Source organism: Hetaerina americana, unplaced genomic scaffold (assembly GCF_022747635.1).
Source record: "Hetaerina americana unplaced genomic scaffold, ioHetAmer1.1.p SCAF_32, whole genome shotgun sequence".
Lineage (NCBI taxonomy): Eukaryota > Metazoa > Arthropoda > Insecta > Odonata > Calopterygidae > Hetaerina > Hetaerina americana.
In genome coordinates, this window is record NW_027286897.1 from 4,878,263 (window position 1) to 4,950,351 (window position 72,089).

At 38.1% G+C, this 72,089-nt stretch overlaps 2 protein-coding genes across 3 annotated transcripts; one reads left to right on the forward strand and one right to left on the reverse strand.

The window, feature by feature from the left end:
• The first annotated feature begins 10,293 nt into the window (after positions 1–10,293).
• On the forward strand, positions 10,294–23,197 carry LOC139691300 (sulfotransferase 1C4-like). 2 transcript variants are annotated; one of them, XM_071589062.1, is made up of 8 exons: positions 10,305–10,364; positions 10,679–10,812; positions 13,731–14,021; positions 16,888–16,987; positions 17,845–18,004; positions 18,338–18,461; positions 18,733–18,827; positions 21,851–23,197. In XM_071589062.1, the coding sequence occupies exons 3-8, from the start codon at positions 13,754–13,756 to the stop codon at positions 22,151–22,153; spliced, it is 1,050 nt and encodes a 349-aa protein (XP_071445163.1). In that variant the 5' UTR covers positions 10,305–10,364; positions 10,679–10,812; positions 13,731–13,753; the 3' UTR covers positions 22,154–23,197. The 2 variants fall into 2 exon arrangements, with proteins under 2 accessions (XP_071445162.1, XP_071445163.1); XM_071589061.1 differs by having other exon boundaries at positions 10,294–10,812.
• A 7-nt stretch (positions 23,198–23,204) lies between these two features.
• Positions 23,205–40,033, reverse strand: LOC139691301 (luciferin sulfotransferase-like). Its single transcript, XM_071589063.1, has 6 exons — positions 39,380–40,033; positions 28,588–28,687; positions 26,579–26,753; positions 25,484–25,604; positions 25,290–25,384; positions 23,205–23,873 (listed from the first exon to the last, which is right to left on the reverse strand). Exons 1-6 carry the CDS (start codon positions 39,600–39,602, stop codon positions 23,565–23,567), a joined length of 1,023 nt encoding a protein of 340 aa, XP_071445164.1. The 5' UTR covers positions 39,603–40,033; the 3' UTR covers positions 23,205–23,564.
• Positions 40,034–72,089: the final 32,056 nt, after the last annotated feature.

Genomic DNA, 72,089 nt, shown 5'->3' on the forward strand with positions numbered 1-72,089 from the left:
ATGGAGCCAAATCAGGCGAATAAGGTGGGTGTAGCAACAATTTGTATCTTAGTTCACGTATTTTTGCCATGGCAACGACACTTGGGTGTGGGCGTGCATTGTCTTGATGAAAGACGGCTTCCTTCCTTGCCAAACCTGGGGTATTTTTCTGTATCTTTTGCTGTAGTTGATGCAGGAGGTTAGCGTGGTATTGTCCAGTAATTGTTTGACCAGTGGGAAGTTCAGCAGAATCCCTTAGTTGGTATATGTATTTGCATGTGTGTGAGTTGTAAAGGTTTTTGCATGGATATATACGATTTTGTATGTGTAGATTGACATAAATATTTGGGTTTTGCCTTCAGTTTTATTATTCTTAATTACGGGTGGTGACCTAACACCCCCCGCCACACGCCCTTGCAGTGGCTTGCGGGGTACTATGTAGATGTAGAAAGGTATGCGAGGTATGGGAAGGACTACATACAGGAGAGAAAATAGGCAGGGAGTTCGTCAAATCAAATTTGTGAATGAGTAAGTTTTAGTTGACCAGTTAGCCAAATAATTTCAAGCATTGATTGCCGCATTACTGGATCGGTGTGATGAGTACGGGATCAGAATCAATGTAAATAAAACAAAGGTAATGCTGTTCTCGAGAAACAGAAAAGCTAAGACAATTATTAAACCTGGGGGCCATAAACTAGCGCAGGTAGAAGTTCATCCATTTAGGAATTGTTGAAAAAAATGGCCAAAGTAACAAGGATATTAAAAGAATAAGAATTCCGTGACGTAAAGAGCTTTTACAAAGAGTTGGGAGTTGGTGACGGGGACCATAAGTTAAGGTGTGAAGGAAAGAAAAGTGAACATTTAATATGAAACGTGGTATTGTTTGACTCGGAAACATGGTCGTTGAGGGGAGAGGATAATCGTAGATTGGGGTATTTTAAAATGTTGGTGAGTTGGAGGAAGGAAAAAGTGAAATTGACGGGAATAAAAACAAGAAGAGTTGCTAAAAATAGTAAGGGAGGAGAGTTTTTTTTTGGGAGAAATTCAAATGAGACAGGAAAAATGAATACAGGTAATATTGAGTGGCAGTGGAATGTTGACGATGTGATGAAGGTGAGAGGGATAGATACAGGGAGAGGATGGACATATTGGACTGAATGAAGGAAGGCAGGAATCATATGGAGTTGAAGAATTGTGTATTGCAATGCATGTTGCTCGAGTATTGGAAGTCGTAGGCAAGATATATGATTGTGAAAGTGCTCGGTGCTTAAATCAATCAAAACTAGAGTTTACCTCAACCTTGGCCTGCTTTTAATAATAATTATTTTATAATGGACCATTGATTCGTGAAAACGTAAGTGAAATTTCCATTTTGTTGCCTAAGGCTGACATTTTCAAGTTAGAAATATAGTACTGAACGGCACAGAAGCACACTGATAAGACCATGTATGCACCTTTTTTAATCGAATCATGGAATAACATGGTCTATGAAAGAAGCTGGTATTCGCCTTTACGTTATTTCGAGCGAAGCCGAACGTTTCTTCCTCGTATCCCAGGATTGTTTCATAGCAGGTTTGTGTAATGACGCCTCATCTTCCGGGCAAACGTGACGGACACGAGATCCAGAGCGTGCCGAGGCCAGTCCTTGGGTTGCAGACTCGTCTACTATCCAGCCGCAGCCACTATGCAAAATGGGCACCCGTCTATTAGCACATCGAGGCTCTGCGTCTTTTATATTTTCACCTTCGGCACCATTATGTCATCGATGCGACATATATTCTGCTATATGCCCCTGGAGAGTCCAGCGTTGACAACGATAAGCGTGCCTACCTTCTGGCTGTCGGCGGTGGCATATTCTTCTATCGTTCTACTCGACCAGTTTGCACGCTCCATGTCCGTGCTCGAGTTTTCCATTACGTTTGAAAGGAACTTTAATGAGAAGCAGTGAAAAAACAATGAAAAATCAATGGAAAAGCAGATGGAAATGTGACTATTTGCATTTCGAATGAATATATATAGACGTACCCGGACTATTCTGACAAGTTAATTGTGCTCGTTAGAGACGCACTCGGTGGAATTAAGGCTTACTGGTCGAAAAAGTCAAGCCCATGCAGGGAAAAGGCGGGTGCAATTGCAGCGGGCGTGAAGAAGGTAATCCTCCTGGGGTCCCTTCTGTCCACTCCGACCCGCAAGCGGAGTAGTCACCCGTCCGCTGCCGCCGCGGTGGGGGCGGACGTGACTACGCTGGTGCACCAACCCCTCCGACCCTTATGACGGCAACGAAACCGATGCTTCCTGAAGACTCGGAAAAATAGAATAATCTCTCAAAGTAGAATCAGCAATGATAATGATAATTGGAAAGTATGAGTCGTATTTCCAATGTTCCATTACACTCTTCCAGTCTAAATGAGATTACCAGTTAGGAAGGCTGTATTAAGCATACAACACTGTTTCCCATTCCTTAAAAATATAAAGAGCCACGTAGTGAGTTTAGCGAGGACTAAGGGGATGATGAAAACTAAGTCGAAATACACCTACCCCTTCCTTCTCATGGAAAATAGAGCAAAGGGTGTAGACTATTGGGCAAAAGTTGCATTTGAACCAAGCATTTGATAGTTCACAGTTTTTGCCACGGAATTACCTCTTCAAAATTTCAAGATAATTTCTCCGCTATCAATGATCTCGACTGGGACTTAACCACCTACTTTCTATCTGAGATTAACCACCTACTTCCCTATCGGGAAGTAGGTGGTTAATCCCAGCCCAAAACCTAGTCGAGGTCATAGAGATAGGGAAGTAACTTTAAACTAGTTAAAGTTAGTGATAAATTTCAAAATAATAAACAGCAACAATCCGTTTTTACGATCACTGCTGTCGGGAGAGTGTCTTTTGGAATTACATTGAAATATTTCGCGATATTTAATATGAATGCATCCAAAATTCTTAGAATAATTCTGTGTTCAGTTCTCAAAGTAAGTCCAAGTAAGAATGCCTTAGGAAAATAAAAGTTTTCTTTTTTTTCTAAGAGAGAGAAAATATTTGCCGTTAGTCTTTTTGAAATTAGTTTTAAATGTACATATTATTAGCCTTTGAAATAACATATCTGTGGAACGTCGCACTGCGTGTGAAGACGTCTTGGGAGGAGAGAAATGACCAAAGACCTCAAATTGAACGGCTTTTGTGTATACTCGTGGTGCCGGTTCTGAACATCCTCAGCTACAGCAAAATCCTCCAGTTACGATTTTGGAATGAACGGTAGCACTCATTTAGTGTAAAAATATCATTGTGAGATCAGCTACTTCATGAATGTGGAGGAAGAGAGTGCACTGATGCTTCGTCTGTGTGTTTGGTGTAGTGAAAATTTTTAAGATAATCCAGAGACCAGGAAGTTAAAACTCCGCTCTGAAAATCAATATAGGTTTTACCGACTAATTGCCAAATTTGACCTCGAAGTTAGTCAGTCGGATAGGAAGTTCTCTGCCCAAAGTTATGACGGGTTGATAGAAAACATTTTTGTATTTTCAGGTTCCTCATACCACTGGCTAAACTCCATGATCCAGGCTCAGGGAATACCGTTCTAAGGGCGGACGCCTTGCAGTTGACCAGGTTCTGGTTCCCAGGAGCCAGTTCACCAATTCGGAATTCGAGCTACCGCACAAAAAGGTCCCGCGACTAAAATGACATCGCTGGATCCTTGTTTCTGGGAAGGGAAGGGGCTGAAGGAGGGTGAGATCGAGGGGCTGGTGAGTCTTCGACTCCCCACACTCGGCCACAAAAAGATTCTTGCAAGGGCACGGTCAGGGCCTGGGTCAGACTTAGCGTCTCGACGGTTGCTACTTGCTGGAGGGTGTTGGGTGGGAAGTGATGACCACGCCATTTCCAATTTAAAAGAGTATTATGCAATCCCTTCCCTCCATTCGTGCCAAATGGCGTCCGTCGATGAGCGGTCTGTGATGTTCAATCTTCGAAGTCAGCGACTATGGATGACAACGCCGGGGCGGTCAACCCAGGCTCCAAAATAAGAGGGGAAAAATGTCGGTCGAGTCAATTTTATCTCCAATCAAGATCTCGGAGACAAAATACGAATGGAACGGAAACACGGGAAACATCCATCACCATTCGTATTTATTTCCGGATATTCGCTGATTGCAGCTATTCTTTCGCCCATCATGCAAGCTCTCTTAGACCTTAGTATTGGGTGAACTCTATCAACACCTACCAGACCGACCTTCAGGTTGATTACTGTGTTTATGGTATATGTTTACCATGTTTATATATATATATATATATATATATATATATATATATATATATATATATATATATACATATAACACTTTTTGAATGTCTCACGGACGTGAATAATAATGTATAACACTTAGCACTAGTGGACACAGACAAAAACACAGAAACACACAAAAAAGAGACTCACTATTTTCCGAATTTTCGGTGGTCGTGACCACCTTTATCAAGGAAGAGAGGGACAGAACTGAAGGGAATACGAAGGCTGGAGCGATGGATGGAAGGGGAAGGTGGGGAGAGAATTCCGAAGGGACGGGTTTGGAGGGGCAGCGTTAGAAGGGTGGAAAATGTAGAAAGTGATGGGGGTGGAAGGGGGATGAAAATATAATTGGAGCAGGGTAATTAATGCCTAATATTGATTCCTGGCCAATTCCAGGACTCCAAGAGCCAGATGAAGGATTGCTCTAATGTTTTCAGTTTCAGTGGAGGATCAGAGGGTGGCAGGGATGCTATGATGGATACAGGGTTCGTCCGGAAAATAAGTGTACTGAGCTCAGGAAAAAAAATGTATTACACTTTTACATATCTTAAGCTAATATTCCTCAAAATAGGACCCTTGTGAGTCGATACACATGTTCCAGCGGCGTTCCCATTCCTGGAACGCTCCCGCGAAGGCATCATCGGGAACCTCTCGAAGACTCGTCGTCGACCTCTTCCCTGCCCTCCACGAACATCTTGTGCCACCGAAAGATCATGTTTCTGGACATGGCTGACTCCCCGTAAGCCTGGTTAATCATACCGACAGTTTCGGTAGACGATTTCCCAAGCTTTACCGCAAATTTGATGGAATAACGCTGCTCCAAAAACTTCGGCATCGCGTTCCGTGACGTGGGTCGAAGCGTGGAGGTTCGCGTTAACAGAGCTCCTCACTACACCACAGCTCAGAGCCGACTGCCTTTTTCAGCGTCGCTTGCCAACATACCCCCCTCCAATCGCAGCCCGTCAGAGCGGTGCTGGGCGCGCCTGGAGCGGCGCGCCCAGCGTAGGAGTCAGTGCACTTATTTTCCGGACGAACCCTGTACACTATAGCATTTATCAAAGGGAGTGTTGTGTTCGGAGGCGTGTTTGGGGATAGGGAGAATATCAATTAGGGAAGAGTTTTTGCATGAGGCTCGGTGGTTGTTGATTCTGATATTGAGGGGTGTGGTGCACTGCCCAATATAATAGGCAGGGCAAAGTTGGCACTTCAGAATGTACACTACATTGCTAGATGTGCAAGTAGAGGAGGGAATTGGTGGGAGAGAGTTAAAAAGCGGGTGGGAGAGGGATGGGATTTTGGTTTTGAGAATAGGGCATGTTTTGCATCTGGGTTTATTGCATGGCGTGGGAGTGGTTTTGGGACGGGTTGGGGATTTAAGGAGTGGATTGGTTGATTTTAGGAGATCGGATAGGTTGGCGGGGCGTTTGAAAGTAACGGAGGGACATTTGGGAAAAAGGTTGGCGGTGGCATTGTGATTTTTTAGGATAGGGTAGAGGGCTTTTAGGATTGATCGTAGAGATTCTAAGCCCGGGAAGTATGTGGTGCAAATTGAAAGAGGGTGGGGTTCCGCGGCGGAGGAAGGTTTGCATGTTTTCGGATTCTTTTGTTCAGGAGGGATTCGGGATAACCTCGTTTGAGGAGGGAAGAGTGTAGACTTGAAAGGAAATTATCAAGGGAATCAGGGTCTTTGCAAATTCTGTGTCCTCTTATGGACAGGGAGTAAGGAATGGAGCGTTTTGTGTGATATGGGTGGCAATTATTATAGTGTAAGTATTGCTGTTTGTATGCGGGTTTTATATGTACAGAGGTGTGAAATGTTTGGTTTCTTAATGTTACATTTACATCCAGCAAGGTGATTTGGGAGGAGGAAATTGTAGAACTGAAGGAGACAGAGGACGAAGCATTGAGGTCGGAAATGAAAGCTTTCAGGGAATCGGTACCATGTGGCCACAGGAGGAAGATATCATCGATGTATCTGAGCCACAATAGAGGTTTCAGTGGTTGTTTTAACAGGAATTTCTTCTCTGCGAGACCAAGAAAGAGGTTTGCATAGGAAGGGCTGAACCTGCTACCCATGGCACAGCCCTTGATTTGCAATAAGAATTTATCGTTAAAGGAAAAGGAGTTGCGGGTGAGGATGAACTCGGAAAGACTAAGGAGAAAATCTGTGCTGGGTATGTGTGGCTCAGGGCGTTGGGAGAGGTAATGTTTGAGAGCGGAGAGACCTTCTGAGTGGGGAATCGATGTGTATAGGGATGTTGCATCTATAGTGGCCATAATAATCTCGGTATCTGGAGGGAGGGAGGTTGATTTTAGCCTTTCCAGGAAATGGTAAGAATCTTTGGTGTGTGACGGTAGGGAATGGACTATCGGTTGAAGATAGTGGTCTACAAATGCAGAGATTCTTTCAGTTGGGGAGTGACGGGAGGATAAAATCGGACGACCGGGATTCCCAGGCTTGTGAATCTATCGAAGGATATAGAAATGAGGGGTGCGTGGGTGGGGAGGGGAGAGGAGGTCCAGGTCTGAAGGAGATAGACCCTCCTTTGGCCCGTTGGTACGAGAAATTCAATAAGTTCCTTCTGAAGTGCGGGGTTTGGGTCTTCGGGGATTTGCCGGTATGCAGACGAATCCGAGAGTTGTCTGTCAACCTCCGTTATGTAATCTGATCTCTGTCCCTCTCTTCCTTGATAAAGGTGGTCACGACCACCGAAAATTCGAAAAATAGTGAGTCTCTTTTTTGTGTGTTTCTGTGTTTTTGTCTGTGTCCACTAGTGCTAAGTGTTATGCATTATATATATATATATATATATATATATATATATATATATATATATATATATATATATATATATATCCCTCCCCGAACTACAACCTTGACGTGGTGGAAGGGCTTGCGTGTTCCCACGACCCCTAGAGCTGTGCTGGCGGGAGTAATAATGATTGCTCCTAGTAGGGTCACCCATGCCAGATAGGCCGAAGGTTAGGAGCCAGACGAAAGGTAGTCCACGCAGCGTCTGTTCCTCATTGAGGCGGCTGCAATGGCGTCTGACCCCAGTGGGGCGGCCAATAAGTTATGGTGTCACGTTAAAAACACTATTGAGGAAGGCAACGGGAAACCACCTCAATTATCATTCCCAAGAAAAATATGATGGTCACTACAGAGATTTTGAGTCCTGGCAACAACGGGACTCGGCCCAATCGGCCGTGTGTCGTGCCCGACAGCGGGGGAGGCAAGGCTTCCGCGGTCGTCATCCCACGAAACCCTTGCAAGGGAAAACCGGCAGCAGCAGGACAGAAGATGCAGAAGAAGAAGACCAAATTAGTTAGAATAGGAACGTGCAATGTTAGGACAATGATGAGGACAGGGAAATTGGAGAATATTAAGCGAGAGATGGAAAGGGGAAAAATAGATATTTTAGGTCTATGCGAGGTGAGATGGAAGGATAGCGGGGATTACTGGAGTGATAATTATAGGATAATACACAACGGCGCGGACGAGAGCCAACGAGGGGTTGCCATAGTATTAAATGAAGAGGTAGGAAGAAGCGTAGTCAACATTGAGGAGGCAACAGTTAGATTATTACTAGTAGAGATAAAAGCAGAACCGACGAACTTGGTTATTATTCAGGTATACATGCCCCCGAGCAACAATATGGAGGAAGAGGTCGATAGGATAAACGATCAATTAGAGGACATAATCGCGTGTCTTCCTTCAGGGAAACATTTGATAGTGATGGGGGATTGGAATGCGACGGTAGGCGAAGGAAGAGATAGTGATGAGGTGGGGGACTACGGTTTAGGCACGCGGAATGACAGCGGGGAGAAAGCAGTTGAGTTCTGCAGGAGACAGGGGTTAGTCATCACCAACACTTGGTTTAGACACCACAAAAGATGCAGGTATACATGAAAAATGCGAGGTGACTCTGAAAGGTATCAGCTAGATTATATTCTGGTTAGACACAGGTTTAGGAACAGTGAGATGAATTCGCGCAGCTTCCCGGGAGCGGATGCGGACTCTGACCACAATTTAGTTGTAATGAAATGTAGCGTCTGTTTCAAAAAGATAAGGCAGGGGCGGCGGGTTAGAAAATGGAATGTAGAGGCATTAAATGGATTGAAAAGGAAGGAGTACAAACAGGCTGTAGATAAAATCATGGAGGATGGTAAAGAGCTAAGTACTATCGAAGAAAAATGGGAAAGTATTAAGAAAGGGTTATCGAAAGCCGCAAAAGACACTATCGGAACCGTTAGCGCGAAAAGGACTAGGGAACCATGGATCACGGATGAGATGATTAAAAAGATGGATGAGAGGAGAAAATGGAAGAATGTAAACACAGAGTTAGGCAAAATGAAGTACAAAGAATTAAACAATAAATTGAGGCGGGCAACAAATAAAGCAAAAGAAGCATGGTGGAAGACGCAGTGGGAGGATATGGAAAGTTTGTAGAGGAAGGATGAAATTGATGCGCTGTACAGCAAGGTGAAATTTTTATCGGGAAGTAAGAAGGGCAGATCTATACTAGCGTTAGAGATAAGGCGGGTAAGATAATAGTTGACACAGAAAAGATCCAAGAGAGATGGTAAGAATATATAGAAGAACTGTATAGTAAAGAACTTAGACCAACAAAGTTGGACATAGAAAAGGAATATGACGTAGAGGAAGATAGCCTATCCTCCTGCTTCAATGACCACGTTTCCGCGCCGTTCATAGCTACGCTCCATATCCAAGTTTTTACGAGTCTTTTCTTAATATCCTTACTCAACGTCCCGGTCATCAACTCCCTCCTCCTTGTGAAAGCCTCTTTGCCTAGCCCAATTCTTCTCCTTACGTCCCAACTACTTTGACCGTGTTGGTCCAAAAGACTACCGAGATACGTAAACTGTTCTACCTGCTCTAATTTATGCCCTCCTATTTTAATGTTTAGCTTATCGTTTTTCTTTCTAGAAAACCGCATTACCTTTGTTTTATTAATATTGATTCTCATCCCATATCTGTCGCACTGAATTTCAATTCACTCAGCAATGCTTGCAATCCGTGGCGTTGCCGGAGGCATCTTTATTACTTAATCCTCGAATCCAATAACCTATTATAATCCATCCCGCACGCCTAAATCTGTCGAAGAGAAGAATATTTTGTCTCGGGATTTCCATTTCTGCACTCGAGTACGCGGACAGGTATGCGCTCTGTCTTCCAGAACAATTGAGAGAGAAGTGAAACGGGACTGCGAATCTCTATCGTCGAGTGCTCTCGCCCCTATCCACCATTCACTTCCATCACTTGCTTCTCGTGATTCATCTTTGGCCTTCCTCCGTAGCGTCACTCTTTCCAATGGCTCCTATCTTGACGGTGATCGGAAAATTAAATTTCCTCGGAAATGAGTACAATTAATCCTCACCCTTCTTCTTCACAGTGCTTTCAATAAACGCTTCAATTCGCCCAATCTTAAATTAGAAATCTTTCATTAGTGGCTCTAGTCCACACATTTTATTCTCACCGTTCGCTAACATCCCCAAATCGATTATAACCTTCATTCATCCGCTGCCATCTCTACATCGTAGAAAAGTATGTGTATATGAGGTTATATGAGCAGTTTTTTTTCAGTTTACTGATGTGATATTGACAAAAATGTGTCATTCAAGCACTGACAGACGCAAGTATCTTCTTGTTCTTCCCGCGCATTTCGAGTATACGTGATCATTTTAAAAAATCAGATGTAAACGCTCCTATTTTCTTTATTTGAAAAGCAAAATTTTAAACTTTACTCAAACACATTCATTACTACATGCTGTATACAGGAGTAAGTGCACGTTTGTTCACGTATGTGAAATTATGTATTTCTATTGATGTATACGTGGATATTATTAGTGACCTAATGGGCCCGACCGCAAGCTCTTACTGCGGCTTGTGGGATGTTGTGTAGATTAATATTATTTACCGTTTTCAAATGGTTTCTTTTCACGTTACGTCAGTGGATTTTACACACTGACGCTCGGTCCGTGGAAATGAATCAGCCAAGGGTTGGGTCTGTGGTGTGCGCAGCGGAGGTTGATCGACGGAACCGCATACCATTGGGAAAGGTTTCCAGCTCCCGCCCCGCAGGTAAACATCGAATGGGCGCCGGAAACTATGTCCTGCCGGGTGGCTTTGAAAAAAAATGAAAAACTTGGAAAGGCCCACAAAAAGAAAGAAAGGGCAGAGGTTTGACCGAGCCCCTGCACCATTCCCAGCATCCATATCGGCGTCAGCGACTTTCTCTCTTGGTCCGGAGAAAGTAGACGTAGAAAATGTCTCCTTCGGGATACAACAGCCTCCTCTCCTCGGTCTGCGTGAAAGAAAACCTCGTGCGCTCTCTTCGGAAAGTGCCTTAAAAACTTTCTCTTTCTTCCCCTAATCTACTCGCCCCATGAAATCAGACGCGGCGAGAAAGCATATGACGGCAAGTTCTCCCACTCTGGTCTCCATTCCTCGCGCATCCTTCCGATCCTGCGGCCGCATCTCGACTTCTCACACTTGGAAGAAGCAAGGGAAGGAAGGACCTCTCGAAAAGGTTGGTGCCCGAAAGGTTTTTCGTCGGCGGCCGCGTCCTCCTCCCGCGCTTGGAATCTTTGCGCACTTCGCGAGGCGATTGTTCCCGTGTCGGCAGAAGCGCGGTCTCGGGAGGAGTACTTTTTTCCGGAAGTAGGTGTCCATCTAGGTACCCGTTGAAACATTTTAAGGAGAGCGAAAGAAAGTTTCACTTGGCTGTGAACCACTCGGACGATTGATCGGAAGCTTGCTCGGAATAGCTCCAGTGCATGCAGATTGAGCGGGGAAATAATCGAAGGGCTGTAGAATGGCGGTTGCTCCCTGGTGGTGGCTGTTAGGTTGGAGGGTCCAGGGGTGTAGACAGGGTTCAATTTAGAGGAAGGATATCTGCGTTGTGCCTATCTCCAAGGGGATAATGGTTCTGCTTTACCCCTCAGTTGCGATGGTGTGGGCGTCAGGCGGGTGAAAGATAACATTGCGGAAGATCAATTGCGGGGAAGCATATTTTTTCGATGTCTCAGAATAAAATGTAAGCATATTGCACGAGAATGCTGGAATTCTAATGCAGACGTTTTTTTAGCAAATGTCTTAGGGACCGGAAGTTTGTTCCATGTCGACCTTGACTTCGTTTTATCAAAAGGAAGGGTCTCTTTTCAAAATGTATGCAACGTCGTATTCGCGCATGCAGAGAGGCTATTCATATTTTAAAACTACGCCCCCTCCATAATTTTTCTGGAAATTTTTCGAGGGCTACGTTTAATAAAGTTTGTCTTGATTTAAAGTCGTTGTAGCCCCTGAAACGTAGTGCCAGATATCTTTCGAAGGGAGGAAGAGAGGGGTAAAGGGCTTTGGGTTGGGAAATGCACCATGGACCCTCCTCGACGCGTGAGCATTGATATAGAGTCGAAAAATAATTAGGGGCATTATATTTATTAGACCATCAAATGTCTTTTTAATTCCGATCAATACCAACATAAACGTTAGAACGGAGAAATTGTCATTCTTGTTCATGTTAATTACACCCGTGAAATAAAATTAACGAGCTTCCAGATAAGATGCAAGATACCGAGAGATGTTTTCATTACATCCGTGGTTTCAGCTTTTGAATTATATTGAACCAGATCAATATGTGCACCGATACTTATATCGTATCGTCTAAAACCACTAATTTGTTTTTGTAAACAGTATAAAAACTTTTTCGTGTTTTTTTTCAATTTTTTCTGTGAAAGTATGAAAAGAATTTGGGATGTGTTGGGATGTATACCATACTGAAGGAGAAACGATGAGTGAATTATTGATTGTCTAGTGTCATGAGATGTGTATATTTTTAAAGTTATATTAGAAGACAGGACTGTTACATTGATTTTTCAGTCAAAATCGTGTCCATTCTCTGGAAAAGAAAAATGTACTTTGGAAGACTAAAATATCGGTATTGGAGAATTTTGTTGAATGTACCATTATCGTAATATATGTATAAATTTAGGGATAAATCTCTGAAGATAACTTTTTTTGGCAAGAATAAGGAGGGCTGCTTATTTATGGTGGTGCAGGCATAAAATAGACGATTGGATTTGTCAAAGCAGAACAAAGTTTAATGAATAGGGAAGGCAAGTGTTAGAGGAAATGTGAAATCACATAGAAATCAAACAAATCCAGCTTGGCAAATGTGACAGCAGCCTATAAAGTAGGCTACTTTTACACTGCTTATGGGTGGGGGAATGATAGTTCTGTACAGCTGAAAATATTTGGAAATTTCTAGGGATGAAATGAGATGCAGGTCCGACATGACATTGGGGTGAGGGAAGATGGACTTTTGTAATAAATCATGGAGCTGTGAAAGGGAGTGTTCATAAATAGCTTAAAAAAAGCGGCATGATGCATAGAAATCTAAAGGACTGGAGAGAGCTGAAGGATGAAATAGGAGGGGAATGGTGGAGAATTAGATGGGTCTTCATTGTAGTAGCAACTTCTACCTATGGAATTCAACACATGCACGCTACGGTTTTCCATAACATTTCCTTGACCTTTTTATAAACTCGAAAATCATGTTGAAGATTAGATTAAAGGAAAATGTTGAAATTTCAATGACCCAGAGTGAATTTAAAGTTTTTCAACCTCATTGGGGGGTAATTTCATACTGATATAGAAGGAAAAAGTGAACACAAAGGATGTAAGAAATAACTTTGACCAACTCTGAAACACATCATGTGGGGAATGTAGTGAAGAGTATTTTTTGCACTTAAATACTTCTGTATAATTTAATAAATGTAATAATCACAATTATGGACAGTGGAACAAAGTGGAGTCAAATGATATTTACAGGGTAAATTTCCACACATTGCGAATTGAATTATATGGAATTGGGCTAAATTTCATTTTGTGGGCTTAGAACTTCTTTGGATTATTTCCCTGCCAATTATTTTTGTCTGTGATCACTAAATAGTCATTAAAGACTTCTATTGAAGTAGAATGTAGTTACTTATACATTGCAAGAATTAAATTATTGGTCGACCGCTCAATGGATACCCAAATTGAGGAATAGCCCTTTAAAAGCAGCAAGAAACTCAAAGAAACACAATGCAAGTTTAATGACCTCAATTAAAATGTATCTTAATAATTTAAATTACTGTTTGCCTTTATATTTTTTATTCATATATTCTCTTCAAGCTTCATGATATACATGCATGTGTTCTGTTACTTACTGAAATGGTTCTTAATTCCTATTTTCATTATTGAATTTTTGCCTTCTGTATCTGTATGGAATCCTATTTATCCCCCAATCAGGTTGAGACATTTGAATTTTTAGGCATTTAGTTAATGGTATTAAAATAATCACCTTCCATGATTGATGTGTTCATTTAGAATAATCCTTGTTGAATGGAATTGAAATTCTGCTTGTATTTCAACATTTAAGTAAGACTTTTTTCATTTTTAAAACAGGCTGAATCAAATTATTGACCAAAATGGCATCCACAGTGTTATTAAATAAGCACAATGGTGTATTAACAAAAAACTCAGAAGAAGACACCAAACCAAAAAGGTTGATTTATAAAACTGTGGAAGGAAAAGACAGAGACATCATACATAAGCTATATAACAACCCAAATGCCTTAATTGATGTTCATCCTGGAGGCATACTCATTCCAACTGGCTACAAAGATATGGGCGAATGCATTCTGGATATGGAAGTGCACCCAGATGATACTTGGGTTGTGTCATATCCAAGAACAGGTAATATACATATATCTTTTAAGTTAAAACTTTGGTTGGTTAAGGGTTTATTACAAGGAATTAAACCGCTTATGAATTCCCAGACTTTAAATTTCCTGACTGCCATTGTCAAATATTTATTGAAAGAAATCAAATAGGTAGGGAATTTTTAATATTTTCTCCTGCATGAATCACAATTTTTCATTTTAAGGTCAAGTCTTACTTTCACTTGGGAAAAAATCATACAAAAGGAACCATGACTGAAAAGCAGTGAAAGTCACCTAACCAGTTATATTTAACCCAAAGAGAAAAGGATTCTGTGTCATTAAAAAATATTGGCATGACTACAGACCGAATGTGCCTATTTTGGCAAACATTAATAAGCATAGGGCAGCATTTACTCTTTGCAGAAGGTTTTCTGATTCCACCAAAACCATATTATTTGGTCTTCATCACCCAACAGAAAAATTTTGACTGTAAGACACTGTGTGACTGAAGTTCAAGTATCTTTGAATTTATCTGATTGTTTGTGCCACCCCTTCCAATTCCATATAAAGAGGATTGAAATCCTACATTTGTGGTCAGTCAGACCGATGCTTTCACCCAAAGGCAGAGTTGTCATACATCCTCACTTTTTTGGACATAATCCTATTTTCCATGTTAAAAGTATCACTGCGAACGCTTTTGAAAATTCAAATAATCCTTTGTGATTTGCTAATTTTGAGAATAATTAGGTAATATTAATCTTTTAATGAATGCAAATGATTTAAGTATTCAATTGTTCCTGGTTCAACTATGAGGGAGTTCATGTTCATTAAATGAAGAACACAATGAATATTACCACTGTTCTTTATTTATGTACAACTAGTTTCAATGCTTAGGCGTCAGTACCTGATGATGATGACTAAGCGTTGAAACTAGTCATATGTAAATAAAGAACAGTGGAAATATACATTGTGTTCTTCATTTAATGAGCATAAATGATGTTAATAAAGGTACTTATTATCATCAAATGCTAGCAGTAATCCCATTAGTAATGCTACACACATATATAACACCTAGGCTGTGTAATTCTTTCTCTATCAACTTTTCTATTTTTATCTCAAAAAATATATTATATTTCTAGCATTATGATGCTGCTATTTTTTGTTTAATCAAACTCTCTTTAGTCTGTAGGCTGGTTTTGGTACCTTTGATGTATTGATTGAGGGAAAATTGAATTATAAGGGCTTAATGCCCTCAATATGATTTAAGAGGTGGGCATTGGTATTCAATCAGATATCACATGTTGAATTTTGTCCTTTTGTTGGAATTGATTATCAGTGACCCATGGTTTGGGTTTGTCATGAGTGTGTGATAGATCCTTGCTTAAGTTTATACCTTTACTCCTATGGATAAAATCCATGTAATCAGCAAATAGCATTCATTTACAGGGAATGTTACATGCAGACCATTTGCTAAGAAGAAATTAGGAAGGGCACAAGTTTTTGATTTTGTATCACCAAACTCAATACATTGCCACCTATTTGACAAGATCATAGCAATTAATTCTGAAAGTTTAACATATCATTACATTATATACTCTGTCAGTTACTTTTGATCGATCAGGTGATGTCAGGTCTTCAAAAAAAGTTATTATTTCATTAATAACGAACCAACAGCCAAGGGTGTTGATTTACCAAATCCAAGGACATATGTAGAAAGAGAAAATAGATTATTAGTAGCAAAATATTGATTGAGCTGGTCATTAATAATGGTTTCATATAGCTTGTGAAGTGTAGGTACAATAAATATACACGTCAGCATATCCCACTAGTTTCATAAGGCAACTAAAATGGCTCAGGAGTTTTTTTTGCTGACATAGGGGCCAATGATATATGTTGTTTTTATGCCAGTTGGAATTGTTACCTGTCTTATTTTGCCAAGATTAGCCATGGATATAAGTAGTGCATTTGAGAATAATAAGATTTTTGCATTGGATGGGGATTAGAGGGGAATATGACCTAGATATTTGCACAAACTACTGTGTGCAATGAATATGTAGGTTAGATTTAAGATGTTAGACAAATGTGAAATTTTGCCAAATTACTTGCATGGAAATTTTAATTTTTAATCTGCCATGTTTTTTTTATGAAAACAGAATTGCCTTTTAAACTTTTTAGAGATGGTAAAAGTATATAAAAAAGTTTTAATGCAATGTTTGAAGGAATTAATGAACATATCTGATGGTGTATGTTTATTGAAAAGTGTCACCTAGAAATTATGAGGGTGAGTCAAATGAAAACCTTAAAACTTAAATATTTTTTATCTTGTAATTTCTTGAATAGTAAAGGTTTTATTTCATGCTATTTTCATACATAGTCCTCTTGGCATACTATAGAAGTATTTCTGCACTTCAAAAGTTCTTGGATACCTCTAGAAATACCATACCTTTTACTGCTCTGAAAGTCTCTATCATCTCAACTCAGTAATACTGACCTGGTCAAGGGTTGTCTGATGTGGAAAGATACAGTTTGAGTACATCTAGTCCAGACTTCATCACTAAAGTAGAATTTGTGCATCGCCATTCTGAACTATCATTCATCGATGAATTTAGATATGCATCACTCCTTTACTGCAGAATAAATGAGAGATCACTGTTTCTCTTTGGTGCATGCTTAAAGTGGAGTGGTCATGTTTACACTATTGTTACACTATCTTGTTGAGTTCTGGTATCATGTTGCCAGTTGTAAGCCATTCAACAAACCATGGGTATCACTGTGGGAAATGAAAATTGGCCCTGGCACAATGTTTAGAAATTTTACCGCAGTTTTAAGGTGTTCACTTGACTCACCCCCTTATTTATAAGTTTGGATATTTATAAAGTTTCAAATTATTTATTTACCAGGGAGCACTTGGACTCAAGAATTAGTCTGGCTGCTTGGAAACAATTTGAATTATGAAGCAGCATCTCAAATACCCCAACATATTCGAGCCCCATTACTTGAGTGAGTATTTCCTGTAGTTATGGGATTCCAAAATTTACTTTAATCATACAATTTACAGTCATACATATTTCAGCCCCATTAGCTATTCTGAATAGATCTGGATTGATGTACTCAATGTTTAATTATTACAACCCTATGCATTCATATGAAATATTTTTAAAATTAGAAATCAGGAATTCATTGATTGGTTATTACACCTTTGAAATTTCAACAGATTCAGGCAAGATCTTGTTCAAGTTCATTATTATGAGAAAAGAAAATTGTACTTTTCCTCAGATTAATTGGTAATGTACAATTTATTTTGGTTCATAGAACCATCTTCAATACAATACCCTCTTGTAACTGAGGATGGTTCTATGAACCGAATTATGTTGTACTTTACTATTAAATCTGTGGAAAAGTGCAAATTTGTTTTTTCCTATATTGAAATTTCGTTGAGAATAAAAGCTTAAGAACATTGTTTATAATATTATCCTACATCATAGACCTTTTCAGTGAAATAATTGATAAATTGATTGCCAAGAAATGAGAAAACTCAAAAGCTTTTAAATTTTGAGGAACAAAAAAGTCAGTAGAAACTTATGAAGGCATACAATACTCTCATGTGGATAATAATGGAGAGATTGTCACCCTGAAAATTCTTAGTACTTTGAGTTGAGGGTCCCCAAATCTGTTTGTTGGCAGGGCAAGTATGAAATCTTTCTTTTCCATGCTTATTCTTAATTTCCTTCATTATTTGTTTACTGGTGTTCATAAGAACAGGGTTGTGATGGCCATTCCCCTTATTCACATTAATAATTGATAAATGTTGATATTAAAACTAAACAAAAAAATGATAAAATTAATTTTTTTCTCAGAATATCGGCTGTGATGTCAAATGAGGAGGACATATTAGGGTATCTGAATACTTATGGCAATTCAGTGGATATTGTTGGCATGCTTCCCTCTCCTCGTTTCATAAAGAGCCATCTGGCATGGCATCTGTTGCCAAAGCAAATGGAAACCGTTAAGCCGAAGGTACATAAGTTTAAGGCTTTGTAGCATGCCTACCCCAGAATGTTTAAACAATATTTACTGATATCTTATCTAACTGTATATTCAAAATAAGTGACTCATACATATTCAAATTTGAAAATAAAATTCTAAAGACATCCTCTCAGGAGATTCTTTAGTTAAAAATTTAGTTTCAGAAATGCTTATGGCATATTTTAAATGGACCAAATAATTAAGTGGATCCTTGTTAACCAAGGATAGACTTGCATGCACTGAAAATATTCATTGTGTGGTGCCATTGATTGATACTCTGAACATTTGTAGAGTTTTCCTTACAAGTTAAATTTTTTTTGACAGATTATATATGTAGCACGAAATCCCAAGGACATGTGTGTGTCATACTACCACTACTGCAGTCTTATTCATCGAATGAATGGAGGCTATTTTGAAGAATTCTGTGACCTCTTCCTTAGAGGCAGAAGTATGTATTGCACACTCATTTACTCAATATCTCTTTTTCACTAATTTTATAAGTGCCTTTTTGTCATATGGTGGAATGTTTTTTCATATTTATTAATTATTACAAAATAAAACAGATGGTATTTCATGCCAAAGAAATAGAATGTTACTGTAATGGAATCATATATTTTAGGCCTAAAGTTACCAAATATGGTATTTGCTTATTCTGAAATGAAGTTATATATGATTTCATAATTTATTATAACTGAATAAGCAAGCATAATTAATTCCAGCTCCAATGGGACCATTTTGGGATCATGTGCTTCGATTCTGGGAAAAAAGACATGAGCCTAACATCCTATTTTTGAAATACGAGGATTTAAAAAAGGTGAGTGAAAGGTTATCATTTAGTGACAATCTATTCTTGAAGGTTAATACTTAAACTATATTTAGAAATGACTCACCTGAATTTTCAGCATTAAATCTGTGTCATTGCCTTAGTTTAAAGTTTATGTTGGGCTTTATTTCAACTAAGAATAATACCTTCTCTTTATATAAATAGGCAAAATAAGCTGGCATTTTGTTAAGCCACTCAACCATAGGATAAAGCTGGTTGAAATCATAGGTTTATAGCTAGTAGGGTGCTTATTTGCAATAACACTAATTTCAAAAATGCAGTAAAAATGTATGTAGGTACTGAAAAAAATTTATTAAAAAGCTTATTTAATTCTATCCTGAAGAAAGTGACAGTTTACAGGATTGCTGAAATATTACTGTAAAAACCTGAGTAATTAACTTGTGTTCACAGCTGGTCTTTGTGGTAGCAGTTATTAAGGGAGATGACTGTCAGCAGAGATCATTTGTGCCAGAAGGGATAGGCAGTTAGGTATGAATAGAATATTCAGAGAATGTAGAAAGGGTGGAAATAAACCTGACATTGGCATTAACCTACTCTTAATTGAAGGCACCCAGACATCCACAAATTAATGTATCTTACGATGGATGGCATACTCACTTTAAGTACTCTCCACATACTCATAGTACCTCAAGTAGGGATTAGGATACCACTGTAAAATCCGGCCACCACAGGGATTTGATCCTGGGCCCTCCGGGTGGGAAGTCAGTACCTTAGCCACCACAACATCTTGATCTCCCTTGTCTTTGGTAACAATAGGAAAGGGGAGTATCTAACTATGTTGAATTTTAAAAGTCACTTGCACTTTCTAGTTTGAGAATGTACAGTGGTCAATTTATTTAGAAAAATATGGAAAACTTGTAGGCACAGATCTAGTCCTCATTAATAGATGTCAATTTGAGGCTTGGATTGACAAAGCTCCCCACTTGACTCTGCTATGTCTCAGCTACTCTCTTTACATTTTCCTACTTTCTTGTATGTCATTATTTCTTTGCTCGATTCTATTCAATTATCTGCTTTGTTTTTCACATCTGGAGTCTTCTTGTAGAGTTCTTCTGTTTACCTTGAATGCAGAATCCTAAAATATTGGCCAAAAATGTAAATTTAATTTTCTTTTTAAAATCAAATGTGAACATTATTCTTTTATTACCTGTTTTTCACTCATGTTTAATTTCTACACACACAAACTATGAAATGACTTTTGGATTTTAGCAGATTGGAGTAGAATGCTCGGTAAACATGTTTAAACTCCAAAAGACTGACAAAAAGTCCTGAAAAATTTTGATTTCCCTTATCAAATTTATGAATGGAGGTAAATAATTTGGAGATAGTTTGAATGAGGTAAAAGTCTAACAAATATTGTAATATATTCCTTTGAAAGATGTTATAGCACTTCCACTTAGTCATTTACTTTAATTGTCGGGCAACCAGTATCCTAGTTTCAGCATGAAGTTTGTTTTGAGATTCAGTGGTGGGTAGATGTACATGTTAGTGTCTATTCACATAGAAAAGAACCTTTAAGCTTCAGGTGAGCAGGGTTAGGTGTAGTTACTCTACCTGCTGACTTTGAGTGAGTGCCAAATTTCCTGACCAGTGCAAGGGAAATTCAAGCTCCAATCATCAAGGACATCCTTGGGATTCCTTGGTGATGGCAGTCGCAAAGAATTGATCTAATTAAATATCAGGAGAAATAATGTATATTTGCTTATCCTAGGGGGTTTTCAGTATTGAATTTTTAGTATAAGCATTTACTATAATATGAAAATTTCAAAGGAAATGAATAGAAAGTTTTCTCATTTTCTTGCCAAATGTACTGCTGTTCTTTCATTTAAAATGGCATACATTTAAGGATATTAAGGCTATATTCCAATTTATTACCTTTGAATTTTTTGTATAATGAACCCTAATAATGCATTATCTACTTATTAGCTTCATTTTCTCAATGGATTGGAAAGTAGAAAACATATATGTCCTTTTGAAAGTGATATAGGCAAAACATGCAATTAGTAGCCATGAAAAATGCATAAAGAAACAAAACATTGTAACCTTAATGCCCTATAATTACCCTACCAGCAGTTCTATCGTATTCCTTCATCAGTGTTCATTGATTTTAAGTTTTGAATTTACACAGGCAACCAGGGACCTATTTCTCAAAGGGAAAAGCCAATATAAAAGAGCCCTCTAAAATGTACAGTTATGAAATATTTTAAAACATCTAAAGCACATATGTCATGAAAAATATAGGAGATGAGACCATTGGGATAAATTGATTGTCATGAGAAGGCTTTGGGCTAGCAAGCTACGTGGACTTGATGAAAATTGGCTGGCAGTTTTGAGAAATGAGTGCTAGACATTTTGAAAAAGTTGTATATGGTTTCAATATGAACACTCCAGGCCAGAAATTATGATAATTCCTTGGAAAGTAATAAGTGATATTTAAAAAAATCTCTTCACATAATTAAGAACTCAGTTGGAATACAAAGACAAAAATTGGTCTCCAAAATCTTTCCCAACATGTATTATCTTGCCTTTGAAAAGTCTCCCTCTACTTGTAAAAGCACATTTTTCATTCCCCTTCCTTAGTATGATGAGTGATTTATGCCTGTACCAAGAGTTGTGCATCTAAGGCTGCCTTTGCCAACCGTGATTTGCGGGAAGTAAAGTTCTTATGACAATTATGAGTTTTTATCACTTTAAATTTTGAGTTTCATTTTCCAAGCTGTTATTCTAGAACGGCTTTGATGTATTTTATGAGTTTTGGGAAAATTTAACTTGTACTTTTTATATTTTGGTTGTGAAATTGAGATACGCGCAACAAATAGATGTTGGAATTCAGCAATTCCTTAAATGACCGATTAAAGTTCCCCTATGTTATTCACTTAGAATTTCAACACTTGATAATGGATATACTTTTCTAGATATAGGATTACTATGTGCTGAAATTATGAAATTGAGAAAGACTATGCCAATGATGGAATTCAACGTATTTATTTTAGGATCTACAAAAAGAAATAAAAAAAGTTGCAAAATTTATGGAAAAGAGTTTATCAGAAGATGAAATTTCGAAGTTAGAAGACTACCTGAGCTTTGGCAGTATGCAAAAAAATCCAGCAGTAAATCTTGCGCCTTTGATGTCTAATTTGAGAGGTGAGGACTATATGGGAGCCAAGAATCGTCCAAACTTCATCCGCAAGGGAAAAGTTGGAGATTGGAAGAACTACATGTCACCAGAGTTGACTGCAAGGTTTGACAAGTGGACAGAAGATAATATTCATGGAACCGATCTTTCTTTTGATTAAGGAGTGAAAGAATAATATTTGTGTTGCTAATTTCAATAATAAGATTATTGATTCAAGGTACCAAGGATACAATGGAATGGTGCATTTGTATCCTGCAGATCTCTATTGACTATTCCTATTGTGGCATAGAAATATTGTTAGATCAAAAGGTTTTATTTTGTGCATGGGAACTAGTTAGGTACCAGCTTGCAAAATATGTTAAGCTTGATGGAAATTTAATATTTCTTACAGTAATTACCTACTAATGTACAGACAAGAATGTAAAGAGTAAAAATGTACTCTTTAATAACCGTTTTCCAAAGTTATACGAATGGAATAAAATAGTAATTACATATTTTCATTGCAATGGAATATGGGCTCTATAAATTGACTAATGTGTCACTTATACATGAAGGCACTCAATATATATATGAACTCTTCTGTTTAATGATCAAATTTCTTAGAGAGGGCGTGCAGACACATGAAGATTTTATCTTTGTGTGTGTGCTTTTTATAATAAAATATGGTGCAGTCTGTTTATAGTTAAGTATTTGTCACCTCTAATAGGATTCTGTTTATTACAATGAGGATTGCATATGTTGAGGGCAACAATTATGCAAGCCTTTTATGAGTGTTCAACAAATTATCCATTTCATTAGCAAGAAATTTATTTTATACTTTCTAATTATGATGTTGAAATCTCATTTTAAGGTAATATTCTAAACAAAGTTTTAGCTCTCATCTTACTGCATATATTAAGTTGTGGCATTAATTTAATTCCAATAGAATTTATGTTGTAAGTAGGAAAGAAGTTCATGTCAAAGACTTCTGCACAAACAAAACTTTCAATACATTAACCAATAAAAATTATGACCATGACAACTTGCAAAGGCAACTTTCTTGCTCTTGTTAAATGAATCTCTATTTTTTTCAGTAATTGTTGTATTGCCAATAAAAAAAACAGTACCTGTGCATACATGTATGAGTGTTATTGCATTTTTAAGCTTTTTGTTGTTTTTTAAAGTACTTCAATACTATCAATGATACTAAAATATATGTACCTTCTTAGATGAATGAAGATGGCTCATTGCCAAACTTCATATTGAATATTTTACTGTTGGTATATGATTCTCCATTTTGTTAGCTCATTATTTATTAATATAAAGATTTTCAAGAGAGTTTTATACAGTTTGTTAATTGTAAGAGTATTTACAATTTGGGGTAATGTTACATGAATACATTTACAGATCATCAGAAAAGACATTGAGGAGTCATGAGAAGAAATATGTACAAAGTATGACTGTATAATTTGTGACATGATTATTAATTTTGTTTTTTTTTTGTTTTTAAATAAACTCCTTCACAAAAATTTGAAAAAATCTATAATATACAATCCATACTAGCGAAAATAAAATTTCAGATTTTATCCCTTTCAAAATTTTTTCCAAACAGATATCCCAGTTTCCTTTTGATTTTTTTCTACCCATTGATCAAATCGATCACTGAGTTCAGGTCCCATGGCAGATTTCCATCCTCCAACCTTCCCCTGCCGTATGAAGCTACCATTTCTGTCAATTAAGTTTGCTGCACGGTTTACTTCGATGGCAAACTCATAGTTTGTTGCTTTGTTGTTTTTCATTGACTCAAAGCTGAGGTGAGTGCAGAGGCTAGCCATATCATCAGGGTTGAGAGGCTCTTTTCCAAGGAATGATACCACTTCCCTTATGACTGATGGTAGATCCTGAAAAGAATAATATATTTTCAAGCTGCTGAGAAGTAATGATCACAAGTGAATACCTTAATCCCAATATAAATCTGGTATTATTGGTATAAACATTTAATATTCAAAGTCAAAAATACTGGGGAAATCTCAGGCTCCCCTGGGGCCATTAAGGTGTCCTGGGTAATGTGAATGTGTATGCCAAAAACATAGGTTGCACATAGTGAGGAATGGCCTGAAGTGCAAGTTGCGACATTTAAGTTCTAACTTTGATGAGGGTTAAACCACACAAGTAGAGGAAAGGGATGATTATCTACTATTTCTTGCAAACACTAAAAAAATAACATTTAAAATATTGAAAGTGTTTCTCACTCTAGTAGCAGCAATACTAACCCTGAGCTCTACACAGTGCAGCCATCTATGTCATACATTCTTAAAGAGTAACTTCATATTTTAAGCTTGGCCACATTATTCAATATATCATATTCCCAGTCTTAAGAAAAAAATATTGGGTGACCTTTGAACTTGAATGCACTTCATTTCATTAAAGTTTTCACCTAGGTCCCTCAAGTTGGTCACCAAATACAGTTACCTACTGGGGTCTCTTGCCTCAGTGAGGAACATTTGATCATTTAAACAAAAGTTTATGATGAATCATTAAACAGAAATAATACTGATGGCTGGTTTTGCTAAGGGAAATAAGGTCAACCAACTACTCCACTATTATAAAGGCTTTTTGAGTGGCTAATACTTTCCCTGACAGTACTCATGCTCATTCCATAAAATGCATGCCTGTCCACTGCAAATATCTGACCTGTATTAATGTACTATATTATTTCATTTTTGAATGTAGCAACAATATCATCTTGTTTCATCCAGTTTCTAAAGGAACAAATTAGTCCCCTAATACAGAACCCTTGATTTTTGTGACATGAAGGGCTTAGTGAAAGGTAAGCTTTAACCACATCCCTTGAACCAAGTCGTAATTGACTACTTTGATGAATTTTTTTTGCTCCAACTAAAAGCAGTTAAAATTCCTCTCTAATTCTGCGGATTGGCACAATCAAAATGCCTGTCAAATTTCAGCTGAAGTAGTTTTAGCTTTAAGGCAATAAGGCTAAGATGATAGAGATAGCAAGGTGTGCTCATATGCCTTAGGTAGAAAATTGATTTTGACCTATATATATATTAGGCTAGAGATTTTTAGAGAGAAAATTCGAGCTATGAATGTAATATTCTTTTTTTGCTAAAATAAAATACCTCTTCAGCTATTATTTACCTGTTATCTTACCAATGGCTTAATTGACCAGTAACTATGTGACATTTCATCTTCATTAGAATAGTGAAAATGTCATACCTGATAGAGAGCGTGAATGTAATTGGGTAGGAATCATTAAAATGTAATATTTATATACAGTGAAATTATAGTATATTTACCTTTTTCATATCTTCATAGGTGAGAAATAAGATGTTTTTATCATTTCTATGCTCCCAGAATGATCGAACATGATCCCAAAATGGTGAATAATTCACTGTAAATAGGAATATGAGTTAGGAATATTTTATAAATTTAAATGTTTTGTCCTCTAGATATTCAGATACAGATACCCATTAAAATAAACTAGACTCACAATTATCTCCAAGGAATAGCTCACAAAAATCCTGAAAACTTCCATTGTAGCCTTCCATTAACTGACAGTGGTGGTAATATGATACACATGTATCTTTTGGATTTCTTGCAACATATATCACCTTAAAAGTAAAGAAATTGACCATTATTGGCATTTACATAGGTTCTGTCAAAAATATCCAATGGAAACACCTAATGTAGGACATTCATTACATGTATTCAAAGCATTTCAACTATTCTTAATACAGGTAGATCTCTCAATAGTTTCAGCCTCAACTTTGTGGAAGTTCATTTTAATAAATGAAAAAGAAACACTTTGTTCCAATCCACCACTTTATTTCAGGTACGACTAGTTTTGACGCTACGGCGTCATCCTCAGGTACGTGAAGAAAAAGGGAGGAGGATGGACAAGAAGGAAGAGTTTGAGATCCGGAGAGCAATGAAGAAACATCCTTTACTCAATGACATTCTGTTTGAGAATGTATCACCTCTCCTGGAAGCCTCCCTAGCAATAACAGAAAAACAGAACCTCTCACCCCTTCCCCCTAACTCCCATTGACTCCTAACCCGTACCTTTATCCCCATTAGCCATTGACTCAAATTATACCGACCAATGAAAAAAAAAATTATCTCAATAGTTTCAGCCTCCTGTACCTGAGGATGACGCCGTAGCGTCGAAACTAGTCGTACCTGAAATAAAGTGGTGGATTGGAGCAAAGTGTTTCTTTTTCATTTATCAGGTAGATCTCCTTTGTACTTTTATATATGTAAGTATAAATGCTAAAAATATATCATGTGCATAATTACGGAGTAATACACAATCTCTTCATGTAACATATTTAAGTCTTAGTGATGTCTTTTTCACTTTATAAAAATATTTTATGCATCACTGCCTACCAGACCTTCCAAATCCTAGAATTGTTACTTATAACATTACCAATATGATTTGTAATTCAGCAACACAACAAATAGAACTTTTTGAATCAGATTTCAGCACAAAATGATGAGGGCATTTGAAATAAATTTACATATTATCTGACTTAAGAGTTGTTTCTCTTTATTAAAAGTTAGTCCTGCAAGCTGTAACCTAACTTACTTTTGGCTTCTTTGTATGTATTTGTTCTGGTAACAAGCCCCAGGGCAGATGTGTCTTGATGAAACGTTGTCCTTTGAAATCATTCACAAATTTCACTGAGTCTCTGATAAAATCAGGAAGGGGAAAGTCTGGCCTGTCCTTCAAAAACTCTTCGTAACTAAATAGCGGGGAATGTCTGAAAAAAGAAAAAAATATTATTATTTATAAAAAATGAAGTCAATAGTATTGTTGGATAATTTTATTTCCTGAATGATCTCTCATTTTTCTGAGCAATAAAGTGAAGAAAGATGTGAGAATCTGTGTACAACTGTAATCGCAAAAATAAATCGTGGAAAAGCCTCAGGATAATGGACACAGTACTTAGTTTTTCTACTACCAAAGAATGATGAAAATAAAATGGATATATGGAGTAACTAATGAAGAAGTGCTTTGAAGATGGGGCGAAGAGATATTCATCTGAAGAGAGAGAGAACAGGGAAACTGTTTGGAGATATCATGGGGCATGATGGCTTACTGAAAATTACCGAGGATGGAAGCAAGCAGGGGAAAAATTATAAAAGAAAGTCAAAGGAGCAGCAAGTCTCAGGAGCTATGAGAAGAAGTTAGCATAAATCGTCAAAGCAGGAGCTATAAAAGAATGAAGAGATTGGCAGGAAACAGAATAGTTAGGAGACCTGCTCAAAACAAATCCTCAGACCTGTGATGAAGATGAATTGTTTGTTCATAATTTTCAATATTTGATGATTATTCAGTCGGAACCAACGAGCATAAGTATGATTCTATTATAAATGAATCGTGATACACAAGATACACAAAAAATTTAATCAGTAGAAATATCTTAAAAAAGATTGTATTCATTGCAGCACATAGCTGATGACCATTCAGAATAGCCAATTTTCCTTTAAAGTGGAAGTGACACTGGGATAAGTATGTGATGTCCCAAGGGGACTAAGGCCTCAATGTTCTAGGTATGCTATTTTTCTCAATATACTACATTGTTGAATACTTTTTGGGCAGATCTTGTATTTATTTCTTTTACATTGTGTATGCGAATCGTGGAAGCATGCTAAGTTAGTTGTTAGTTCTAAGTTTGGTTTATACAAGATGCGAAGCTTAAACATTCATTTTCATCTTAAATAGTGATCTATGTATTCCTTATGCAAAGGATATCCCTTTTAAAGACTTTTTAAGATTGGTAAAGTCCCTCAATGTAATTTGTTTTTATTTTTAGGTTTTAGATCATGTAACTGTTCCAGGATTATGTCACATTCACAAAACCAAGTGAAAACTTCTATGAAAAGATATTATATTTAATTACTATTTTATCTGTTTTATGTAATCTATGTTTATTATTCTTTCAGTTTGAATGTTTAATAATTTTATTCCATTCTCTAGATCAACACATGCATTAACAATATAAAATAGTGATTTCAGGAGATACACACAGTGCTTAAGCCTCCGCAAACATGGCATTTTTATTGCATACATTTGTGCTTACTACTACAAAAATATCAAAGAGATCCCTTGTGAAAACTCATCTCCTTTTAATCTGCTCCTAGCTCATTTATATGGGGAACTATGGCCATAAGGCTAGACTTTGTTTGAGAGTTTATGAGTGTATACGTAAAAACTTTCTGGATCAAACTCTCCAGAGTGATATATTGAAATAAACTAAGCCATTGGAGGATGCAGTGCTTCTATAGGTATACACATTTAATTCTGTTTTTGTTAAATGTTCTGTGAAAGACAGTCATAAAGTCACATTATTTTATATAATGTTATGTTATTTGTGCTTCTAGTTTTAAAATCTATGCTTTGGCTGGTTTCAGTTCAAAATCAAATTTCATATATTCATACTTTTTTTAAAGCATAGAAGACAATAAAAATTTTTTAATTTTTAGTCTTGTGAAACATTCATGGCAGTTTCATGAGGAATTAATCAAGAAATTTTCCATTAAGCACTTCTTTAACATGTAGATAAATTTTTATTTTGGCCTTTGGGTACATACTCGAGAAATGGGAACCTTTCTGGCAAAATCACAGACTTGGCTTTGTCAAAATTCAGTTCGTTGGCAATCAGCCACACCATTTCTTGACTCCATGTGGTACCTGGAAGATGAAAGAAGAGTGATTTTTAAATTTCCCTCCCTAGATTATGGCGGTTCCTGAATTTACCTCTAGGCATGGAATTATTATGGACACCTTGACTGTAATGAGTCTTAATAGAAATCTTATTGCTGTGCAACTTGGGCGTTAAGTATGTAAAAAAGTTATGATAATATCCTTTCATTAAGAATACTTAATGACTTAGTTCACTAACTCCAGTGAACACTTTTGTGAATTGAAATAATGAAGTTAGTTTTTTAATAACATTACAATATGAATTAGAGTGAAGGCAATTAATTATAATCAATCATTTGTAGGTACATTGTTATTGACAATTCAGGGACATCTGTACAAAGTTGTGTATAGAGAGTTATTTAAATGCATATTTTCTTGTCAGTGTTGATTTTTATTGGTAGAAAATTATACTTTTTAATAAATGTATTTAACCATCTTAAAAACTCCTTTGCTCTGGCATCAAGCAAAGGCCTTTGTATAAGATGGTAGCCCCTTTAGGAACACCCTTGTTAAGAAACTTTTCTCATTGTTCCCAGCAAAAACGGGCAATCGTAGAAAACTCTTTGTGTTATTATACTAATTTTTTTATGGATAAATTTGCAACAGCTGGGTTAATGGGAAATAAATGTAAAGATTGCAAAAAATTACTAAGGCCTAGAAATTATGAATAAATGGCCTAGGCTGGATTCTAAATCTAATATTTTATGAAATAGAATTGTTATATCCATAAAATTGTTCAAAATACCTAAAATATGATGTCATAATGTAATTATCTAAGTAATAACCATTTATAAATGGATGAAATATTATTAATGAAGGTATCTATGACATTTGTTGATGGAAAGTTGATTTTTTTCAAATTGGAATTAACATCAGATTTAATAATGGAACTTTTAACCTAAAATACTGCCAGTTGTTATATGTGATAAAAAATTTAACTCAAAACGTTTAATTTTGAAAATACACGCTTATTAAAATCAATGATCCAACTTCAGATACCATTCAGATAAGCAAAGAGACATATTTCTATCATATCCACAGCTTTTATATTACAGACATTTATACCAAAAAATTTACGAAATATTATTATAATTTCACTGCTCCTAAATTGTTCCTTCCAGTCGGCCCACTACACTCTCCTTCCTTCGAGAACAGGAAGGGATTTTTTTAAACTATGGAGGGCCTTGAACGAGCACAGGGAGAGGATACTACTTATACGCACTCTGAATTTCAATGCTTTTGAGTTAATTTTGTGGAAAACTTGGTCATGAAAACTCTCGATAGGAGTCCTCAAAACAAGGTGATTAATGCCGTGTTTAATTTAAGTTATTGAACTGGCGAAGAACAGACATGCATCTCTACAACAATTTCGGAACGCTGGAAAATGTCAAAGAGGCAATGACGAGGTGCCTTCCTGTACACGTCTTCCAGGTAGCGGCGTATCCCGACTGGTAGAGGGGCTGGTATCCATATGCCTGTATTAGGTAGTATGTTATATCGTCATTATTTAGGTATTGAAATGAAATGAAATTATTGACTATGTAATTCCGCACACTTCATTTAAAAACACGACCCAGGTTTCGACGTTGAACGTCAATTGGATTCATAAAATTGGATCACCATGGGTTAATAATTACAAATTCAATAATTTTATTTCAATATGTTATGCAAATTCCATAAAGTTACGCCGGAGACAACGAATTGTTTAGGTAGTTTGTACCGTTTATGAATAAAGAAATTTCATTCCAAAAAACAATTGATGCATCTCGAGTTATAGGTTTCCACAACGCTGAGTCATGCCCGTGAATTTCTCAATGAACTTAGTCCGGAGCAACTCAGGAGTGGTAAGTCGAGTCATATTTAAGTTGTTATTGGGTAAATGCTCACCATGAGTTACCACGTGTACAACTCTAAATAATTTACTGTGGTGCGGGAACTAAATATATACATGGGGACGGAGAAAGTAAAATCCTGAATTCGAAACATGGTATCGCATCTTAAATCCACCAACATTAAAAATATATAAATTATTTTAAATGATTTTTAAACCCATTCAAATAATTGGACGACGGTACTGATCAACTTTTGCAACGAATACTCTTCAGTTGAGTATGTGTAATAGCTAAAACCTCAGGTCTTACTTGCTTGTCAGGTCATACTTACTTGTCAGTGCCCGTTAAAGTTCAAGAAAAATTTAAGCTGAAATTGTGGCAACCTTAGAATTTTCTGTAACTTCATTACGGGTTGCTTGCCGCCAGGCTACATACTGACAGTCGAGCTCATTAATGGGATAAGAAATTAATCTTTACGGCGATAAGAATCCAAATATGGAAAATTATGAGCATTCACTTGCAGGCAACAATACAAGCCCAAGAAAATGGATAAGACGACAAATAAACGATAACTATACTCGTACTGTTTTAAATGATATTCTCCTTAGTCAATTGCGAGACTTAAGTAGGTGAGTTGGGTGATATTTTTGTCGGGTTGACTACCGAAGACTCCACCCAAGATATGATATCAAGTGCTCAGCAACTAATTATGACGTTCTGTACCACGTATACGTATTTATACCACTGTAAACATTTGCATTAAATGGCGATGCTTGACCAATTGCCAGCAAAGATGAAGTACGAAATGTTATTATATTTGCAATCAACTTGGCTATCAACAACTAGCAGATTTTTAAGAATTTTTTTATGGAGTCTGTCTGGTTAAAGGGAATGATATAATGGATAGTTATGTCCAAAACCTTATTGTTGCACGTATGTTTTGTTTCTCCGGGACAAGATTGGCCCCTTTATTGACTCCCTACATTATGTAATGTATTCCAAAGCAATGACCATGTATGTAACTCAAATTAAACTCAATCGAATATATTGTATTAGTCACCTATGCTGCGGTCACGAGGGACAGCTCTGCTTTTTTTTCAGGCGGGGAAATTGGCAGACCTGGCAATTCAATATTTGTTGAGCATTTTATTCATTTATTATTTTCATTAATTCTCAAATTTATTGTCATAGGTTCTGTAAGGATTGCACAATAAGTTAGGGGGAAAATATGTGAAGTTGGCTTACGCATAATGTAAACGATACTTTGCATGAACACAAATTAATTTTTTAAACATTTTTTTATTCACAATGACCAGGAAACACACTATGACTTATAATAATTTGTAAGTGACTAATAGTAACTTACAAATTATTCGATATGAATGATTGAGCCAAAGTCATTATTTTAGTATCTTTTGGAATGACTATTCAGGGAAATCGTGTGTTTAAGCCTATGGCCAGGAATGGAGTTTGTTTAAACACAAGAAACGCTCCGCTATTTATGACATTGTGTCGCTCTTGACTTAATCCATGTTCGCATCGTTCGTCGTGTTTTTATTGTGGGGATGTAAGTATTTTTCCGCCCGTTTTTACATTTTTAGTTTTCCGTCCATTGAAGTATCTAGTGCCTCCGAAGTTAACAGTCAGTAAGTCTCGAGCGGTTCTTGTTATGAGACTAGTATGCATTTCTTCGAGCATTTATAGGATTGTTTACGTGTGCGAAGGACTATTTGTCGCAGTCAAGCAGTCGACACGTGCGCGGAAAATTATGTACCGCTCGCTCCTTTTAAATTTCTGTTGAGTGATAATTTCCGCTGTCGAGAGAACTCTTTGAGGCGAGATATAGTCCGCTCGTGCACTAATTTCTGTGTGAACGCATGCACGTCCGCGTGTCACTCGCTATCTTTGCCTTCGCGCGGGGTAACGAGAGCCTAGGAGACCAGGCGCATATCAATCTAGCAAAATAGATAGCAATCTATCAACGACCGACCTTATGCTTCCCAGGAAAGATTACGTTAGCTCATAGGCCGTTTGAATGTCACTGAGGGGGAGGGGCTGGAGGGGGGTGACTGAAAGGGACCGGAGGAAGGGAGTGAGAGACTGCGGGCACATTTCAGATAACCTTTTAACTTTGTGGGGGTGGCGTCATTAAATCCTAGGATATTTAAGAAGGAGATCACAAATATGGAATATCGTAGAACTACATTTGACTTAAAATTAAGTGAATTACGTTCCTACTTTTATTTTAACATAAAATAAATTGTTGACATCTTCGCCGTGATTGTTTATGGAAATCAAAGGAAATTCATTCATATTTCCGCCAACATCCAGAGATTCCTAAGAAAAGAGGGTGTCTCTCTATAACCATGGAGAGTCGTGATAATATTTTCTTTGCTTAATCGAGTAACTGAGCGCTTTATGAGTAGCGGTTATTTTGTCTAAAAATTAATTAAATTAATACCACTTAAGGCATTGCAAAGGTGTGTCGCAGGCAAAGGGATATAGGGTCACCAAACATCTAAAATTTCAATACGTATTCATTAATATACTGGTAATTTTTCATAATCACAACTGAGTCGGATATTTTATGGTTAAATTAATGTCAATCTGTCAATGTTTCGATAAATAAATAAATGGCGATGATTTGAAATAAGGAATACTCCAGATCGACTCAGGTGCTACGTGGAGATGAAATAGGTGGCATAGCGTGAATTAAGTAATGAAGGAAAATGGAAAATGCTTTATTTACTCAAACATAAGCCCCAACGCAATAACGTAAGTCCCTAAAAGCTGCAAGTTGATTTAATAGGGAAAGAGAAAAGCTAACCTCGGCACGGCGTGTAAAATTCACGCATTAGGGGAGCAAGAGGAGCAATTCCTTTCCCTGTACCACCTGTGGTTTCCTGGGGTGATTTGGTATCCGAAAAACCACACAGCTTGGGTGAAACTGAGGGTGAGAGAGACATCACGCAGAATCGAACTCGAGCTATCCGGGTCAATAGCGCAGCTTTCTACACACTGAGCTACATTACCCTCTTAATGAAGGCAGCTCAACTGTAAAATTAGCCCACATGCGAGAGCCAGAAGCGGACCTAGAGAACCTCTAAAGAGGCGGAGAAATTTAAATATGAAATCAATGATAATTTTTAAACCTCCTCTTCTACAAAGGAAGCTGAATATCATGCTAGATTTAATCTAACCGAACTGATTTAGAGAAGGCCACACATCCTTCAGGTGCTACTTTTATACTCGCGATCCAAGAGGTATCGCACAAATAAATTACAAGTACATTAATTGTTAAACCTACATTATAACGATCGATTTCACAGGAGATTTTAGGAGGGGCAAAAAGTAGGTTGGCGAGAGTTTGAGAGGGGGGGATCGGACGACTTGGGACGGCCACCCTCTGCACCCCTGCGATGTAGACAGACAACGAACAGGGTGCCTGCGTTCCCGTGGGGAGCGGAGAGACGGCTGGCGTCAAACGAATGACGTAGGAGACCCTGCTAGAGAGTCGCATTCGTCAAGGCTTTGCGAAACTCTAGGCTTCTTTATCGCAATACTCATTAGTTTTTTCTTCTCTCTCTTCCCTCTCTCCCCCCTTCCCACCCACCCTTCCCGCTTCGACAGCTTTCCAAGCGCGCGAGAATGATTCGCCTCGAATGCCATTCTCTCTTCCCCGACTCCGGCGTCGTGCCGGGGAAAAAATAAGAGTGGTTTAAATTGCGATGAGAAAGGATTCGGGTCTCAGGAATCCGCAGCACTCACAAGCCTCCGAATAGAAAAGAAATAAATTCGCATTTCCCTGCGGCGGATGTCATTTGTTCCGCTCGAATTTCGTTATTTCTGAACAGTAGAAGTTTCTTTACTATAATTACTATATTCGTAAGTGGAATGTTAAATGTATATGCGTAGCGAACCAAAAACGAATTCAACTCAAAATTGTGGGGAAAAACACTTTTCAGTTTTCGATTTAGAGGGAAACCGAAATTTAAATGAGACTTATGGTTTAACAATTCACCAAAATCAAAGATTTATAAATGAATTAGATGATAATAAATATATATTTGCAGAAATGCAAATAAAATCCTAATGCAGAAAATATCATTGAAGCTAAGTCTTTTCTTTTAGCGGAAAATATCTGGCTTGTTTATTTACAGTCGAAGTGCCTCTACGAAAAAAAATACTCTCGTTACATTTTCCGATGCCCTCTGATGTGAGTTGGTTTACGTAACATCTTACGTACGTAGATTTTCGTCATCGTTTTCCCGAATACTTTTATTACAGTTCGAGAAAAACATTCTTTCCCCATAACTCGCTCTGCTTGAACGATGACCAAAACACAGGCTTTCACGATTGAAGAGACAGTCATATTAACTTTCTTCCCTCTTATGGAAATATTCAATGTTAGACGAAACACTTTTAGTGTAAACATAAGTTGGTGTGTGCAGCTGACTTCTGTAGCAAAATGGAGAATAATAGACGAGATAGACAACAAAAAATATCAGTATACCAGTTTTTCATCGGTGAACTTACATCCATTCCGTAAAAAAATGCAATACATATGTAATAGTTGGAAATCTAGTGATGTTTTTGACATTCATGGGTTCTCTTTAGTGAAATCGTAACTTTCCTTCAACTGAGGATTGATTCGATTCTATAAAATAGTGTCCGTAATGCATCACGCGAAGATATTTCGGTATTATTAATTTATAAACGGTAGTTGTGACTCGGCATTTTCCTCAACCTTTCCGAGATTTCACTTTCGGTGGAAGAAACGACAAGCTCAGGGGGATGGCGAAGACCGGTCCAATCGTAAGTCGGTGATATAAGAATAAGGCAGACGCGCGAGCACTGTGCAAATGCGTTAAGCTTAAAGGAAACTGTAGGTTCAGAGAGCCATATACGGCGTCGACAAATCAAATTTGCAGCGTCCTTAATGCCATAAAATGTTACATCTTGGGAACTGCAATTGACGTTGAATTCTCGTAGATTACTATTTATCTGTTGGATTCATTATGAAAGTCCCTCTTGAAAATAAAATGAAAACCCAGGCCTAATTATAAAACATTTCCATCCCGATATGCATTCTACGGCAGCCAATTTACCTAGCTAAAAAGGTAATGTACCCAAGCCTACTTGTGTGGAAGTAAGAAAAATGATCGAATTGATTTGTTGGGGAAAGGGGTAAGTTTTGAGTGTAAGGTTTCTATAATAATTTTGATGAGCAAGGGAAAATACGCCACAAAAGGTTTTGCTTAAAAAATGTCCTGGAATTTCTAGACCGTTTGATGATTAGACGTACTTCAACATCACCTTTTCTGGGGAAAATATAACGGTGCATTCGAAACCCAGATATCTCATTCTCCAGCCATTTGCTATGCCCCAATGCTTATAATTACACCGGTGCCTTGCTCCAAATCATTGGCTACTCAATGGTCTGGAAGGTTTCTTCTGTTCTTATGGAACTTTCATTTCTGGAGAAGTTAACTCGATTATTACCTCTTGAGAAGACATTGTTTCACATATTCATATTCGATGAAATCAATTAACGAGCTTGGCAACAAATCGATAGAGGATTATAAGGGAAAATCCCTCGCATTGTTACGGAGAGAGAAATTATCTGCTACTCGCCTGGATATAGGATTTGGCGGAACTTTTTCTATGGAATGAAAATATGCTATGACAGTCAACTATCAATTATCTACCATTCAGAAAGACTCTAAAAGTGCGGATAATGCGAAATGGGAAAGGTCAAAACATTAGACAATATATAAGGTGGAATTCGTGAATTTCAAACAAAAATATTCAACTGTCGCGTAATTTTACGCTGGATGATTATCGTGAGTTGGTTGTTTGATTATTTGTTCAATTTTTTTTAGCAGATATTGAACTACTTAAGTTGAGGCAGTCAGTTCTTTTCTCTGCATGAAAAGCTTACCCATAATAACCAAGTTGTACTCAAATATTTTTTTCACACATTCCTATGCGTACACTTTTTCGTTTCAGTCACATCCAGACGACTCATGCACCGGCTTCCGTAGATTAGGCCTTTGCTGTTTTGTCGTCTTTCTTAACAAATTGTACCTCTTGGTGGTGAGGGTAGAAACAACAGCAGTCACCCAAGTTTTTATGAGCCACTCTCTCCTTTAAACCCATGTGGTCGTCCTGCATGCATGCCCTCCTCCGTGTTTCTGATATAACCGATTACATCATGCTCAAACCAGTGTACCATACATCTTTCACAGCAATATTTCCCCTTCCCATTCCTTCTTTTTCCTTTCAATCCTATTTTCCTTTTCATCGCACTGTTTTCCTTTGTAAGCTCCGTATATTGCTCTGCGCGGTCGTAAAAATCTACCCGGGATGTGTACTTAAGAGCGAATTCTTAAGCGTGTTTTTTTTTGGGAAACTCGATATCGTTTCTCCCTCACAACTCTTGGAGGCACGTGCCCTACCTGATTGGGGCACAGAACAAGGTTACACAAAGCCCACTTAATGAATATACCCATTCTTGGGGGCGGGAGGGGGTGTGGGTACGGGGAATGACTTATTTCCGTCCGCACAATTCCGTAAACAAATCGAGATTGTGTTGCGTCTAAATAAAGCTCTCTTAAGCGTCTGCGAAAGCGAAAGCAATTATTAGGACAGGGCATGGTTTTTCAAACGGTAATCCAACCTGTTTGTCGCAATAATAACCTCTGCGAATTTCGAATTTTTCGGAACGGTCGTTGAACCTAAATTTTCATTCCCAGTCAAACCCTTCCGGCTGGAACGAGCGGGGTGCTCTCATTTCCAAAGCAGGGACACACGAGCGACTAATGTGACCCAATTATTGCCGAGGCCACACCTCAACGCGCGCACGCACAGACACACACATACCTCGGCCTTGGTTAAGGCTAAATTTTGATGAAAATTTGCTCGTGAAAATCTGGGGCACCGATATGTATTTCAATTTTTACTCAGGCTGAGGGAGGGGAAAATCGGAGCGAAAGTATTTACCGTTAAGTTCGACTGGCAGCTCATTCATCAGCTTATTCATCAATGATTTCCAGAAGAAAATTTTCATCTAAAACTACATTGAAATATGGAGTGTTGATGAACTGCGACGCTTACGGAAACCTAGGTCAGCGGGAGGAAATTTAAATAGCATTGAATGAGTTGGATGGCGTCGGTTCGTCCTCATCTCAATTTATTTTTTTCTAACAGCCAATCACCATGGAAACAAGATGTTATAACTGGGCCCAGATTAAAATATAAGCTGGATCATGATAGGATAAAGCAATACTTTTCCAGCCAGCGGCAAAAAAATCATTAGCTATGTGATTTTATGTTATTGACAACATTGCGTTTCGCAAGTAGGCGAATGGCCAAGTGGCGTAATGCTTTAAAATGATGTGAAGTAAACATTGACGAAGTGATTTTCCTTCAAAAATATAATTCAATCTTAGATAACGAGAATCGTAAATTTTACCCAATATGATTTACTATTATTTCATCTTACAATTTTTGATTGTTTTTCGCTTCCAAAATCTCTACTCCTTCGGTCACTTGTTGACCGAGGGAGGAGAGAAAAATAATTGCTCAAAGTGATTTTGCATTTGTTTTCATGACGCGAAAAGTACTCTTCTCTACTGTTCCCCAAGGTTCCCGAGCCATTTCATAGGCGTTTTGTCCCCAAGGTAACGTTCCGATTCGCAATTCCGGATCATTCTTAACTGTTCTCGACTTGAACTTCTCGAACGCATATTTTTGGACCTCGAGAGTTGCTGAGTTACGGAGATTGTTAAATGTAGGCTCGGACCCCGGAGCACCATGGTGTCGCACTTTTGAATACCTTGAGAGGTGGGTTGCGTGTCAAGAATAGCAACCGATTTTAATGAGGGCAGTTGACTTCTCCGTCGGGCGTTGTATTTCCTCTCGCGACCGTTATCTCCCGAATGGATACCGAAGTATTAACGCCCATATCTTATTTGACGACGGGTGCCAAAAATGCATATCAACGCTCAAGTTGACTACGCACTGCTTCACGCTGAATTTAGAAACAAATAACGGCGACTGGCAATCGGCTGAATAAAAAGTCAAGTGATCAACACGCATGAAACAGATTATCCAGGATATACTTACATGGCTTTGGGAAAAAAGTGTCACATTTTGTTATGGACATATAAAATCATTGGAATAAACAAAAATTGAGTAAATGGAATTTTGAGGAGTACCGACCTCAGGCCTTATTTCGTACCATATACACAAGGAATCCAAGACAAGGCAGTACTCGGCACCACCACGTCCATGCCCTAAGAGGGATCCAAACCCGCGACCTGCCGGCGAATCGGGTTAGCCATTGATATATAAACGATCTGATTTATGCGACCAAGAAAAATAAATTTGCGCTCGTTAGATAGGCAAAGAAAATTATTGGGAAAATATCAATGAAGGAACAAGCTAATTAAACTTCTTCTCCGTTAGTACAACAAGAGAACTCCTTTAACGGCAAATCTATTTTAGACCGTCTTACGAAGCGAAATAGCTCGCTAACCTCATTCACTTGGTAAATAAATTCCATCGTCAAATAAAAAGAAGAAACATTTGCACACTGACCATTTCTGTAACACAACTTCTAAGCTGGATGTAGGTTTTCATCGGGTCTCACCAATGGTACCTTTCAATATCGGACTTTGCCACCTATTGAACCCGCCCGAAACGCGATTTGTCAAAAATTATCCAACTTATTTGAGCACGTGAACCGACGGTGAGCGATTCCCTGAGGTCCTGAGTCAGGGTTTGGCGGGTCATGAGGGAGGGAGCGAATGGGAGATAGGGGAAGAAAATAAGAAGTTATCCTCACCTGTTTTGGGATAAGACACCACCCACACGTCGTCCTCCTTCACTTCAGTGTTCCTTATCCTGGGCTCGAAATTCTTGTAGTAGGACGGAAGGATGATCCCCTTCTTGTTCGCGTAACCCTTTCCCACCCTGACGTACCCCTCGCGGAAGGAGGACGTGAAATCCTTTAGCAGCAAGTCGTCCAACTTGTTGCCACCGGTGACATTTTCGATAAGGGGCGCCATTTCGCCTCGGTTGGTTCTTCCACCCGTGAGTGCTCGTTTCTCTGTCACTGGTTCCCAGCGGTGCTCTCTCTCCCCCGATTCTGTGGGCGAACCTTCCTCCTCTCGCCGTGAAAAACGTCGACTGAAGAGCTCAGAGAGGGTGTCGGACGGGGAAGACGGAAGGCCCTCCCCGACAGCTTTCCTCGCGAGAGTACAAAGGCCACGGGTTCCCCGTGTGGGGCCGCGAGGAGAGGGAGATGGAGGGAGAGAGAGAGAACGTGGAGGGAAGGTCGGTGCCACACACTCGTTCGACAACCAATCGCACGACTGGTGGATTAGGAGATGGGAAGGGCAGAGGACAATGCGAGAGGTATAGAGAAAAAACAAAGGTGTCGAGACAGCGAGGAAGGAGAGGAGTTTCTTCCGGCCTAAATCCTTTTGACGTAGCCTCCGAAGCGATGCTAACAGCACAATAAATGACTTGAAATGCCCATGAGTGATTTTTATACCCCTACCCGCCGGAAAGATAAACAAGCCATGGATGGAGAAGGTAGGAAGGTGAGGGGAGGGGCTTCGTGGAATGTTCACTCATTCCGGTGAATGAGAAGGAAAGAATGATGGGACATTAAAGATTGTTTTAGCCATTCATCACATCATACTGCTTCATTTTTTTGCATGCCAGAGTAATTCGTGGAATTAATGAAATGTTTCAAGTGAATCTGTTGAATTCGGAACGACATAGCATTGATAATTACATGAATAAATAAATAAATACATATATATATATATATATAATAAATATAGATAGATATACATACACACGCATATGTACATGTTTTTCTGTATAGCACACTGTCTCATCAATTGGAAAATTAATCAAAGGCGCAAAAAGGAAATGAATATCTCACAGTTCGAGGCGATTTATACTACCAAAAAATTTTACATGCCATACGGTATATCTCGGGGTGGAATTGAAATAAAAGTATTTGCAATAAGTGTTAATACTTAATGCTCTGAAATATCAAATTTAGGAATTTATAAAACTAGATGCATTTTTGTGCGAATATTAAAAATCCTATGAATATAAAAATACAAACAACTTAAGGACCATCATTTATATTTTGGTTCTTTTTCTAACTTGTAGCTTATTAAACGTCATTCAAGTCATATCTAAGACGTTTATCCAAAAAATGTTGAATGTACATTTACTTTCATTTAAGGAAGAACATATTTTCTTATATTTTCCCACCAATTATACCAAATTACAGGAGCATTTCTTTACCTTTATTATATTTTTTGAAACACCTTCAATAGCGCGTCATTATAAACTAAAAAAACTATTTATCCTGGTGCAATCATTAAACAATAAGTTATTGCCTATATATTGAATATTTTAAATAAAATAAAGAATCCTATTTCGCCAAATAATTAATATTGCCTCTAATGATTTCAGTTATTGCATTATCGATCGCAAAGTAATAATGAATAATTCAACTGACATAATAATGCCCTCGCTCAAATAACATACCAAAGTTCTACTAGTTAAATACATATTTACGTTAATACGTATAAAGCATATAATACCTCAATACGCCATATATTTTTATCGAGAATTGCGTAAAATTATGAAGGATAACGATAAACTTAATTCACCAGTCTTTTCTTCATGCGATGTGATATGCAATGCATTTAAATTACGAGCATTGGGGTTTTCATTATATTTCATTGAATTCAAAAGAAATGTCAATTCATTTTATTTCGACGATTTATTTATGTTTTCTATTCAAATCCCAGGTTTTATTGAAATTTGGTTTGTTGATTACGCATATTTACTATTAATTTGACGACCGATTTTATTGCCCAACTATTTGAATGACATTCATGTAAAATAATAGAGATTACTCCAATTGTGCAATGTTCAGTTAATCCATCATTGAATCCACCGATACTTTCGCTGTTGAGGCGGGAGGAGGCCCTATTATTGCGATAGCTGACCTTCCTTCAATGAGATTCTAATTAAGAATCCAATTTAAATGATCGTTGCTATGTTTTTGTCGTCAGAATATCCAGCAGGTTCTAGACCCAAACTTCAAAATAAATTAATAATGTTTAGGTATTGTAGGAGTTTTCCTCATCATCAGAAGCTGAAATGACAATGCTTTAATCGCAATGGACATGTTTTTTGATTCGAAAACTTTTAAAAATTATAATATTTAATAATAATCCTTTCCACGCAGGGATTCAATTTCAGCTGAACTCCCGTTAACTCTATTGATTAATAATAATGGGTCCTTTTAGATCGTTTACTCTGCATCTAAGTTCCACTTATGAGATAAACCTACCCATATGCGGAAAAAACATCGATATTGATGCTTTTAGGACCTCCTATATCGGTATAATTTCTCAAATAATGCCGGTATTGCCTGGAGTTGAAAGAGGTATTCAACTTAACGGTATAATAAAGGTGGAAGAAATAGCTATGCCGGTATATTACCTTGCCCTCAAAACATTTAAGTGTTCTGCCTTTGTAATTATAGAGTATTTTTATTTTCTATTAAGCATTTTTCTAGCACGAACAACATTAATGAGGAAAAATAAACCTATTTTCATGAAAATAAATGGAATTATAAGGGTTTTAGGTTTTATACTTCTGGGGAAGTTCAATTTGAAGTGGCATGGCTTAATAAATGCCATGATTTAATGAAGTAATCATGCGTTTGTGTATTTGTTACGAGGTGCACTCAAATTCTGAGAGCTCATATTTTTTATCCTGGCGAATAACTAAAACAATAAAGTAGAAACTTCATTTACTCCTCGACACAGATCTTCCTTTGGACGCACTCATTTACCACGGCGTCGACGCCACAGTTCAATGATCGACGAGAACACTTCTGTTGGGGTACCCTTTGCCCACTGGAAAGTTGCAGACGGTCCGTGACTGAGACTTCGTGGATTATCCGTTGCCATAACACGTTATTCGACCTTTTTTTGGAGCTTTCACGCACTCAAGAATGAACGTTTTTCACATCCCTGACACCATAATCAAATGTACCTGACAATTGACGATGAATTAATTTATGGGCATTAAATCACGACCGTGGAGGAATTGCATCGTAAACCAAACGGCACCATTTTTAAGCATTGAAAACGCCTCTCACTCTAGCGGCAGTTACACAAAACATGTACACTGTACGATGCAGACATCACTGTCTAGTGTTTATGAAGAATACACGCGTATTTTATGCGTAACCATATCGTTGTATCTACTCCCAGTCTTGGGAAAAAAATGAACGACCTTATAGTATGAACACACCTAGTAATTAAGCGGTCTTTCATATCGTCCCAAAACCTGTATTTAAAAATTATGCTTTAAGACAAGAAGGAAGGTTACGTTTTTACATCCTCAGTTTGTCCACGAAGGAATGGGAGGATGAGGCTTTGAACTTCGATGGTTGTGTTTGGGTCACAATTTTGAACCCAAACAGAAGCAAAGAAAAACAAGCGTAAAATTCGTTATATAGTTCTTATGTGCTGAACCATAACTAAAAAGATCCAAGGAGGACTCAAAAAATTGTCCCTGCAACCAAAGCGTAATCGTACATGGTTGCCCTACATTCCTACAGGATCTCCTTAAGTGAACCAGAACCTCTATCGTCTCAAGACCTGGAAAATAATCACCACGACCTCTGAAGTGAGTTACAGGTTTTCACCAGACGACCCTATCTCATCTTGCTTCACCATTGCTTTATAAGCAACCCAATGCGCTGGCTCGTTCAAAGTCCATGGAGTCTCCCCAAGTCGCTGGTTAATGCGAGTTGATAAATGAAATACGTTTGCTTGGCGCCTCCTCTAGGTTTAGCCCTCCGCCGTTGTGAAAACAGGCCCAAATAATGTGCACTAGCGAGAAGCGTTGAAAATATAAACACGAAAAATAATTTAATAAAAAAATCGATTTGCCAGATTTTGAAGTTGGCTTAATTTTAAATTCTCTCGGATTCAAACTTATTTCATGCTTAAGAATAAAATCAATTCTGGTAGATACACTTACCTCCTTTCTCCAGTATATGAAATAGTTCAGGTTTTTAGATGACTGACACCAGAAGAACAGTAGAAAATTGGTAAACAAAGTAATTATTGCGATAAAACTTTTCTCTGAGAGGCACGGGAGTAATCTTTGGTCGTTCGCAAAATCATGTTGTATTCGCCCGTAAGACGGTCATAAAAGGTAATTGAAACTCCTTTTCACCTCCTGACATGGAGTTATTCGGATGGAAAATTTAAGGTGAGGTATTATCTCGCATTAGTTTAATCTCGCTGCAAACGGGCCTAGAATATTTTGAACTGAAGTCTGGAAGATATAATACTTGTGCCTGACGAAACACAAAGAAAAAGCGAACCTCAAAACTGAAACAATGGAAGGTGACATGCTATCATTGTAAATACTAGGATGAGAGCCCTAAGGATGAGTTATTATTTTTTTATCACATACCATTTCTCATTATCATACATTAAAATGTACACTCAAAATATGTATCAAACATTTAAAAGTAGCGAATCTACCCGCTCCTTATTTCCCCTAATGCCCCTCTGACTCATTTAAACGGCCAGAAAACATAAAAAATAGTATCTCGCAATCCATCAACCCGTAGTCATATCCTCTCATCACCTCCCTCCGTCACCCTGCTGCCATCCTGTCTCGTATAAGAGATGCCCTCTCATCCGTTCCGATCCCACACTGAGTCTCCCCAAAAATGTTATCTGCATTCTCTATGGCAACCTTTGTCCCGCCTTCTGTATTGGACGCTGTACAACTTCAATCGCCGCCTGTATAAGTAATCATCGCTTTTCAACCAAATCTACATCCAAGTCCAGTCCCTCCCTATCGCCTTCCCATGACTTAGCTTTTGATCACTGCTTCTCTCTTTCCGCCGAAGAGTCCCTCCACGGCTCAGCTGTCAGGGTAGATGGAAGGATCTGTCAGTCCATATATATGAACCTACCAGCCCTACCAACTCCCAGAACTCAATTTAGTATTATAAATCCCCTCATTCCCCACCCCAGCTCCTCTTTTGCCCGCTGGGCACATTTTCTTCACCCTTCACGGTATTTAAAAAAAAATATATATATATATATATATTATTTATATATATATATATATATATATATATATATATATATATATATATTATATATATATATATGTAAACCATAAACACAGTAATCAACCCAAAGGTTGGTTTAGTAGGTGATGGTAGAGATCACCCAGTACTAAGCCCTATACGGCGTGTGTACTGGGTGAACTCTACCATCACCTACTACACCAACCTTCGGGTTGATTACTGTGTTTATGGCTTATATATATATATATATATATATATATATATATATATATATATATATATATATATATATATATACAGAGAGAGAGAGGGAGGAGGGAGAGAGAGTAATAAAACAAGCGTAGGAAACATGCTAGTGCCCTTTTTAATGTCATCTACACCCAAGTTGTGTTTTATTATGCAGCTTTCTTTCACGCGTTCATGTACTCGTATATGAATACATGTACATACGGGTTACGCTAAATGAATAGATACTTTCTCTGTATCACCATGCCCGCGTTCCCATACTTTTTCCCGTCTTCAATACACCCACCGGAGACGAATTTCGAGGCATTAGTATGGGCAAGGTGGGGGAAGGGGGAGGCGAAAAAGAAAGTTTTCTTCCAGCCAGCTTATGGGCGGCGCACGTGTGAAGCCGTGGCTGAGGACCCCGCATGAAGGTCGTCCTGGTGATCGGGCTCATTGGATGATGAGAGAGCCTCACCCCGTTGGTCTGATGTACGCGTGCGTCCACTAGGCGGCTAAATTAGATCAGAGGGATGAATGCGAGGCCTATTCTGTCGTTCGTATGATTCGAACCCTATGGATGCACTCGCTATTCACGCATACCAAAGGACCCAGAATTGACCTGTTGGTCGTCCCAAGGACTTCCCTATCTCTCAAGTTGGCGGGCAATCGACGATGTCGTCAATAATATCGCCGTGCTTTGCATTTTTCATTGAACTTCAGGGGGAGAGTCTAGAGCGGGGTTCGAGCTCGGTCGAGACACAAGCACTTTCCTCTTCTTATTTAAGTGACTTGCATAGGAATTCGATTCACCAGCAAGAAGAATTCGGCAAGAAGAGATTCGAATCTTTGTTAGTGTTTTCGATGCCAGGAGAAAATTTAGTTAATGGATTTCGTTAGCTGGTTTGGGCTCATTTTCAATCTGAATCAAATCGATTGTCGCTCCCAAGTAATGTGTTTTTTCTACTTTGACTGCAAGAACTCGTATTTCATGCGTGTTCATTCGGGACAAGTCACTACGATGTTCGCATATCCCATTGTAGTAACGCGCTCTGCGACATTTGTTGGTACGAGGATATTCAATAGCCATTTTTTGTGGAGAAAGCGGCTCCGTTCTCCATTTTTACAATTCCATAACAACCCAGTTTTAAGGATCAGTTTTGGTCAGCAACTCTGTCCCTTACCTAATCGTCTATCAGCTTCCACAGCAGGATATGTAGTTAGCCTTGTAAATAGACGTTTTATAGAGGTCTTTAAAGTTGGTCGCTGGCTGAAACAATGTAGACGGAGACTGAAACAGCATAGGCATTAGTAACAAATATCGATAAAATAGAGGTTACAGGTCTTAGGTAACTAATTTTTTAACAGTCAAATCTTATTTATTTCCACGTGGGAGGTTAAACAAGGAAAAATTTTAGTTTTAAGGTAGCATAAAAATGCCTTTTCCGCATTTTTGAAAATTCCAAGAGGTAGCCCTCCTCCTTTTTCCAACTTTCCGGGTTAAACCTTTGCGATTCAAGATGGGTGTTTTATTATCTGAAATTGAGGGAAAAATTCTTATTTAGTTTATGATATTATTATAAATTAAATACAAGGTTAAACCAAAACGACCGTCGCTGTAGAAGTATCCACCGAACTGAATACTTAATTACAAGTGTAAACCATTCTAATAGAATGAACTACCTAGTCGTAGTATGAGCAGTTAAGGTCATTTACACCATTAGGGATGGATGGGAAAGGATGAAGGGTGGAGAGAGACCCGGCGTCGGCATTAGCCTACTCTTGTCGAAAGGCGCCAAAGGGTCCGCAGTTTAACGTCCCATTCGACGGGCGTCGTACTCAATTAAAGTCCTCTCCACAAAACACCTTAAGTATGGATCGGGATACCACTGAAAAACATCTGCCGTCCCCAGGATTCAAACTTTGGCCCTCTCAGTGGGAAGCCAGTACATTAACCACCGACCAACCAAGCTATGTGCTTTTTCGGGTACCAGATCTTCCTGGGAAACCATAAGTGGCACAGGTAAAGACAGAGGCCCCCCTACCATGATGAGTGGATTTCACAGGGCTTAGCTCTGGGTGAACCAACCAAGTCGACGTTCGGGTTGATTACTTTGTTCATATTTTTATATATGAGATGGTTCTGTGAAAATCGTCATTTTCGGAATCTACATTTCACAATTTTGGATATGCTCGATCGAAAATCCTTTTCGAAACCAGCAGGCTGGTAGATTTTGTAGCAAATTATCGGAATAACTAAAAAAATAATTGCGTGCCTGATGATTGCCCACTGATTTTCATACACCCACTGTGTTAGTTAAGCCTGCCGACGAAAGAAAAACGATGACCGGCATTGAATCCGTCGAAGTGAAACCGGGCGTCATTCGCGGAAAGCCGAACGTTTGAACTTTTATTAAGAACCCACATGAAACGGGTCAAGCAGCCGCCCTCGGTGGAGGTAAACGTAATTTGCGTCACGGTGTCATAAATAACGCAAGGTCGGCGTTTTTCTCCGGTGAGCGCTTTCCATCGTCCTTTCTCCGTCATGAGGCGAAGAGGCAAGGCGACCGCGGCGAGGAGCCACGTCCATCCTCGCTGCCTCCTCCTCGGCAACACGCACTTCCTCCGATCGCCTTCCGGGTTGCGACGGGGAAAGTGAAAGACGGGGATGCCTCGGGCCGGACGCCCGCGTTGGATGGCTTGGCGCAGTTGCCCCTCCTCCTTGCAAGGGCATCGGAACTCCCCTTCCCCCCCCCCCTCCGGAACCCCCTTCCCCCACCCTGCAGCATCACGCCTTGGTTGACACCTCCTGTTTCTTCCCAGTGCCAGGAGGGTTGCTGCGAGTCGAGGCTGATGTGATGGCCACAGCCTGTTAATTGGCGCCATCACCCTCCGATGGCCAGGCAACGGTGGGAAGTATATTTCCAACACTAACCCTGGTCTTGCAGCAATGGTAGTTATCTTGGGAGAGAAACGATAGCAGAGGTCATTTGAGCCAATAGTGATGATTGGGTCATTTGTAGAAGGCAGAAATGAATGGGAAATTGTGGAGATAAATCAGGCGTCGATATTAGCCTTAAAGACACGAAGGCGTTAGTCTTAGGAATGGGTCCCGAGAGGTTGACAATTTAACCTCCCATTCGATGTACGGCGTTCTCCACTTGAGGTGATCCCCACATGGCACGTTCAAGTAGCGAGCGGGATACCACTAAAAAATTAATTTGCAACATCTGGAATTCGAACCCAGGTTCTCGGGGTGGGAAGCCAGTACACCAGTCATTGTATCAAACCCCCAGTTCTCTTTCTGGTCTAGCGAAACAGTCCTCAACCGACCAGCCATTCAATTTGCCTTGTTAAACATCGACTCGGATGAAGCAGAGCAGTTTTTTTTGAGTGAGACTTCACCACGCACTGAAAATTGCGAAATTTCCCAGACGGGATAGTTGAAACAAAGTGACAAAACCCGCTCCCCTCCTTCCATCAGAGCATTGCAAACCTCCTGAAACCACCCTCCAAAAATCTAACAAACTGTAATTACATGTATAATCTTTTTATTCTTACTTGTAGTTATATTTCAAATTAATTGCAAACGAATGTTAATATGAATAAAACTTGTATCTATTACTATTCTTTAAGCAGCAAGTGATTGCGACGATAAAATATTAATATTATTGAACTTTACCGATACAAAATGATGAATATTATCTTTCAACCACTTAACATCAACACACACGCTAATTTTGTGGCAAAATTTTCCCTTACTTTAGGACTTTTTGGTCGTTTTGTTTTCTTCAATTCGCATCAACTGGTTTCGATGACACAGTTTTCACCACGAGCCCTCTCCCGCTGTGGACACAAGGTTAAAGTTATAACAGCTGTTAAAACGAAGTCGCAAGTAAAAGGAGAAAAATTCATTATTAAACTGCTGAGGAAAGTTCAAAATAACAGTACACTTAATACGTCCTTGGCGAGTTTGCGGAGCGACACTCGTCCCAAATTTTAAAACTTTTTTTTCAGATTGATGGATGGTTAAGATTTTTCATGATTCAACATTCGAGAAATAGTTATTTTAGATATATTTTCTAGATAAATCTTCGCAATACGTTTCTTCTAGCTTCCTCTTTTCTCATAATCATTTACCTTAACCTCAATAACTCTTTCGTGACTGAACGAGTAAAATTGCAGTAAAATCTTTTTTACCTAGAGCATCACATCATAGCCCTGTTTCTGTGTCCATGGCACTTCTGCCGGCATCCAGTCAGGTAAGTCTAGTCGCAAGGTCACACCGTCCGGCTGCGGTGAAAATAATTGGAAAACACCTGTCTAGAACTCGTCGTGAATAGATCGATGCAGCCAGCTGAGCTATGGACTCCCTCTTAATCAAACATTTACCCTACCGCTGCCAGCTTGGCATGGAACCAATTGGTATCACATACAAATTCAGGGAGTAGAATGAACGTTAGGTTGAAGATTGAGTGCAGCATGAACATGATGAGGCCAGTGACTCAAATGAAAGATAGTATTCTCATTCCCAGCTGGAATTAGTCCGGTGGGTTACGAATTCGTTTGCAAATCCGAAAGTCAGGGGTTCTGCTCTCTCCTTGGAAATGGATGCTGTGTTAACTAAACTGGTTACTTGACACCATGGAGACTTAATGATGAAAACGAAGGGTTACCGGAATCCAAGGACAGACGGAAATGGACAAAAAACAAAAAAAAAACGAGAAGATAATTTTAGCCTCGTTATTTATCCCAAAACAGCTTTCCTTCAAACCTGAACAAGGACCCAGCACCAAACTTCAATGATACAAAGTGAACGACCGAGAGAATTGAGCAACGCAGGAAGTACTGATATTATGAAGAAATGCCATTTTTCAGAATTATCCCAAATTAAGTTTTTTTTTGCCTGTAAATCTCGTCGATGCGAAAATAAAACTTTCTCTAAGGAAGGGAAAATCCAGTGGCACAGTCCTCGTGTTTTATTGACGGATATTTCAAATAAAAGGGAATTTCCAAATTTTTTTATCACCCATCCTGTTCGATGGTCCTCTTTAGTCTCTAAAGCTGGCCTATCGACGTTTGATTTGTTCCGAGATTGTGCGCTCAAGATTCTTTGTGAAATGCATTCTAAATGAAAAAGCTCTTTCGGCTGTTAAAAATGAATGGCATCACATTGGTGACAAGTTCCCGAAACTGATCGCGCGTCGTCGTGAGAGAGATTTTCATCCCGCGCGTGTTCACACCAATGCTTTCGACTTCTCGCGGATTGCTTGATCCCACGATTTACCTCACTTACATGAACGCACTTATCCAAACGGAAGGAATCCCCTTGTGTTTTAATTTCCCTTGTGTCAATTTTTCAACCATCTTTGCAGGTCGCGGCCTACGGATAGAGATAGTTTCAATGCTTTGTGTGTCACGGCCTATGGAAAGAGATAGTTTCGAAACTTGATAAGGAAGTGGTTAATTTCTAAAATAGATCACACGGTCAATGCTAAGGCTTCATTGATTTGATTTCTGGCGTAGTTCTATATGTTAGTCTCATCGTAGGCGGCAAGGACTAGACTTTCTCATTGGTATCTTGTGGAAGAACAGGAAGGAGAATTTTATGTTCATATATTTTTAGGTGGCGACTTCATTCTGTGTTATCATTTAACTTTTCGTATATTGATAAAGATCATTAGTGTCACTTGGGGAGGAGGAAGGTATTATCATTATTTCCATTAATGTTCGAACGTTTTGAATACTATTCACAATGCAAGGGTATCGTGGTTAACACCAGTTAGTCCTGACGATAACGTTTTAATTATTAGGCTGGATACTTTCAGTCTTCATCTCGTGGTAAGAAAAATCTGGTAAATTTCAGTGATTGGACTTGTGCAAAATGATCATATGGTCGCGATTTCATAACACGTTGCTGCTTTAAAAAACAATTAAGTTACTCGATAGCTGGCCTTAAGCACTCTTCACATAATGCCCTTCATTGGGTACCACCGTCGCCTTTCTAGTTCCTCGAACTAAGCGGGCGAAGAGTAATCATGAACTTGCTCCTCTAAAAAATTCTCATGGAAAACTTAAAAAATGCCCTCTGGATCAACAGTAGCGTATTGATGACAAGGGAAAACATTATTTCTGCAATGCCACCGCGGGGATTTCCTTCGCAGTAAGTTGTACCCGAACTAATTTTGAGAAATGAAGCAATCTTTTAAACATCTATCAAACTTTTGGATTCAACTGACTGACGTCCTCGACTCATATATAACTCCTACGTCCTCTAAAGGTAATTTTAATATTATCATATTTTAGCCACATGTACGTAATTTATTTTCAAATCAAAGCAGTGCTAACACAAAGCATAGGTCAGGTATAATTAATTTATATTCATAAACTGTTGTTTAAGTATTTTACACTTAGCTCATTGTAAATTATACTCTTTAACGAATTTAACATGATATCCAATTCTCATTAGTGGGAATTCATCGCAAGAAATAAATAAACGTCTCGTAAAATGAGGAAAATCATCAACACAGCTTTCATTTCATAACTCCATATCATGCCTAGCTTTCCTTTCATGTGTTACAATAATTTGGTTAGAGTGTTCGAAAGGTAAAGATTTTTTACTGCGATGAATCGAAGCTAAAGTCACAGGTGTTTGAATAACTCATTCCAACTAATATTAAATAAAATGATATAGCAGTAGTTTTGGATAATCAATCATTTCTATTATCAGCATGCGATATGTCTCATTCAGAATACAAGGATAGAAATCAATCAAAATCTAAAGCAGCTTTTAAATCAGCATCTGGGCATTCCTCTTATACGCGTAGTTTATTTCACTTTTCAGGTCTTATTTTAAGGTTTTAAAAACCATGATTGTTATTACGAACGCATATGACATGGAAATTCCAGATTCTGCTATCACCATGAATTTCCCTTTATAAAACAGCGGTGGTATATCATTCGTTTCACTTGGCTCTCCCCTTCGACAACACTGGTTCCTGGGAAAACCGATGCATCTTCAATCCATGTCAAGTCCCTTTGAATCATCTCTGTTGACAGAGAGACGAATGACGCACAGGGTTAGAGCGGGAACCATCATTTAAATACCCCCTCCCCACCAAGAATGTGATAACGTTGCGGAAGTGCTAAAATTCGAATGACCTTTGAACCTTACATCTCGTCAATGAACGCTTCCGTTGGAACAGAAGAAAGCATTCAAATTGGCACACCATTTGATATAGCTATGACACCATTGTGATTCAGTCCATGACTTAATTCGGAGTAATAAAGATAATAGCGGTTGTTGTTTCCGTGGCCAGTAGTGACCAAGGATTACGAAAAAGAACGGTCATTTACGGTCACTTCAAATTATAAAAAAAGGAGAGATTTCATGACAAGAGTTTATGTAAATATTAAAAGAAAAGATCTTTGAAAACTTTGATATACAGTGTAGTATTGTGCGTCTCGTAAACTTAGTCGTTGAGGCAAGAGGATAAGCGCAGATTTAGGGCTTTTGAAATGTTGAAGAGACTGGAAATAAGGAAATAGACGGAATGAAAAATAAACGAGGAAGTTTTCAGTATTGTAGTCGTTGGAGGAAGGCTGTTGGAATAAATTCAATGAAGATAGGAAAAGTGCATACAGGGAATGTTAATTGGCTGTGGATTGGAAAGAGTATGATAGAGGGGAAAATGTTGGGAAAGCGAAAAAGCACTGGCATATTGACGGATTGAAAGAAGCGAGGAAGTATGTTTATTGAAGACCTGAAGAATGGTTTATTTTGATGCTGGATGTTAGATTTGGTTGCTGTGTACGCTGGAGTTTAAAGTCCAGCAGTGGTTATTTCCTGGAACCATAAATAACCTACATAAACCATTAGATGATCCTAAATAGAAATATAATTGTTATTTAAGTATGATTTTTACTTCTTTTTTATATAACTATTACAAACTCTCTATATTTTTAAATAACCTAGAAATATGTTCAAATCTCCATTAAACAGGCATTCCTTTTCCGTTTATTAGACATTGATTGAATATATTTTGTCAAGTATGTTATCGTTTGTCCAGGATGTATCTTTTTAGGATGATGAGTATATCTTGCATGTGGCTTCGAATATCCTTGTGAGTTTTTTAATTATTATATATAAGTGCTTATTACTTAAGAGTGCATATTACTTAAGAGTGCTTTGTAATTTATCTATTTGAAGTGGATCTGCGCAAGCAATTTCTTCTACTCACATCTCTTAGAATTTCACATAAATAAATGTTCAGGTCTGTGTACTAATCACATGAAAGCATTCATATATTTTCATTCTTGCTCTCGTTCTTAATATTTTTCCATACTTTCTCTGTTTTAGTTCCGCTAATTTATCTCTCAGTCTTATTAAAATTATTATCCCGTAATGATACCTTTTTTTCTATACTATTATAAGCTGACTATTTGAAATGCACATTTTCTTTTGATTTATCCTCTCTTGTACTTAATGTTGAATTTATTAATGAGCCTTTAGATATGACCTATCTGATTCCTCAATAGTGGCCAGAAAAATAATATATTAATCGATAATCATGTTCTTGAGTACCTGTTTCCTTATGTCGTCATAGCTTCTAATTTATTCATTAGTCATTGTTGGTACAAGATTCCTAATCGAGTCTTCCTTTAGCAGATCCAATTTATATTACTTGATTTATGTATGCCTTTTTCTTTTACGGATTTGTTTCTATGAACATGTGCTAGGTTTTTATGACTAGTTTTTCTCTCGTTATGGCCTGCACCACATTCAGCACTCCTTAGGGGCTTAAGTATGAAAAATATAACCGTGATTTTTTTTATTTCTATTATCTATTTAAGGTTTCTGGGACGTTGGTACCACTCGTCTCAATGTATAACTTTGTTTTGAGAAATAGCCATAGTGTATCTTCAAGTCAGAGGATTCATATAGTCCAAGTGAACCTTGTCCCATTATTGTTCATCATTGTTTCTCCAAATATTTCTGGAGAAACCCCCATTTCCTACCGTGAACTCCATTTCCTACCGTGAACCTACACGAATTTAAATCTTCCATAAGTATAATTTACTTTCCAGAGTTAACTTTATTGATCATCCTCGTAATCATTCTCGGAATCGCCCTCAATGACCTCAACACTGTCACTGTTTGTTGGAGCGCAAGGGCTATAATCACTGTTTTTGGGTGACCCCTATTATTTTCAGTTCAAGAGTCATTGAACTGTGTTTTTTGTGTGTTTTGTTTTTTGTTCCCAATGCCCGTATTGTTTTTTGTCGATTATTTCTCAATCTTTCACATTAGGTTTCGTAAACGTGCAAGATTGAGGTTCGATTAGCACAATAAATAGGACGATTCCTTCTTGATTTTACAGTATTAGGTATACGTTTATGCATACGTATATGTTTACTTTATGATGCACGATTTGAGTTTGCGCATGGCATGAAATGTGTGAAGGCATGGTATCACAGAAATCGAAACAATATGTATTTAAGGAATTACCATTTAATGAAGTAGTTTTTTTTTAAAGTTCTGATGGGTAAGTTAAGGTAAGTTTCCACGTGCGGCTGCTCTATCAACATACATTGCAGTTGTTTTTCACCTTCAAAACTACGCATTACAAATTGAACTATGTGTATTTTAAACACTACCGTTTATAGCAGTTGATTTATAACATCAATAGACAAATCATTATCTGCAATAAAACTAATTACAATAGGGAAATCTAAATTCGTGACCCTCATTTTAATGATAAAATCATCGAATTACCTAGTAACGGAATACTACCTTGATCAAAAATTTCCCGGAATTTATTCAGAAAATTAAAAATACAAGTTTATTCATCTAAATCTATATTGTCCCCTTCAAAGTAATCCCCATCGACTGCAACACACTTATGCCAGCGCTTGATCCAATCCTCGAAACATTTTTTATATTCGGTTTTCGGTATGTCCATCAGTGCTTCCTGCGATTTTTCCATTACTTCCTCTCGGCTGCTAAAACGCGTTCCCCGTAATGGTTTTTTAACTCGATTGAACAGAAAGAAGTCACAGGGAGCCAAATCAGGTGAATTCGGTGGCTGTTGGATGGTATTTGTTGCATTTTTCGTCAAAAAATTACGAATAATGATAGCACTGTGCGACGGTGCGTTATCATGGTGCAAAATCCACGAGTTTTCTGCCCACATTTCTGGTCTCTTTCGGCGAATTGCTTCACGCAAACGTCTCATAACGCCCAAATAATACTCTTTGTTTACTGTCTGGCCTTCTGGCAAAAATTCATGATGCACTACACCGTTGTAATCCATGAAAACCGTCAGCATTGCCTTCTTTTTTGACTGAAAACGACGTGGTTTTTTTGGTCTCGGCTCATTTGGTGAACGCCATTCACTTGCCTGATGTCTGGATTGCGTGTCGTACTCATAAACCCACGTCTCGTCTCCAGTAATGATCCTTTTGATGAATGTGGGATCGGATTCAGCCTCGCAAATCATGTCTTTTGCGACGTCAACACGGTCTCTTTTTTGCATGAAATTGAGGTCTTTTGGCACCAACTTTGCTGCTACACGACGGAAACCCAAATCATTAACCACAATGTCTTGGGCGGATCCATAGGCAATGTTCAAGTCCTCCGCTATTTCTCTGATGGTTAATTTGCGGTTATTGACCAACATTTCTTTTACTTTATCAATTTTTTCACCGACTTTCGATGTCGATGGTCTGCCACTGCGTTCATCATCTTCGATTGACTCACGACCACTTCTGAACCGCTCGTGCCACTGGTAAACGACCGTTTTTTTTAGAGAATCGTTGCCGAAACACTTTTCCAACATTTCCAACGTCCGTGCGCCACTAAATCCGTTTTTTACGCAAAATTTAATACAAGTTCGTTGTTGCAAATTTAAATCCATTTCTGCAATTGTAAAAAATCGCCAACACACACAGAGATAGATGTACTCTTGGCTACGTAACTTTTGCAAATGTCAAGTTATGACACTAAGATTTAAAGGGAATATCAACAACAGATGTACCAATTTAACAAAAAAAACAGAACTCAAATCGGAACGATGGGAGCGCCACACGGTGGTTATTCCGGGAACTTTTTGATCAAGGTAGTATATAGTTTACATGAAAGTAACATAACACGACAACTGCATACGATACGACGATATGCGACGCCTTTTTCATGACTCAACTATTCTGGCCGAGTGCAGGCGAAAATCCACTTGACGTTCGCTAGGAAATCGTAAGATCGTAGAAATATACTTATATAAAAATAAGCCAGTTTATGCAAAGCCATCAGAGATCATTTAACTGCAAGCCACTATTCACAAAAGATGGTATAGTTTTAAATTTATGTCTTCGGGAAATAAAAAAAACCATTTCCTAATAAGTTTAACTTAGTCATTTTAATTGATCTATACACAGGGTGTGGCAATATAACTTCCTTTTTTCAACGCATTTGATAAGTCTGAGATGATATTAAATGACCAAAACATGTTTTGAATTTTTTTTTTTGGTCTTGCACGTCCATAGGTGGGTGTGGACGAGTGAGTGTGTGGATGTATGAAGTATGTGATCTGCGAGCACATACCTCAAAAACTTAACTGAGGCACCAATAAGAAAACTGTATAGTGGTGAAAATACAGGAAAAAGAACTCGTGATATGCTCATTGTACCTGGATAGCTAAAAATATGACAAATGAAGTGGAATTTTCTTAAAGGATAAACTTTTTCTTTAACCTTAAAATGCGATATCCGTAAGAAATCACCATTTGAATCACGTCAAGCTACTTTTATCGATTTTCTGCTTCAAATGCTTATTTTTAAATACGCATTTCTCCCAATGTGGTAAAATCATTTCTAACTCAATTGACCGAAGCTTAACTTCACTTAAGAATAAGGTAAGTTTAAACCTGACTTGAAGGTAAAGAAGCTAAAAATCAACCATGACAATGACTCTCTAAAAATTAAAAAAAAGAGGGGACCGCGATGCTTTATTGAAAAAATTATTTCGTTGAATGGAAGAGATTTGGGAGACGTCAGTATGTATCATTGTTTGTTTGTAGGGGAAACATTGGTTTCTGTTCCACTGAAAAATTTGAGCAACCTTCGTGCTGAATTCACTTATTGCAAACTAAGCGATCATTGCGACACAATGGTGAATTAGTGTACAAAGATGATATTTCTACAAATATTTAATATATTTTCAATTAATTAAACTAATATCTTCAAAATAAACGAAATTGGACGATTGAAAGAAGGCTGGATATTGTGAGAATCACCGACGTGTCATATTCTCCTCCGAAGATGCATATAACGGCGAAACTTATCACATCCATAATAATGTCGATGCGCCCGACGGAAAATACTACCACTAGAATGGATATGCAGAACAGGCTTCGTGTAAACTTAAAGTCGGGAAATGTTTCCACCCTGATAATGCGAAACAATTACCGAAGATGATCCCAATGACATAAACTAGTTCAATACCCTCTTGTTTGTCCTTTGAATCCTCCAATTGGAATATTCCAATATAATGCATCAAACGATTTTATTTTATTCTGTTTTCTTATCGAAAGCAGACAGGTCATCGACCATATTACGACCGCAACAACAAGCATATCTAATCACTACGTCCGCATGTACGCAAAAACAGACGTAAATAATTTGAAGAGATTTCTTTTGGTGTTCCCGAATAACGTAACCTTAGCGACTGACTCTTTTAAATGCAAGCCCTTCGCGGGGCCTTTTTGGTACGTTCTGCTGCCTCAGAACAACTTACTGGAACCGTTAACATAAAGCTATCGAAGTGACAAGCGAATAAGCAGCGAGCCTTAGTGATAATTTATTGAAATATCATGGTTTTTAGTATTATACGTGACTGCACAAAAAATTTGTTTACGTCATACCGATTCAGGAACTTGGTACCAGACCAACGCTTAATTAAAACGGACCTTCAAATTCATAAATCATGGTCGAAGGTTCAAAAACCTTTTCTTTAATTACTAAATAGATTGATGCAACCATACACATCTACTTCTTTGTCTATTATATTGTTTTTAATTATTGTTATTTTATGTGATCTACCGTTTAAGCTAGGTTTTGGTTGGACACGAGCTACTAAGCGGTACAGCGACAGTTCCCTTGCTTCTCCCTGCGTAACGAAAAAAGACACGCATTTTTCCACTTGTGATTAGGATGAATTTGCCAAGAATTATTTCACTTATTTATACTTTTTGACGACGAATAGCGGGAGAACGAGTTGGAAAGCTTAGCCGCTAAAGCTTAAAATTGATAAAAACCTTTATGGCGATTTCACTACCACAACTTTTCATGCCATGCATGTCAGGGAAGAATTAAGGAAAATAGCTTTTGAAATTGATTTTATTTCTTAATTTTCTGAAAAATCGGTCGAAGAAATCTGTAATATATTAAAAAACCATGAACACAGTAATCGACCCGAAAGTCATTTTGGTAGGTGATGGTAGAGTTCATCCAGTACTAAGCCCGACGGCGTGTGAAATTCACACAAAGGGGGGGCAGTCACGTAGGGGGGCCAGTACCTATCGCTGTACTATCTATGGTATCCAAGGAAGATTTGATACCCGAAAAATCACACAGCTTGGGTGGAGCTGAGAGTACCCAGAGAGGCTTTCCCGGGAATTGAACCCGGACCCTCCGGTCAGTAGTCCAACGCTCTACCCTTGGACTACCGTGACCCCTATATAATATATGTAAAATAAATTTTTCTTTCGAAATTTTAAAATCCTATAATTTAGAGAATACGCAATGGAAGTACCTTGATTTATATGAGATACATTTTTACCCTTTCTCATACGATGTCTATTTCAACATTCTAAGAAAGTTTTTTTTTTAATTTCACCCTCACGGTATCAAACTGCAGACGTGGACTATTTTTAAAATATATTTTTTAAATGTCTTGAGTTTCACGTCAATAAAAACAAGTAAACCTAATTATTCTTGAGTAATCATCTTATAATGAATTATTGCCGATATATTGAATATTTAAATGAAATAAGGAATCTCTTTCCGCTAAAAAAATGAATAATGTGACTAATGGTGACAGTAATTACATTTTCGATGATAAGTATTGATACATAATTCAACTATTATAATAATGTCCTTGCTTAAGGAAAATAATTTAACTGCACCAACGATTAAATAAATACTTACCTTGAAACGCATCAAGCATATTTCACTTTCAATATGCCATGCGTTTTTCAGAGTATGCAGTACATTATTAAATACACAGATATATGTTATTCACGATTATTTCTGTTATGTGATATGTCATGAAATGCGTCTACATTACGTTTTCACTACGTGAGTACTGTAAACTAAGTTTACAAACCCTAATTTTATCTTGAAGCCTTCACCTTTCTTTTATTAGAAGCATTGCAGCATTGGGTAATACATATTGTAATCATAAACAACATTTAAGCTATTGAAAATTTTACTTTCAAAGACCATCATGTCGTAATATTTCTCTCTTTTTATTTGTATACACTTAAGATAAGGTATTAAGTAATCAGCTCAGGTATTTTCTATTTACGTTTGTAATTAATTATTTCTGAACAACTACACACCTAATTTCAGAAACACCATTGCTAATTTATAATTCCTGCAAACAAATTTTGTGTGATTATTGTGCAGAGGATAAAAGAACGAACTGCAGCTGATCATTTTGCTGCCGGAATGCTGAACGCTTGGTAATCACTGACCTGAGAAGCAGTTGAGTATATTTCCAATTTTCAAACAGGAGAGTAACCAGTAATGTAGAAGTAGTCAGTAAATGTAATTAGAAACATTCCCTGAGAACTATCTCTTTAATGCTGAATGTGAGGTCATGACTATTGAGCACACCACAAATTAATGATGGAAATAACTAGGTTTGCTCTGGTTAATCAGGTTTAAATGTCATCCCATGAATCGTTCTTCCCTCGGCGCGAAGTAAACATCCGTTGGCCAGCACGATTTGGTAAGCTATCGAAGACATTCGGTGATACATTGGTGAAGGCCCTTAGAAAGAAGGAATATACTAAGTTAGCCTTTTCCAAACTGCTGGTTAATCTTTCGCCTTTATCGTTTTTGAGTGAATTATCTGTTGAATTATTTCCCTGAACCATTCCGTCGTACGACCGAAATGCTTTCAGATTCTCTTTCAAAATTTCCGCTAATATTTTCCTTTTGAATTCGCTTAACGCTTTCCGAAATTCCTTCTTGGTATTTGCCCTGAATATCTTGTAATCATAAGTGATCTCATTCCTTTATCGCTAGAGATATCATCCCTAATATTTTTAATCTTCGCTTTTGACGTCGCAATGCGTTTATAAAAGTTGAGGGACGTTAACTAAAACGGGTAGAAGAGTTCAGCTGTTTAGGAAGTGTTTTGAAGGACGGTAGGCTGACAAGTGGAGATATAAAAAGGTGAATTAAGTTCAGTAAGGAAGTATTTACAAAGAGTTGATAGGTCGTGACAATCATGTTAAGCAAACTTATTAAAGAAAAGACGAGTGGAAACTTTAATATGGAACGGTGTTGTGTATGGCTCGGAAATCTGGTCGTCGAGGCTAGTGGATGGTGAATATGTGTAGTATGGAGGCTTTTGAGACGTGGATGAGGAGAAGAATGGAGAACCAGCGATTAAGTTTTAGCCATAGTAGCGGGAGAAAGATAGCTGGTGGGATAAATTCGAAGAAGGCAAAACAGGGAGATGAAGGAGATACTAAGAGATAATGGGATGCTGAAGACATGCATCGATTTGAGAAATCAAGTTAGATGGAGGGGAAGAATTGATATTTTGAATAGAATCAACCACCACCACAGTTTTCAACCTTGAGGTCGGTTTTATAGGCGAGGGTGAGGTCGGGAATCATAATTACCGGTATCCAGGTACTAGCACCTTGGGTCGTAATCCTCGGCATGTCTCGGCACCAAGTACCAGTATCGTTGCCGATACTGGTACTAACCCTTGGTAATTATAATAAAATTATTGGAGAAGTATGAATATGCGGAAATAATTAGCATGCATAAAATGAATGCAAACATTTCAATTTTGAGGAATTTTTACCCGCATAAATATTTTTTTTGAAAATGCAAACTTCCTCGATACCATAAAATATCAGTCAACCAAGCGCCACGACTGAATTTTATTTACTTGGAGCGTAATTTTTTTGGACAACAAGGAAGAGGACTCCCATTAAATGACGGCAGGCACACGAGCTTTAAAAAAAATTAACGTCTTGTGACGAGAGAAATTGATTGTCTTGGATATTTGTGCGCGAAATTCTGACGAAATGACTTTGGCGTGTGTCGAATGCAACGAAATCAAGCCGTTTTCGGCGAACCAACTCTCGAAGTCAATGTATGAGGCGGGGAGAAGGAAAACCCGCATCCACGCTTGGTCCTGACCCCGAGAAAACTTCCCCCATTGGTTGATGAGGAAGAGTTTGTTACACGGGGAAAATTTCCCACAGCCAAGGACGACTTCTCGGCCAATCACTCTCCATGCAACGCCGTCTTCCTACTCCGTGATGAGGTTCAACAATCCTTACCGCGAAGGAATAGCAAGTCACTACGGTATAGGCAAACGCGCTCAGTTGATCAAGGCCACAATAAAGAATGCCTTTGTTTGTTGTGGTTGGGTCATCAGTGGATGGGTTACGTCAAATCTTTCACCTACCGAAGAATCGCCGGACTAGGGAACTTCATGTGGAACGTTAAAACCAGATGTTTTTGTGAATTACTATTTTTCCATACTTGACTTTTCAGGTCACGTGAATTCTCTAAATACTTAATACTTCAATCAAATTATTCAAAATCGTTCGAAATTCCGTCAGTTTTATTATTATCACCGATCAATTTCGACGTTACTACGTGATTTTCAAAGTAAAATTATGTAAATAAATTTAAAAGTCTGTGACGTCAAAGTATTAATAAATGCAGTGGATAAATTGGAAGTGTATCATTACTAGACATTTGGATATCATACTAATCCGCAAAATTTTGCCTATGGGAATTTTCAGTAAGTCTATTGATTCAAAACCTTGATATATTAATGAAATTGCACAAAGTAGTGAAACATTTATTGAGAAGTCGACATCGTTATTTTTATCGTTAAATTTCGTTTAAAAAATAAAAGAGACATTTAATTTCGATTCATAATTTTTGCGATTTATTTTTTCCGTCGAGCGTTCAATTTCAATTGAAATATTACCGACCTCTTCGGATTAATTGAATTTTCTTACAGTAGAATTTCAATATCCTTGACGGACGATGGGCAGATACGTATTGTTACGGAATAAACTCTGATGAGTAAATTAGATGCTTTGCGTACTCACCACAGCAGTATCTAATGTAACGTGGGATGCAAACCCCACAGCAAGCGGCTCTCACCAAGTGAGGGCATTCCAAAATTTTCAACCATTGAATGCTCGTCAGATTCTAGCTCGCAGGATTATGCATGAGTGTATATTTGTTAATTTCACCGCAAACAATGAAATCCTTTTTCTTTAGATTCATCTAACTGAGAGAAAAATTAGGTAAAAGAATCATCAGCAAATTATACCGTATGAGGTTTCTGATTTCAGCCTCGATAGCATTGCTTATACGGGTTATTTAGTGAATGTGTATGTTTTTTTGGTACTTGAGCAATGATATCCTCTACCGAATGAAACTTATCATTTAATTTGACGAATTCTCGGGACAAGACGACAATGTAGCCCCAAGCTGGTATTGCGTGCCTAGTGAATGCCTTTGAACCATATAGTCCATGTCACAGTCGTCAAGGATAGTCGTCTTCATTTTGGGGCGATATTGAGACTATGGAGTCTCTTCTACCACCTAACCCCTAACATTTACAATATTAAACGCACAGATAAATTTCACATTTTTACGTATATAACAATAAAATTAATGCATACAAAATCTTAGGACTAACATGCAGCAACACAATACATTAGTTACCTAGTTAATTAAAAACCACAACTCAAAAAAACAACATACACACACAACGAACATACAATACAATATATAGTCCACTTCATGAAATGGGAGGCATTTAAAATGCATTATCCTTCACTTGCTGATAACTGATTGAGTGAAAAAGAGCAAAATGAAATCAGCAATCGGCTTTGCTTGGAAAGAAATAAAATGAAAATTACACTCTTTAATTGAATAATTCCAAATGAAAAATTCAGTAGAAGCTCAATGGTGACATGATTGATAAGTATATTAGTAAGTGAGTATTAACTGTTTTAAGTTTTACAGTTCAACACCACGCATGAATTTAGAAGAAAGAGAAGTATCCTCATAGGGACGAATATGCTTCCTAAAAACTGAATTCCGATTGAAAATTCAATAATGTTTGGCGAAAATTATCTCATCGATGATATAAGCTAAAAGTTTATCATAATATTGATTATTATTATAATTACTAATGCTATTTTAGTTAACTATGCCAGATCAGGGCAGTATTTTTGCTATATCGCAAAATATATAAAAAATATAAATAATATAAAAAATAAATATATATTACTCTATCGCAAAATAAAAAATTAGCTGTACCAAAATTCGGTAACCCGTAAACAACTTGAAAAAAATATATTAGTTTTTTATCTTGAGTGGATGGAAACCTATTTAGCTAATCTCTTAGAAGTAGTCGTCTAAGAGTCACGTGATCGAATAAACGAAGAGTTTGGAGTTTGAACTGATCGTAGCAATGTCACACGATTTTTTTTTATATTGAGCTTATCTTATAAGTATCAGTAACCTAATTGAGATGAGTCTCGAGCACAAAAAAGTAAAGTTGCTCGGTGTGTTCATGTTATATCTTAAACCTATACCATAATATAAGTTGTTTGGTTATTACCATGATGAAATTTTATTTAAGACGCATAGTTTTGCACCTCGAATTGATTTGACGGCGCAATCATTAACGATGTCATTCTGTTGCAGGGCACAGAAACTGAGGGGCGGTCAATCTGACAGGGGCTATTCATCAATGTTGTGTTTACGTTACTCATTGTGTTGAAATAAAAATAAAAATATGTGGAAACCATGAAGTAATTCGAGTCAAGAAACTTCACTCACATCGATGTGGCGATCAAGGCCTCTTTTGTAGTTTCCCTGTTCTCTCCCGAGAAGAGACACTCTTACCAGGAAATTTCAAGATCTGGCCTACTTCCTGAGCACAGGTTGAGAAGTGCTTGGTAACGCTTCTGGAGAAATTCGCCTGGACCTTTTCTCACGTCTCTCAATGGGTTCGGTGGTGTCTTTACGTTCATTTGAACCGATTATCTCTCAAGGATCTCCACATGCGCGCTTACAGGCCGGCACAGAGTTGCATCTCGCCCACGATTCTGTGCCTAGAACCTCTTGCGCATTCGAGTGGCGTGAAAATTATCTCCCACACGTAACCGCTTCCAGGTTGCACTTTGCTTTCCTGCTCTCTCAGCTGTTAAGTTTACGACGAAGGAGTGAAAGGGAAGTTTTAAGAAGGGGTGACTTGCATTCAACCGAATCCTTCTGAATAGAAACGAGAGAAGCGGCAATAAAAGCAATCAACGGCTTCCCGTGTGAGACAATTGGAAACGAGAGAAAGTATTTTTCTTCAAGGCACAATGGTTAACTGTTTTTGTGGCCCTAAATGATGTCGTAAAATAACGAAATGGAAAATTCTTGGAGCAAATAGATTTGTCTCCTGCCATACCTCTATCCGTAGCGACTCCCTGGAGAAGAACGGAACTGCACCAGGAGAAACAATTTAAAAAAGTAAAATTGAGAGAGGAATTTCACAATTTAGTAAAAATCTGAACTTCCAAAATTTTTTAATTTCGTTCACACTGCAACGGCGCGTTATGAGATTGGATGGTAGTAAACGATTTTCATCGTTATTAATCAGAGATTTTAATGTTATTTTATACTTATTTCTGCCTCTACCCGATAATGGACATTTGCAGTTTATTTCTCATAATTATATATATATATATATATATATATATATATATATATATATATATATATATATATATATGTATATATATATATATATATATACATACATATACATGTATATACATACATATATATACATATATATATGCATACATATACATATATACATACATATATATATATATATATATATATATATATATATATATGTATATATATATGTATATGTATATGCTCTCCCTAGCTTTTCCCCCAAACCTCATTCTTTGCTTAGACTTTTTGTGTTCTTATAGTGTTTGTTGCTGTCCAAGTTTGTTATATATATATATATATATATATATATATATATATATATATATATATATATATATATACTAACACTATAAGAACACAAAAAGTCTAAGCAAAGAATGAGGTTTGGGGGAAAAGCTAGGGAGAGCATGGCATTGCTCACCTAGTAAAAACCCACGCAGGAATATACCTACGAAGAGGAGGGGGGTGTAAAAAACCTGCGAAAAGCCTATTAATTAGAGGAAAGATACATATACATTGTGACAATCATTTTTACATACATATTATTAAGTTACTGAAATTGAAATGGAGAAATTAATTACATTGACAACACATGCGAAGTAATGAGAGACATAACATTAACTAAAAATAATGATGCAAAATCCTACTGCTAGAGATGACAAAAAAAAGACGCTTGGAAATGGTTCAGCCTGGATGCACCTCTTACCACGAGACCAGCACGAGGAAACTCGTACACCCTTACTATCATTGCATTTTTAAAATACCTGTCGACCGTGCGCAGCCTTCGCTGCGTGAAGTTGCTCTTATTCTCAGTTAGTATAGAACCACATCAAAACGAAACTCTGGTCACATAATTCTATGATTATAATAATACATTACTACGGTATAGTAAATGGATTGGTTATTGAAGTGGTCATTGCAAATTGATTATATTCAGTTCATTAATATCTCAAGAATTTTGAAAATTAATTAAGAAATATTTCCTTCTGAAATTTGAATTTCAAATTCTGAAACTTTGAAGGAAAGATTTGTTTTTCTCATCGGAAATTATTATAGATTCTTGAGTATTTCATGTTTCGTGGTGGTGGTAGTATTTAGGGGAGGCGACCGATGGCTGAGGTCATTTGTGCCATTGGGGATGGACAGGAAAGGATGAAGGGTGGAGAGAAGCCCAACGTCGGCATTAGCCTACTCTTTACGAAAGGTGCCAAGGGGTCCGCAGCTTAACGTCCCATCCGACGGACGGTGTGCTCACTCAAAGTGCCCTCGACAAAGCACCTCAAGTAGGGATCGAGATACCACTGAAAAATATTCGACGCGTCCGCGATTCGAGCCCGGGCCCTCTGGGTTGGAAGCCAGTACGATAGCCACCGCACCATCTCGAATTATCTTAAATGTTTTAACCACTTAAGTTATTTCCCTGGAATAATTCTTTAGCCGACCAATGGATGGAAACCTGTGGGCCACAAGATGGGGAGGGAAAGAGATTACGACAATCCCCTTCTTAACCCATGTTTTGGAATATATTGATGACAAACAACAGCCTTATAAGCGAGAGTAAGAATGACTATCGAATTTAGTGTATCTTTCATCACTGCCTCTCTCATCGCCACCTGCATTGAAATGGCAAAAACATCTTCTTTTATTTTACGCGCAGAAAATTTCCAATCTTCCCAAACCATCATGTGTCGTGCATTGACCGTAAATAAATAAATAAATTTGCTCACGTAATCTTCATCTCCTTTATCTGCAACACGAGACCGTACCAAGGGGGAGGGGGACAAAGAGAAGGGATAGGAAGCCCCTCTGTGGGTCGATCGGAAGTTGCCATTACTCGACAATCAAGTAATCTCCTCATTTCGTTTTTGAGTGCTGCGACAAATTGACTGGAATTGAGAAAAGAATAATGCCTTTCACTCCTCACGGGGCATTTTGTAGCCCGACTCTTCCGTGAGGAAAGTTTCTCTGTTATAATAGTCCGCCTCAATTTCTGCCTGCCTCATTGTCCCTCTCCAGAGAAACGATATTCAAACTTAATAGGACATCACGCGACTCTCATCCTTCAAAGAAAGATCAAAGCCGCTTCAAAACTTTCAGATTCGGGAGATATAATTTATTGAATTCACGCGCGCGTGTCTGTGCACTTATGCTTGTCGAAAACATTTCTCTGTATGAGAAAAACTTGCTTGCACAAATAATTAATTCAGTCGTAATGATTTTCTAGTGCATAGAATGAATACCATTGACGCGTGCTTTATTGTTTTTTTTCTAGCGAAACTAGCTGATTGAAACCATCTGTATGACTTAAGCAATAATCACCCCTTTTGTAGGTGGTTTGATTGAAAACGATCTCAGATTAGGTTGGCAAGGCATTTACTGCAATTACGAACAGTTCAAGATCTTGATGTGTTCAAGCCGGATTTTCAGTCGCATTTTATCACAGTGTATTTTTTTTACTTCACAGTTGCCTAAAAAGAACCTTTTCGATCTATTTCAAAGACAACTACCTGGGATTAAGTGTATCTGTTATCGCCAGGAGTTAATTGACTCGCCCTCATTTCCTTCCTTTCATTTTTAGGATATTATCTCCATGGAAGCAAAATTAATTGCTCATTTGATATGCTTTTCCCAAAGATAAAAATACATTCGCAAGACCTCGTAAATAAGACAAAAATTTGATAAACTCACATTTTAAAATCAGATTCATATGGTATAAGAGCAGGTATTGAGCGATGAAAGATTTACTATCCAAAAAAAAGCTTTGTTGAGGGGTACTACAAGAAACTAGGAGGTCTGTCCCAAAAGTAGTATGACTTATTTTTTCCCGAATGGACGGACGGGCGGCAGTTTCTCTGGCTGGGTTCGAGGGTGGGGAGTCTCAGGAAAGGCTGGAGTTCTGTGGTAGTTGGCTCCCAGCCTTTACAGAGTACGGATCGTTCGTTTGTGAAACCTCTAGAAAGTGACCGCTTTGCCCTCCGTCATGAACCGGCTATTGGAACAGTGCTATGCGATCAAATTTTGCGCGGAACTGGGTAAAACCAGGAAAGAGAATCATGACATGCTCAGGGTAGCTTATGGTGATAAGGCTATGAGTAGCTTTTGAGTAGCACATGCTGTTTCGGGAGGGCAGAGAAGATGTTGAAGACGCTGAACGTTCAGGAAGCACTTTCATATCAAAAAGTGACAAAAATTTTACAAGAGTGAAACTTCGTGCTGGACAGGGATCGTAGTTTAAGTGTTTGCATGGTTCCTGATGAACTTGGCATCCCTTGAAGTGATGTGCATAGAATTGTGACCGAACAATGGGCATGAGAAAGGTGTGTGCGAAGTTGGCGTCGCGAGTGCTCTCGGACGAACAAAAAGAAACTCGCACGCGATTCTGCCCAGAGCTTCTCCACCATGTAAGTGAGGATCCAATTTTTTTAGAAAATGCCCCAGCAGACTTCTTCCTTTTCCCCCGCCTCAAATCCGTGCTGATAGCACGTCACCACGGCTCGGTGGAAGCGTTACAACAGACCGTGACGAGGGAGCTTAGCAGCATTCCCAGCAACGACTTCCAGAAGGCGTACGACGCGTGGAAAACCCGCTGGCAGCGGTGGGTGGACACACAAGGGTGTCACTTCGAAGAATTTTGAGTTAATGTATCAATTCTGGCAATCATTTTTTTATCGACTCAGTCCGACCACTTTTGGGACAGACCTTGCATTAAATGATTGGTAGATTTAGAGAGGGATCCGAAGAGATGCTGAAGATAAAAAGAAAAATTTCAATCAAAAACTTACCATCATAATTATAAAGCTGCAACTAAAGAAATAAATCTAATATCAATAAATAAATTAGCAATCATTAAAGTTTCCAATCGCATTCAATGCGGCGTTTTGCGCCAACACGCCCATCAATAACCATCAAGACAATGAATAAATGAGAGCTACTTATTTATGAATACAATATTTTACCAAGAAATGGTAAGTAACTACTCATAACTCAAGAGTAATAAATATGCTTCCTATAAGCTTGTACATATTCATGAAAGAATTATAGCTAAACTAAATCTAAAAAAAATATTTGCCTAGAGCAAATGAAAGACAGGAATTTACTTAACATTTTTATAATTTTATAGAATAGGTCTATTTAATTTTGTAACTTTTTATGAACGTTAAATTATATATTTTTGAATCAATAATAAGCATCCGTAATTCTTAAAATCCGTAATTCTGTCTAATGGGAGCTAAAAATCAGAGAAAATTGACAAATATTTCAGGTAAAAGTTGAGTCGCCTGCTACATAAATGACCTCTATAATGTTATGCATCTTTTTGATATAAAATTCACTGGTGCATTTGTTATTTTTGCGCAGCGCTTGAGGTGCTTCAACTTTTATCGATATTCGATCAAATGGGAAGATATCTCTCGTGTGTTTATCTCATATTAACTGATATCCTAACCGTCATACGTACAGCGTATTTCCTCGCGAGAGTGTGCTCACCGTCTCTGTTGACTCTCAGTGACCACCCGCGTTTTGTTTTCTTCCCAATCTCGATCGAATACTGTCCACCAAGCATAAATATCTCAATGATTACCGTATTTTTGAGAGCCTTTGAAGTGATTCGGGGTTCTTGTTGCTGATTCCAGCCGCGCGAAGCCTAAAACCCCATGGAGAATCATCGCTCCCTGCTGCTCACTTTCATCCACTTCCCCCCGATTGTTTTGCTGAGGTAATCTCGAAAGAGTTAGATGAACGGAGTGTTTCAATGGAGACAGTAATTTTCGTTTAGTCATCGCAAAAGACTCTCGTCCATAGACAGTTAAAAAATTAATTTAGCGGTTTTTCCTCAGGTTGTTTTGAAACATTTTAACGAGGGAGTGGGGGGTGGGAAGTAATTCGCCCAAAGGCTTATTTCCGAGTCCTACCAGTGAGCCTTGACCTACATATTCAAAAGATAGTTTTTAACAACCAAACTCGTCTCAAGCGATATCCATGGAAGAGTAATAACGAATTTGGATTCAAGTTCCTCTCCGTAATGAACTGAATAAAAAAAACGCGATTGATGACATTGAGGTTTTTTTCAGAGTCCGATGATCATAAATCGCTTTAGTCGAGTTTTATGCCGCATTCAGTAGTCACCCGTCAATAAGTTCCCGCAAAATAAATGAGCCGATGCGAAAGTTTTGATTTATTAGCTTGATTTGGAGAAAGTTATAGTGTACGTCGCCTCTGAGTTTCTGGTGAAGCGGTCCTGCCAACTTTATGTTGGTGTCAATTGTGTGAGCGTTTAAATAGGAACCTCATTCGTTTCTCCCACTCTGTGGAATGCATATGTTCATAGAGACTCTGATTACTTTTCTCCGCTGATTTTATTGAAAATATTTAGCGTGGTGAAGGACACAAAATATTCACGTAACCGCTGGACCGAATGAAAGGCTTTATAATGAATGGAATGCGAAATCGTCGCTAAATTAAATTGGATTCGGACACTTATAGTAAAACCCATAGCCCCAAGCTCTTGAATACATTATTGAAGAAATATAGCATATTAAAGAAATACTTATAATGAAAAAGTTTCGCTCGAGTTATGTGATATTCTTTTGATTTTGCTATCACTCCAGCCATTTTTAATGCCTAAATCCTTCCGTGAGCAGAGAATTTTCCGACACTGTAGACTTACATTCCAACTAATCTAAAGTTGGAGTCTTGTGCAACGTCTAATTTAAAGTTTTATTTAAATATGTAGCGGCCCTTTGACGATTTTGAATTCGGATAACCTTAAGAGAATCTTCAGATTTGCACAGCCGCTTAAAATTCTTCAAAGTAATGTCCTTGGGCCTCTTCACATTTTTCCAGCGACTCTGCCATGACCGGTACGCGCCCTGGAAGGCGTCTTCGGGGACCTGTCGCAAGGTCTTCGTCACGGCTGATTGGATCTCTTCTATGGACGAAAGACGGGTTCCTTTCAGGGCTGTCTCAATCCGAGGAAGCAAAAAGAAGTCTGCTGGAGCGACGTCAAGGCTATAGGGGGGTTGGGGCAGTGTTGGCGCCTGGTGTGTGGCCAGGAACTCGCGGACTCGTAGCGCGTCGTGGCAAGGCGCGTTGTCGTGATGGAGTTGCCTGGTAGCGGCAATGTCTTTTCTCGTCCTCATGACCCTCTTTCGGAGTCTTTCCAGCTCATCCACGTAGCAGGCAGCATTAAATGTCTCTCCTTGAGGAACGAACTCCTTATGGACCACTCCTTTACTGTCGAGAAAGACAATGAGCATTGTTTTCACTCTTGATTTGCTCTTGGCTTGGGTCGATGTGCCACTAAGAGCTTTGGCGTTTTGTTTCTGGGTCGCATTCAAAAACCCAGGTTTCATCGCCGGTGATGTTGTCCAAATAATCAGGTTCATTTTTAATACGTTGCAAAAGTTTACTTGAAATTTCCGCTCGGTTGGTCTTTCGTGACACGGTCGGCGCGCAGATATTTACAATAACTGACGTCCTGCCGCTCCCACAGCTTGGAGAGCACTGAGACCGGTTTTGCGGCAAAGCTTAGCGTCCCCCTTCCCACCTACTCCAAGTAGTTTGATCTCACTCCCACCAAAAGGAGCGGCATAGAAAATTCAATGGCATCACTTTTGGAACGCACCCCGTAGCATCGTAGTTCGGAACGATCAAATTCTCAACTCTTTCAACCCGCAAAATGCATTCTCCAAATTGACTGAAAAAATTTTCTTAACCCGCGCATTTCCCCGATCAATTCTTAAATAGTTTGACGTAATCTTAATTCTTTGGGATATCATAATCCATCCTGGGATCTTTAATGTAGTCACCACTTACTCCAGTTGCAGCTCACGGAATGGCCCTTTCTACAACGGTTGATTTGTTACTTTACGCGTACGCGCTCCCCGGAAAAAAACTTTCAATTTCATATAATTTATATCCTCATTTCATCGCCCAAAACATCCAAAGCGTTTAATAAACAAAGGGAGAACCCATATTTTATCTACGTTATAGTTTCCTTTCTGTTTCGCTCATCACATTGCTCAATACAAATCATAAATCAAATCCATGACCTCTTTCCACGATAACAGCCCTTCTACGATGGTTCATCTTCCCATAATGATGATATCTCGAAAAATATTAACATTTCCGTTGATGTGGCTCTTACTCA

What these genes read in the sequence shown, in the direction of transcription:
- LOC139691300 (XM_071589061.1), top strand. Translation starts at nt 13,754, where the DNA reads ATGGCATCCACAGTGTTATTAAATAAGCACAATGGTGTATTAACAAAA. An exon ending in TGTGTCATATCCAAGAACAG is followed by an intron (nt 14,022 to 16,887) that starts GTAATATACATA and finishes TTTATTTACCAG; the next exon opens with GGAGCACTTGGACTCAAGAA. An exon ending in CCTCTTCCTTAGAGGCAGAA is followed by an intron (nt 18,462 to 18,732) that starts GTATGTATTGCA and finishes AATTAATTCCAG; the next exon opens with CTCCAATGGGACCATTTTGG.
- LOC139691301 (XM_071589063.1), bottom strand. Translation starts at nt 39,602, where the DNA reads ATGGCGCCCCTTATCGAAAATGTCACCGGTGGCAACAAGTTGGACGAC. An exon ending in GGTGTCTTATCCCAAAACAG is followed by an intron (nt 28,688 to 39,379) that starts GTGAGGATAACT and finishes TTCATCTTCCAG; the next exon opens with GTACCACATGGAGTCAAGAA. An exon ending in GAAAGGTTCCCATTTCTCGA is followed by an intron (nt 26,754 to 28,587) that starts GTATGTACCCAA and finishes TTCTTTTTTCAG; the next exon opens with ACATTCCCCGCTATTTAGTT.